A 69,148-nucleotide genomic window follows, 5' to 3' on the forward strand; every position below is an offset into this window, starting at 1 on the left:
CCTTGACATCCAAAATACTGAGAACCCAAAGAGTTATTAGAAGATTGACCAACTTTTTCTCTAAGTTTATCATTATTGTTAACTTTAGTGGGATCATGCTTCCTAAAGTTTCTAGGTTCAGCAGTGTTCGTGCCTCTTACCTTTCTGTTACTATTCCTGAGAAAGTTTCTAAAATTCTTGGCAAGGTAAGCAATCTCTGTAGCAGAGAGCTCATCATCAAATCCACCACCTTCAACATCATCAACTGACTTACGAGCCATTGATTTGGATTTGGTAGTTTTGGGTAGATCCAACTCATAAGATTGAAGAGATCCTACAAGTTCATCAACAGGGATGGAGTCCACATCCTTACTTTCAGTAATGATAGTCACCTTGGGTCTAAAGTCTTCAGTTAAAGATCTAAGTATCTTCCTAACAATTTTAGGTTGATCATAGATTTCACCCAAGTTAAAAGCAGAATTAACAATGTCATTCAATTTAGCATAGAATTCATCAAAAGATTCATCATCAGACATCCTAATGCTTTCAAATTTAGAAATCAATTGCTACAATTTATTTATTTTAACAGTGTTTGTGCCTTCATGCACAGTCTGGAGGATATTTCAAGCAGTATGAGTAACCTCAACATTAGAGATTCTCTTAAATTCTTCCATAGAAACAGCGTTAAAGATAGCATTCATAGCCTTGCTCTTTAAACGCAGCTGCTTCTTTTTGAGAAGTTTCCCACTCACTAACAGGAGTAGTGGGCTTCTCCCATCCGTATTCAACGGAGTTCCATACTCTCTCATCAATAGATTTCAGGAATGCTTTCATCTTTACTTTCCAATATGCATAATTATTCCCATCAAAGTGAAGAGGAATAACTAGAGAGTGTTCGTGTTCCATGACAGTAGGGGTCAAGAATCAACTCAGTGATCAAAAGATCAACAACAAAAGAGCAACCTGTTCTGATACCACTTGATAGTTTTTAGACCCCTTAAAACAATTGATTTAACCTAGGTAATTAGCTAAGTTGTTACTTAGTCCAGTTTAACAAATCTAGATTATCATAATAATAAAGATCAAATCATGCAAAGTAGCGGAAAATAAATAACACAAGATATGATCACCCAGGAAACCAAACCAGTAAAAACTTGGGGAGAATTTGACCTAACTATCTTCAAGATAAACTTGAATCCACTATATTGAAAGAATCGAAGTTCATACAATAAGACTTACAAGCCCCCACGCTCGACTTCTTATTGCTACCAACCAGTAGAACTTACTGACATGACCACGTGCAAGCTCCGAATCCACGGACTCCTTCTTTCTTAAATTCACCACCAGATACAAGCACACCCGCTTGTGTTTTCTTTAAACTTCAATGGCAGCAACTAAGTTGATCATCAAGGTGTAGATAAATCTTCTCCTTGAAAACTCTAAGTTTGTGTAAAGGAAAGTTCCTCTAGATTTCATAAGAGATTTACACAAACCACAATATGAGCAACACTAAAACGTGGCTAGGGTTTACCTTTTATACTTAGGACAACTTGGAAACCCTAAAAATGTTTTAAAACAACTAAGACTGAGTTGGAAATTCTACAGAAAAAACATTTTGCCCGAGCTTCGATCGATCGAGCCTAAGCTTTGATCGATCGAGCCAGGCCAAAATGCATTAATCTTTTCTGCATTAGCTCGATTCCAACTTTACATTAAATACACAACTTTGAGCAAGACTAAAACACTTCTAAACACATTGTTTTGATCATAGTTTGCCAACGATACAAATTAGAGTTCTAAATACATAAATACTAAGCCTTTAGAACCTAACAAAAACCATTAGGCCCAAGCGGCAGGAATAATGGATCACAGGCCCAAGAAATAAACAAATGGGTCTTAAAGAGGCAAGTAGGCTCAAAGAAACCCGAAAAGAAAGAAATAGCATCCCATGGGCAGTGTATGAGGTAGAAAAGCGAGAAAGGGCCGCCGCAGGCCCAAGGTAATGCAAATTAAGAAAGTAAGGGGTTTATGGAAGGCCCATAAACCCCAAGGGTGAGAATAATGTTATTGGGTCAGGGAAGCCCAATGAAGTTAGTAAAAAACTCATCGGAGTGTGGAATTAGCAAAAGGGCCGAGGAAGCCCAAAGAAAGCAAACGGGCCAAGGATGCCCAAAGGAAAGTCAAAAGGGACATAGAAGCCCATAAATAAAAGTAAACCAGTAACCATGCCAAGCCACTGAGAGAAGGAATAAATGGCTGGCCTAAAAGAGGCCTAGTAGGATTAAGTTATTACGGCAGAAATAACAGTACGACATTGTAAGAAATGAAGGAAACCAAGGAATGGACCAAAGAAATGTAAAACCCATCATCAGACAAAACCCAGCTCTTGAATGGAGCGGGAAAAACAAAGAACAACCCACATAAGAGGTCAAAAAACATGGTCGGCGAGCCTCTAGACCACGGCAAATAGATGGGCAGCAGGCAAGTTTTAGACACATATGGAATGAAGGCACGCGCAAGGCCCGGGCACCACCAGCCTGTACCCAGTCAATACAGAGCATGGTGAGGTGGGGGGGTCAGAGGATTAGAGGGCATGGTTTGATGGTGGGGAGAGGGGAAAATCTATTTTTATTGTTCCGGCTCAGGCCCTTTCGGGAAGGTGTCCTGCTGGGATAGCTTACTACCCAAAATAGGCAAGCTGAGTTGGAATCATTAGGTGCATACCATGAGGGATAGGGAGAGAGAAATAACTCAGACCGTGGCAGAAGGGTGCCACGGCAGACTAGCAAACAAAATACACTTTCTTGTTTGGCGATGGGAGGACGACACACAGGCAGAACAGTGATGGTCGGCCAGTACACCCAAACCAGACAAAGGAAGTTAAGGGTCAAAATAGTAAAATCGGGTCACGGCAGGCTCTATAAAAGGAGGGTCTTGCCGTGAACAAAAAGGGGAGGAGAACGGAACTCAGAGAAAGAAATAGAAAACTTAAAAGAAATAGCAAAGAAAACAAAGTGAAAAGAAAGAAAGAAATAGTGAGAATTAGAAAGATGGGCATGCACCGGTAGATTAATCCTTTCTCTCCCTTATGAAATCCAGCCCTCTATATGAAAAAACTCGAAAACATCTACGCAGAAAACCACTCAGACCCGTTTCCCTCAGAGCTGTTAACCTCTACGGCAGGACTCTTTCCTGAGAGATTGACTACTTTGAGGAGGGACGTTCTCCCCTTTGTGGTTCTGCTCCCACGGATTGAATTTCCGGTCGAATTCATCTAGTATTCCGATTAACCCATGATTATAAATATTTGATGTTCTCTATTATTCTTTTTCTTTCTCTTCCGTAAAAAGAAAACAAATAGTATTATTATTGTAATTGATGTTAAGGGCTATTTGGTCAATTCTCCATTAAAGTGGCTAGATATTTTCTGTTTGTTTTATTATTATTATGTCTGTCTGCCACAATTTTTCTGAAACAGTTTCGCCTGCCGTGAGCACGTCCCTGGCAAATTTGGCCTAATTTGCGCACAAGCCGAACCAACTTAAGCTGAAGCTGGGCCGGTCCTGACTCTTTTATCCAGAAAATTTTGGGTTTAGTGCAGCAGGAGGCAGCCCAACACCACTAGCATAGCCCACCCCACCCCCTTACAGTATTATTATTGGAGTTTGGGATTGCTAGAATGTTGGGATTGCTGGATTGTTGGGTTTATGTTTGCATTTACACCTTTATTTTTTTTGTGTTTGGTTGACAAGAAAGGTCAGTTGCCAGATTTGTGTTTGTGTTTGGTTGACAAGAAATGGCAAGAACATGCTAGAAAATTTGGGTGCATGTTCTTATATTTAAATCTGGATTTGTGTTCTTTTTGTTGAAGATGAACCCAGATCTAAATTTATGTATTTTTTGAATTTTAATTCTTTTTTTTTTCTTTTTTTTGTTAAAATTGATAAATTAATTTTTTTTTAAAATTAAATGCTAATGTGGCATTTTTAATATTATTTTATTTACCATGTCAATATGTAGTGTGCCAATAGTACACACCGTCTGCCACATAAGATATTTCCATTAAATAAGTAACGGTAGAAACTAAAATGGAACCCTTTTTTTTATTTAGGGTCTAAAAGAAGTAAAATAAAAAAGTAAGAACTAAAATAGAAATAAGGTCAAAATATATAAGAACCAAAAATGCATTTACATTAATATTGTTTCATACTCATTTTCTAATCACAATGTCTATATTTTACACATTATATTCACATTTTCTAAGAATATTATCTCTCCCTTTTTTTTAGAAATAAAATTGACTGTGTACTATATAATATATATTAGTGAGTGTGAGCAATTATCAAAAAAATATATTAGTGAGTGTGAGTTAATCAATGTCTTTTTTTCCTCTGCAACATGTTGTGGGGATGAATTTGGATCCTTACAGTATGGCTTTCTCGCGTATGGGTTTTGCAAGTGCTCTAAACTTGCTTTACAGAACCTTACTTTTGGCCCATGGATAAGCTAAAAAAATTATGCCTATTGAGCTATTCTAGGTCTCCAAATCACAAGATTCACCACAATTTTTATACAGGCTTAGGCCATATAAGTGTTAAAAGAAAGAAAAAAAAATGGTCACAATTATACTTGGACTTGCCTTATCTTGGGCTTCAAAAAAAATGGGCTTTGACGAAAGGTATCAAAGTTGATCACTTCTTGTTTGTTGTATACCCGTATGTTGTATTGCGTGAAAAAAAATAAATAAATAAATAAACCTCATTTGACGTTTAATTACTATTTGGCCAACAAAGAAAAAGTATTGTTATTATTATTATTTTTTTTTTAGAAACTAAAGTATTGTTAATTTTTAGTGTTAATATATGAGGTCCCCCTTTCAACCCTTTCAGAATTGTAAAATGAAAGTTTAGAGTAAACAACCAATTGAACTATAAAACTTTTAACCAATGCAAAGTAATTAGAAGTATACAAATTAAATAAGATCTTTAGTCCAACAATAAGAGAGTAATTAATATTCGAATTTTTTATAAATAAAAAAATTAATTAATTGTGCAAATTCATCATAAATGATAGGATGTTTATACTTTGTATGAAAAACTATGAAAACTTGTAATCATCATCCTAATTATAACAAAACTTGTGATTGGGGTAGCAATTATAAATTTTGGCAAGTTTGAGATATAAAGTATAAATATTCTCACAGTTTATGGTTAATTTGTGTAATTTCTAACTAACACTAAATATTTTTAGTCAATATTTATTATTTATTTTCACATAGGCATGCTATTTTTTTTAGAGAGAGTTTCAACTTATGACAATTGTTTTTAATGGTAGCTCTTTATCATCAAACCAAAGACACCAATTGGTTTTTTGTGTAGGCGAGGATCAAACTGCAAATATCTTATTCAACGATACGAGATTTTACTAGTTGAATTAACTACAATCCACAATTGGCATGCTACCTAGATGTGAAAGTATAATTAAACAAGAGCTTTTGTTGGGATGTTACCTATTTTACTATAAGTTTCTTACATATTGATAAGATAGTTTGTGACATTAGACACGTCAACCATTAAATAAAGGAATGCCATGTCAAACTTCTTCCTAATTGGTCTTTTATTTCTTTTTTATTTTAAAAATATTGTCATTGCTTCATCTCTGAGTTCAAATAGATCAACTGAGTCAAGTGTCCTCCATTGTGCCAATCTCCTCCCTACATTGGAAGTATGAATGGCAATAGGGCAGGGCTGAGCGGATCAGGTGGCCCATCCATGCATGGTCCTCTATTTGGGGTTGGGGTAGGAAAAACTTGCGTGAAATAGTATTAGAACAAGTTACAATTAAGGCCGGTTGGAGGTTTTTTGTTATTCCTATTGCGGTGGCTTTAACATTAAAGAGGTAGATATGAAATATGGATAATTATGAGAAACAAGTCAAAGTGACTAAACACATCCCTTCCCTATCACTTTTTTGGGACGAGCAAAATCCGTACAAGACAAAGCAGAGGAGGAGAAGTCAAGCTAGATTGGAGAATTTTTGTCATCCCCGACTAAAAATCTTATTCGGGCTAAGCACAAAATTAGGTTAAAAAATAGAAAAAATCACCAAAAAGAAAAAACGGATTAAATTACATAATTAAATCTTATTGACTCTAGGAAACATGCATCTTAAAACTAATGAGACCTTATTTTGACTTTTAAATTGAAAATTATAACACAAATTTTTATATAAATATATATATATATATATATATATTTATATAATTTAACTAACAGATGTCTAAATAAAAGAATATGCTCAAAAAGTAGAGTTGATTCTCATCTAATTCCCTTTTAGCTCACCAAATTTTACGTGATTTTATTATTAGTCTTGATGATCTTTACTAGTCAAGTCATTCTACTTTCCGAACTTCTTATAGTCTGATTTCTAATGGTTCCTATGTTCAAGAAAAGTCTGCACTATCCGATCTACATCTCTAGCGCTTCCTCTGTTCAAGAAAAGTTTGCACTATCTGCTCTACGTCACCGCAGTAGCTGGTGGTCGCATTGAAGATAAACACTAAAAAGAAGGCATGGCCGCAAGGGGATGAGGAAGATTTGATTGTGATCAAGTTGCAGTCTTGAGTCTACCATTCCATGCCAATTTCACTGACAAAATGGACCAACAAGCAAGCAAACAATGCAAGAGAAGATGGGTTGATGTGGTTTTGACCACCACAGCCAAAACTGAGCCAACTGTACCCTATTTGTGTGGTCCCCCTTCTAGCTGATTCACCATATGGGCAATGGCAGTCTATCCTAGCTAGTGATACATGCAGCTTGCCATAATTAGTGCAGGACTCATGGGAAGGAGACTACACAAATACAATGAACTTTGTTCAGTGAGATTATCCCAGTTGCTGATCAGAAAGAGAAAAGAAGTGAGATAACCTCGAGCTAGCAGAATGTGATCAAACTAAAAGACCACTTTATAAGATTTTAGGAATGAAAAGTGAAACTATTAAATAACTGGGAGTTCTGCAATAGAAATTGGTCAGCCTCGATCTTTCTGCTGTCATTAAACCCTTGGGAACGTATGCTTTTTTCTTGTGTTCTTGGCATGTTGCGTAGAAAACCTTCTCACTGACAGAACATCCTTCATGAACTGTACCATAGTGTAGATGTCAACATGCTTGCATAGCAAGTCATATGGGATTTCATGAATAAAAATCTCACTTTGAGTGTTTTACCAATTGCAACTTGTCACACGTTTTTTTCTTTTTCGTATACATAACTAAATTTTAATTTGGAAAAAAAGAAGTTGAGCGCAGGGCATACTGCAATTAGTGACGCATCAAGTGAAACACTCAGGTTGAAACATAGGATTTTTATTTGGATTTCTCTGTGTTCACGTTGTAATTCAATTGATTTAGGTGAAATGTAAGTATATGTAGGAAGAGGATGCCTCAAGAGTCGAATAATCAGTTCGGAATCATGCCTCATGGAACAAAGGGTTCTGGTTTTTATTTTTTATTTTTTTCATGCCCTTCCCCCTTGGACCAAACTCACCCATCCAGAAAAAGAAAATTTTTTATCTATCAACATTAATTAGGGCACCTGTCTCTTTCTCTGTCAAAAATGGGACCATCCATTCTTCCAAATTGTTGTTGTTGACATGCTTGAAATATATATAGGCTGGTATTAAGAATTCAACCATAAAAAAGAGATAAGAAGGGATTAGTTTTGGAGTTTTCTAGTCTTAGAGACAGAAAGTGCAATAATTGAGACCTTGCTTCCTTACTGGCATCAGTATATATACTGGCTCCCTCCTTATGATACCCACACCACACTAAATGCAAAGAAATTGCCTAAAGGAAAAGAATATTTCTGTTCAAGTTGCATGCTGGCTGCTGGCTTATAGGAACATGTCCACTTCATTAATTCTCAAAGAAGATAATATCCTTGTGAATCTGTATAATCTGATCTTACAGCCTATTTCTTTCCATATATGTTGGTTATTACTGACATTTTATTGTCTTAATGCCCTTCATTTTATTCTTGCAAGAGAATGATATGACCTCTTTTTGTTGCCTGCATCCAGTAAATTTGGGATATTTTCACATCATTTAGAGAGAGATATGTGCTTGTTCTTTAAAAGCATTCAAGAAATACCTCAGATCTATTGCAGGTAAAAGCTAAAGAAGAATAGAGCCATATAATTGATCATAATAACAAAACATTCAAATATTCTGTAGTATCAATTGCATTGTAGAGCTCAAGAAGGTGGAGAAGAAGAAAAGATGAAAATACGATGTGATGTATGTGAGAAAGTAGAGGCAGAGGTGCTATGTTGTGCAGATGAGGCGGTACTGTGCAGGGAATGCGACAGGAAGGTGCATGCAGCTCACAAGCTGTCACAAAAGCATGAGAGTGTCCTCCTCAAACAACCATCATCATCCTCATCTTTCTCCTCTTCAAATGTGCAGCTCCCTCCATGTGATTTGTGCCAGGTATGCATATTGCGGCCCTCAGGAAGATTTCAATTTCAAAGATATTATATTAACTTGTACATGCATCCATACTATTACCAAGCTATACACACAATACACAGAAAATCTAAGGCTAAAGAATGCCTACAGTTTTGATGCCCCAAGGATCTACTGCCAGTTAACTTTTGTTTAGTCCACAACTTGAAAACTAAGGTTAGATCACATCTTTAATGGATATGGATAGCTCATAAAACTGATGCTGCAGCGGTCTGGCTACTTTAACATTTAATAACTGTTGATCTGCTGCTACTTGGTTAATTTGTGTAGTGTCACCCATATTTAACATATTTGAGATTGTATTCTAAATTTCTGATCATCATCAGGCCAAGTTTAACACGACTAGCACATGACATTAAATAGTATCTAGGAGTCCTTCATATTATTAATGGGCAAACTATGGACCTACTTTATGAGGGTGTAAGTAGCATCACTCCTAGAGCATGGAAGAATTTCTCTTATGGGATGGTCTTACTCTTGACTATTCTGTTAAACTACAATTATTGCTTATATTCCTTTAGTTCTCTGTCTGGCATCTTGTAGTGCCCTGTCCAGATACAGAGTAGCTCAACAGACTCATGCATAGAATTTTGAATTATTCATGCAGGAGAGAAATGGTTATTTGTTCTGCTTGGAGGATAGAGCATTACTGTGCACAAACTGTGATGTTTCAACCCACATGGGAAGCCTCCATGCATCATCACACCAACGGTTTCTGAATTCTGGCATCCAAGTCACTCTTCACTCTTCAATTGACAACAACAACAACAACACAGGCTTCAATAGCAGAAATTCAAGCTTGCCAATGCCAGAAACTTCTTTCAATTTCCTTGCCGACAATGAGAGCAGGACAGCAATGACAATGGAAGTTGAAGCTGGATCCACAGTCCACAGAAACTAGAGCTACCTTCTCGGGTGAAACTCACTTGGCAACCGAACCTAGTTGGTCATTGGATGAGATATTTGACCCAAATAATTTTAATTACAATGATTTTTCAGAAGTTGGATCATCTAGGATAAGCAGTCAATAAAATTCCAATTTGTTGTGCAGTAAGTAACTAAAGATTCATATCCACATAACATTAAAGACAAATAAAACAACAAATGTGCTCTCAAAACACACAAGAATATATCTAGTACGGTAAGATCTTTATGTCCTTGTCTTCGTAGGAGAGGAGTTAAAATTCATTATATACACAATCACTCACAAAAGAGAGCTCTTTATTTTCCGTTTCATTTTTTTAGTATTTTGCATGAGAAATATATATAGCGCTCATAGCTTTTAATATATTTTTGGAGTACTGAAGCTCATTTGTCCTCTTGAGTGAATTGAAAATAATAATAAAAAAATTCCTCGAAATACATTTCCTAGACATGTGTTTGAAAAGAAAGTCTTGATTCATAAAAATATTTTTCTTTTTCAAAGGTATATTTTAATATTTAGCATAGTTACAATAATGAGATGAAGGCCGCATAACCATGAACATGACATCTCATAAAGGGAATCATATACACAATCTAGATCAATCTATCATTTGTTATATATGTAATATGGTTTGAGTTAATTTTTTACCCCGAAAGAAATAGATTGGTTTAAGTTTTGTTACATTGGCCGTGTCTGTCCACGCTTACCAATCCTAATTTCTGCCTTCTCTTTTTATTTGGAGCATTATTTGAGTTTGACCACCAATACGTCCTTAACCAATCTATGTCAAATGTCAGTCTAGGAGTTTTAAAAGAGGTATATAATGAGTGACACAGGCGATGCATTGCACGTTGACGTTGTGGCCGCATCCCTTGGGCAACAGAAAATGCAACTGTCACGCTTACCATACTGTCAAGCTTTTGGGCCTTAGGACCCTCCTTTTCCATTTTAGTGACTGATTTGGTCATACCCGCTATGATTATGGTGACCTCTAGTTCGAAAATCCAATAATTTCTTGGTGATTTTTTCTATATCAATGATGCCTATGATATTGATGATATATGTTGTTTGCTTCACTGGAATCACTAAGACATTACCATTGACAATCCTTAAAGTATTCGATCACTGTCTGAGATTGCATTTTATGACTTCTTTGTTAAGTTGTCTGGACTTTGGGGAATGGGAGGAAAGTCAAGAGTAGGTTTTAGCTTCTTTTCGTACATAACAAAGATAAAACAAGAAAAAGGAAAATGAAAATGATGGAACTTAACTATTCTACTAGACTCTGTAGGTGTTGGATCTCTTCTCTTCATGAGCACAAATATATTGTCTGTGCCATATTAACTACAGGACAGGAGGTTAATAATTAGTAATGCAGTGGTGCTATACAGCATACACCACATCCACATGCATTGCGTCACATGCATATACAGTGAAAACAGTCACGTTTGCTTTATGACATATAGCATGCATATGTAATTGATCCACACCCATCTTTAAGGTCTAACTAGATACCATTAATTTGTACACAAGTGAACAAACACATAGACAAATTCAATGACCAATTGGATCAAGAAAATAAATATACCGTGGATTTGCCTCTGCTGATGGAGAAAACTAGAACTGCATCATACCTGATTTATAACCCATGCCCACCACACAAATTGAGTTTTGAAGGTGACATCTATTCTTAGTTCTTACTCAACATTAATTAAAGAGGTGATTCCTTTTGAACAAGTTACATCAATCTTCCAAGTCATTGAAAAGGAATGAATAGTCCAATGAACCGAGCATCAGATCTTAAAAGCATTATTCCAATATTTGATTCAAATGAGATGACTTTATCATAGCTGTTCTCTAAAATATTTGAGTTTCTATATATATTTCCTTTTTTTATTTTCTCTTTTCAATTTTTCTCAAAACGAGTGGAAACTTCCCATCCTCAATTCCCGCCCTTCCCATGTGTTGAATCAGAAAATTTTCCTTTTATAAAGAAGTACCATTGGGCCATAAAGACTGGTGTTCACACGTTTTATAATACTTTAATGTAATCTTCTTGTTTGGCATTACTGTGAATTTAGTAATAATCTCCGATGGCTGACTAATTTCAATTTTCCCTAAAACTTTGTATTACCATATTACTAGTTCTAAATAAGATTCTTTATAATTTTATTTCTTTGGCTTTTATTATTATATATGTTGTTCTAATTTTGTCTTCTTCTTTATGCTTCCTTTGGGGCCAATTCAACTTGAGATCACACTATTGCTTTGCTAAATTAAAGCATGCACCTTCAAATTAAATTCCTTCCTTGAAACAAGAAGCAAGCAACATGAACTCACTCACATTAAGATGTAATAAAAATGAAAAATTGAGTTGAAAGTACAAAACCAGTAACGGTCACTCACTCCTATTATAAACAATATAACTTCTTGATCGGAGCTCATTCCTTGGGCACCATGCTTGTATCTATACATGTTGTAAATGGGTTTTGAAAACCACAAGGCCTACTTTGTTCATTATCTTTATTAGTCACAAGATCCCCCAGTTTATGCTGCTTAGCAAAATCACAGAGCTTACCATTGAAGAGCCAGCTGTCTACTGGTACTGGTACCGGGACTTGTGGTTGGTGGAGATCATCTTCTTCAAACACAACCCAAACTTTGCTTATTTTGGTCTCCAGTGCGCATGAGAAAAGAGTTGATGACAAACTAATATCACTTTTGTTCTCAATATTCTTTTTGCCTTCTTTTGCTGTAGTTGGCAGTACCCTGGGCTTGATTGATTTTGATAGACAGTCCAAGATAGGAGGAGGTGTACTTGAACAAGTCTTGCTCAATACAGAGCCACACGAAGCTGGTGCTGGTGGTTGATTAATTTGTGGACAGTCCAAGCATTGTTCCAATGCCATAACATGGTCCATGGTGATGATTTGAACCGAAGGGTATTCCAAGTTCTTATTTTCAATAATCCTTTTGCAATTCTCATACAAATGATAAAGCTCTTGACTTTGATGAGAAGCTCTCCTGAGTATGTCACAGGCTAAAGCCCTGGCAGGCCTTGTTAAATCAAAGAACATATTAACAAGAGCTGCGATGCCTTCACAAAATGTGAGGTAAACTTGAAAGCTCTCTTTCAAGGTGTTACTCATAGCTGCTTGAGCCAAGTTATCTGAAGGCAAAATATCAAATGGAGAACAATCTAAGACTCTATCTATCAGTAGTTGACATTTAGGCAATTTACGAAATACCATGTCAATGGACTTATCTTCGTAGCATCGAAACTCCAAGCCTTGATAAGTGGACGTAACAGCTGGTTCAAGTCTGCCAGCTTGGTTAATGAGCCACCCCATCCTCTCTCCCAGATAGGCTGAATATTTATGTAGAAAACAAAGTGAAGGGTCAGAATTATTACTACTTTTGGAAAACCAACGGGTAGTCATGATTTGGAGATGGCCAGATACATGAGCAGCGCGTAGCTGTTGCTCAAAGCAGCGGTTGCCTCCACGTAGGAGGCGATGAATGAGCACAAGTGTCTTGAGGGCCACCAGACGGTCCTTGGTTTTGCAAAGACGACGAGAAATTCGTTCAGCCAAAAAAGGAATGGATCCAGGAGAGTTTGACACAAGGAAGAGGATCTCATGCATGTGCTTGTCATCGATGGGGCCATTATCATGCCCAGTGGCACGCAGGACTGCAATCTCTATGTTGGAGAAGCCATTCTCGTGATAATTGTAATTGTATATCATGGCCTTGCCTATTGATGCATGATCCTTTACTGAGCCAAGGGCTGTCCTCAGCTTTTCTTGCATGTCTACCCGCATTTCTCTATGTTAAGATGAGTTTTTTTTAGTTTCGAAATGGGAGCAATTTTTGTGTGTAGAAACAAAGCTGGCCTAACAAGAGAACACATATATAAAACGGGGAGGTGGAGAGAGAGAGAGAGAGAGAGATATTGAAAATTGAAGACTGAAGAGGAATGAGGAATCAAATCTTGTATTTTAAATTAAAACATGACCTGAGTGCTCTCGAGTCAGACTCTACTCCATAAAACAAAAGAGACATTATGCTCAAAGAATGTTCCTATTAAATAAATATATTTTTTCCCATACTCCGTGGCCCAACAACTATCATTATTCTATGTTACACAGGAGTAATTCACATTCAAGTCAACGGGGACTGTAGAAATGAACTTATTAAGTTATTATTACCGTTGAGTGATTTAAAAGAAACACTTTGGATTAAATTGATCACCCAACTGCGTTGATTTGGGTAACAAACGAACCAACACGCAAACATTTCAATCAGGTGCAGATAGGAGATTCATTTTGATCTCACAGGAAGGGAGAGACGGAATATAGTTAGCTATTAATTAGGATTTTTTTATGTCAAGTTCTACCAAGCATTATATGTGCTTTCTTCGAACTTCCGCAATATCAAATATATTGTCCTTTTATGATCTTTGGCAAGCATTACTTCAATTTCGAACCAAGGTAAAATGTACTTACACAAAGGTTGGATTAAAATATCAATTTCATGGAGTATTAATTTGTGCAAACTCTAGCAGAGTCATTGATATTATTAAGATTGGCTTTGGATCTAACGGATCTCTTAAAAGGGCCCACTCATTGCACAATTCATTTTTGCGCACCCCCTCCCCAAAAAAAAAAAAAAGTTAATTGTACAGAAGTTCGATAACATGGACTGCAGCATTTTGTACGATGAAGCAAATAAACATATAAAGCCAATAAGTCCTTCCATACTTAAATGAGGGAAAATGGCGGCCCCAACATTAAGCTAAATAAGAATTGATTGAGAAATGAGACTCTTTGTTATTGTTATTTTTTTTCAAATATACAAAAGAATGAAGAAAAGGAACTTTAATTCGGTCACTGGCCACACCACTAAAAGCCTTGGATTCTCTTTATACTCATCTAATTGTGTTCATCCAACATTTCCACTTCTTAAAGGGTGACTTGACTTGATGGTAATGCATATGAAAAATTAAACACAAAAAGTTAGGGTGGGTGTGGGGGGACTAAAAGAGAGAGGGAATAACAAAGAGTGCCTTAGAAGGCTTTATTTCTAAACTTTCTTGGATATGAATAAACAAACAAATTAAAGAGTCAACGAGGGAAAAGCTAATTGTGGTGGGGGTAAAAAGAACCTCATTCTTTAGGAATAGGATTCTTCTGCATCAAACTCTCTGCCCATTCGCAACATCACAACATAAACAACGTTTTTGACCTTGGAAAGTTTTTCTTTCTTCTCATCCACAGGTTCTTTCATAATCATGCAACTTTTTCTTTCCTCCTGTAGGGGAGGTTGAAACCCCTACTCAACTAGGGAAGAAAGTGGTAAATAGAAGTAAAAAGGGCCTTTAATTTGTCATATTCTATACTAGCAGTTATCCAAAATGTTTGTGCTATGACTAATACTTAGAGTCGTCATTAACAACAACAAAAAACCACTATTATGTCCCATACAAAAGTACAAACAGATTAGGAAAAGATGTCATATTTGATCATGGGAATTTATTACTTCACTGACTGATGTAGAGAAGCTGACTCGTGTAGCATAAAACAAAACCAGGGAAAAAAAAAATCATTCAAGAAAGAATATATTTGCTAGCAGCAGTATATCATATATATATATATATATATATATACACACACACACGGTTTTGCTTGGCAAGAATAAATAATCATACCATTGGGCCAACTACGATGTATGTATCAAAAAGTAATCTCGATGCTTCCTGAGACCTGTCAGCTTCTGTTTTGGGGAGATGATTATACATTGTAGTTGATATTCTCTTGCTCTAGTTGGACAATTCCTTCAAATGCCAAGTTGCTGTGCAACCCATTAAAGCATACGTGAGTATTAATTTTAAAGCAGCTAAGTACAAGAGATGGAATACTAACTAATCTAATCCTCTATTAAGAAAAAACAAAAAAAAAACAACTCTAATCCTCTCTAGAACCCTATATTAGAGTCAAATGATTTTATTAAGCATTTTTTAAGTTTGATTTTTATTTTTAAAATGTGGTATAGATTGTAGACGAGCAGGTATGAGAACAAATGTGCAAGAGAAAACAAAATTATTAAAATAAACTTTCCTTGCTATAGATTCCATAGCCTTTTTTTTTTTTTGGGGGGGGGGGGGGGGGGGGGGGGGGGGGGGGGGGGGGGGGGGGTGGTTGTTGGGGGGAAGGTTTGCCAACTTGTGATAGCCTTTTCCTTGTTTCAGATAATAATTAATAAATGAAAATACCAATAAAATGCTAGATGGACCAAATTCGGACAGCAGGCCAATTAAAGATTCTTTATCATGGACATTCTTAATTAGAAACATGATTGTTAGTATCTATCAAATAAAAAGAAAAAAAAAATTAAATATCTTGTGCATGGATTAAGGATGCTCATGAACCATGTAATAGACGCATGTGACCCTTTTTTTTTTTAAAAAAAAAAAAGGTTTAATCTCTAAAATTTGGATACAAATTTTAATTTAGTCCATGAAATTTATGAGGTTCTTTTTTTATCCTCAAAAATTTTAAAACGTGAAAATGAATTTGTTTCACCAAATGACTAACAGACTAAGAACCAGAAAGAGAAGGGGAGGGAGGATGCAGCTAAAGCTAAAGCTCAGTTCGGGGGAAAAAATTCTAACTGAATCACAGATCTAATATAAGCCACATTTAGATGAAAATGAAAAAAATCCATGGTGAGAATAGAACTGATTGGTTACGATTGCATAACATACCACATTTACAAGTAAACGTTTTCGGTTCTCCAAGTGCATGATAAGTTACTCGTCTTTTAACTCTTTATATTGCTACAAGTAAAATCCACTAACATCAGGAAAAATATTACATTCACCTCTCTGTACCATTAATTTTTAAATTAAAGTTAATAGAACTGATGATTACTGGATGTAACACTAGCAAAGAAGATTGGAGGTGTGCAAATAGCACCATCCAAAAACCAACACAAGAGTGAAAATAACCTTCCTCAGAACTTGATACAGTTAACTAAATCTGAATGATGCCTAGCTACGTCCAACCTTTCAGTCTCAATGTGCCATGTAGATTGTCAGACTGGAAAGGATTTGGTCACATAGGTTTACCCCCCCCCCCCCCCCCCTCTTTTGGGTAGTTCTGGCTGCTGTCTATGAGTTTTATAAATTTGGAACCACACCATAAATGATAAAATGATACCATGGCAACCCCTTTTCTGAGTCCTGCAGCATCTCTAAAATCATACTGCATTAGAAGGAAGCTGCAAACAAGAAGAGAGAAGACACACGCACACACATGCACACGCACATAATGCAATGGTAATCAGACGCAATACTTAAAACTGCCAAGTTTCAAAATTTTTTCTTCTTTTTTTCTTTTGAAATCAAAAGGCATCCTTTCTTGTCTTCAATATAATAGACTCCAGCCTCATTATATGGAAACAGTAAATGGTGCTCTGGAATTTTAGCAACAAGACCAGTTTTGCAGAGTGATTGTATTGGCCTGAAGAGGATTAGAATTGAAGAATTATACCTAACAATGCAATTAGCATCCACAAACTCCTACTTGAGAGGCTTCAAACCCTACACACCACATTTGATCAGGAAACTAGAAGAGAACTAACACAGCAGTATATTTGGTGCAACATGGGAAGAAAAAAATAATCAGCTAAACCTGAAGATTCCAGATGTATACTAGTAATCAGAAAATGTTTGGCACAAACTTCAGAACATTTTATTTTTTTGATAGATAATTATAATTCAATTAAAAGCACAAAAAAAGGCGCCACCCTAGTACACAAGGAGTATACACTGGAATACAAGAGGAGAAGAGAAAACAAAACAATACAAAATCAACATCTGCAATGCAAATATATATATAGACCAACATCAGATGTCCAAAGAAGTGTGTGTGTCTGAACAGAAATTTTATCCAGTCATATTTTCTCAGAAGGCTCCACAACAAGTCTGGCCTGAAGTTGACTATCAACCATGGGCAGAAGTTTTTTACTAAAGGATCACCTTCATCCTTCCAGAGAGGAGTCCAGGGTTTTATCCTTCTGTTTCTGAGGTTAGTATTGTGGGTGTTACCAAACAAAAAAAAAAAGTATTGTGAGTAGTGTGCTTTGGTCATCTTGGTTTGCGGCTTGTCTTTTTTAGTCCTGAGCACTTGTTTGTACCTTAATTCTTCTTTCTTTGGAAAAATAAAGTTATCTTTGGAGAGTATCAGTAAAGGCATGACCCATTTTTAAGTTCCAGTACTTGTTTAGTTTATCATGTATACCCCTTCTTATGCTTCTAGGAAAACCAGTGAGACATTCATGGAGAAAGTAGTGGCTTAAATATTATGAAAAAAGGAGGTAATAAGCCAAGCATCTTGTAGTTCAATGGCATTGCCCGAGTCTCCCAAATTAGGAGAACCTACCTTCAAATACCCCTTCCCCAGTTATTGTAAGACAAAAAGAAAAGGAGGTAATAAATTATGGACATGGCCCTCCAATTCCAAGGGACTCATCTATTTATACCATGTCTTTCACAGAGAATCCTCACATCATTTATTTACAGTTGATAACAATTATCAAAAGCATAGTTCCTGGAAAAGGACTTGGTTGCATTGACAGAATCTTATATTTTAAGTTTCCTTAAGAAACTAATTACATATCTTTGTTTCCTGATCAAAATTGTAAACATAAATGACATAGGCTATTACAGAAAGTTGATGTGAAAAATGCATTTGTACAAGTAGGTGATTTCAACTTTACGGGCTTCAGGCAATTAGATGATGAGGGCCAAAACAGCGTGCATTACAACAGACATCTAAAGCATGCATATGGTTTAGAGCATTAGGATTAACGGGCTTCCAACTCATTTTCTGATATCATTTTGTCAATGCCAAAGATAAATGAAAAATATTAGTGAGCAGTCTTTGCCAATATGTAACTCGTAACTACTACTACAGTACTAACTAAGACAAGACAAAAATATATTAAATTTTGCAGTTGTGTGAAAGGAAGAATATCATGAGGGTGAAATTGAAGAAATCCTATTTGTTTTGTTTAGAAGTAGAAGAAGGTGGTTGGTTACCTTGGAAGCCCTGAGTTGGTTGACAGCCATTCGAAGAGAATCATGAGATAGTATTAAGCGAGAGAGGGCACCGGTGCTTAAACCAACATATTTGGCTGCTTCCGAAACAGAACCATCCACTGCCAAAATTAAATCCAGGAGAGCTTGCATTCCCTGTTTGTAACAAAGATAAAGATGATTGTTTTGTAATTTGTTTCAAAATGGGTAACAAACAAAAATAAATAATAGAACGAACCAAAAGGAACTTGGGGTTATTGGGCCCAATCTGGGGGCCAGAAGATCTGAGAGTGGACTTGAGAGGAAGAATGGCAAGGAGGTCAGGAGGAGGTGAATAGGTGTGAATATCGACAGTGTTTCTGACATGAAGAGCTAAGAGAGTGCGGAGGCGAGCTAAAGCAGAAGCGCGGTTCATATGCTGAGATCGATCCTCAACAGCCTGGGCTATAAGACCAGTAGGTATGTGCTTCACCCTCACCGCTGACTCCCGCTTGTTGCGGTGTTGACCACCTGGACCCGATGCCTTGAATGTGTCCATCTCGCACTCTCTCATCAGTTCTTGCTCTGTCATTTCCAGGTATTCTCTACCACCCTTCTTCTTCCTCTTCTCATTATTCTCATTACTACTGCTGCTGCTATATCCTTGACCCAAATTCAAGCTGAAGCTGCTGCTGCTGCTTCTTGTTATTCTTACTAGTGCCAGTGGTGGCACTGGAGTTAGAATTAAAATTTTGGGTTTGGGTTTGGGTGATGATAAATACAAAGAGGAGGCCTTGGCAATGGCAGTAGTATTATTATTATAAAAGCATCTCATCAAACCATTACCAGCAACACACCATCTCCATACCAATTCACTTCCCATCCTCTCTCTCTCTCTCTTTCTCTCTTTCTGCGACCAAACCAATCGCCCGCTATTGAAAGCTTCCCCCAAATATCTCTTCCTTTCGTGCTCTCTCTCTCTCTCTCTCTCTATGGGCCTAGCCCATAACTCTGTAGGCCCAATTCAACTTTCTGGCCCTCCTCGTCCGGTCACACCATACCATTTTATTTTATTTTATTTGAGTTCTCAATAATACCATTTAACATGTCTGAATTAGAAAAAATAATAATAATAATAAAAAAAAAAAAAAAAAAAAAAAAAAAAAAAAAAAAAAAAATATTGAATCTAACCTCATATTTTGCATAGGAAACCAGTCATTACACAAGGGAGAGGAATTTAGAGAAAACTAATTTTGTGACTCTTAATGTAGGCAACTGCAGCCTCTTTTTAAAACGAATTTTGCTTTGCTATTTAGAACCAAAAAATGTAATTTGAATTTTGGAAAATAAAGATAGATTCAGAAATGAAAGTAGAAACTATAAAAATCCCATGATTAAGCCCAAAAATAAACATCGATCCCACAAATCAATGAACAGTAATCAAAGTCATTATTAATGTTCTTTTAACCCAAAAATCTACTCAATAAAAAAAAAATCTCTTTGACCATGATTTAGTTTTAGAAGCTGCCTTGTATACTGCTCGTGTAACATATCTAGCACCAAATCTTTCAGTTGAGTTGACCATCACAGACTGATCAGCATCATTTGTTTTGCTACAGTATAGATGATTTAGTTGTGTATGATTAGGCACTGGCGGCATATCCACAAGTGCTTCTTCTAATTGTTGGGGTAGGTTTGGTGGTTCAATCTCAAGTTCATCAAAAGAAAATAGTTGATTGTTATAACTTGATGGTGGAGAAGGAGGACATTCAAACTCGGACAAATCTGGACCACCATTTGCAATTGCAGGTGCTGCTAATTGTAGGGCATCCTCCTGTCATGTGCACATATATAAACAAATGCAAAATGTTAATAATTGAATACGAGAGAGAGTTTGTGTTCTACCACAAAGTAATCTATTATTAATGACATTGTAATAATAATATATAAATGAGTAGCATTAAACCAAACGAAAACCACAAAGTTACCTGCAAGTATAACATATTATAGTGATCTCCTACGCTATTATTGACCCGTTGCAAGTTGAGAGCACATTTCAACTCTCCATCAACAATGAAGCAAAAGTAGTGTATTCCTAATGGAAGCATCATAGTAACAGAAGCAATTTTTCCTATATTCTGCAAGTCCTCCCTGTTGAAGAAAGAAAGAAAGAAAGGGGGGAGTTCATCAATATCAAATTATGAAGTTAAAGGAGAAAAATAAACTAAGTTGAAACTTGGAAAATGAAAAGTTATGTTACTTAGTCTGCCAGTTGTTCCACGATCCCACCACAGATACTACATTGCCACCACCATACCATGTGATTTCAACAGAAATTAATCTTCCACCGAAGTAATTCTCATTATGCACCATGCTTCCTGGCAATGGATGCCGCATTTTAGACTGTATAAATTCACAAGGTGTAAATTTACGGGGTGTTGGTATGGGAGTCACAAAAACCTGCAAGTAAAATGTAAAATGAGCTTAAATCCTAATAAACATTTTGTGCATGTTTGACCCTTATGGGCATTCATGTTTTAATTGCTTCACTGTGACTTGGGATTTTCTGTGTGTCCAAGTGTGTGTGTATGCACACACCAAATTTAGTAAAGAAAGAAGATATCTGTAACCATAAACGTGAATCTTTTTACATGTATAACTACAATTAGATTCCTCAAGTGTCCTCTGTGTCTCTCTCTCTCTCTATGTGTATGCACACCAAAATTGTATTGAAGAAGCCTATGAAGCATTCGTTGTCAGATGTGTCACTAATTCAACCTTTTAGCATAGTTATGGAGAGGCACTAACTCTCTAAAGATGTTCTTAGATTAGTCTAAACATGATAATCACTAGATGTTAACCACGTGTCACAATAAGAAATTTGATAGCTATGATTCTATATGTGACACATTACGTAATATTTTCCGTGACACTATTATTGTATTGCACTTAGATATATTCATCATGTTTTAATGTATTTTATAGAAATATAGTTTTGACAATAACAGAGGCACAAAATATGTCGAATGGTGCAGGACATGAAATATAAATGAGTTGAAAGTGAGAACTGTTGTCTCAAGACTACAATTTTAATCCCACAAAAATCAGACATATTTAATTTTAACTTAAAAGAAGGAATATTAGTTATGAGTATCCTTATTTAAAGGATTTTCAATGTCACTGATTAAAATAAAATAAAAAATTCCCAATGTCATCAAAGAATTGGGATATATTCAATATTTTCAATTTAAACGGAAGCAATATTAGGCTTGAATATTGGAAAAGCAAAACAGAGAGCAAACAGAGAGGGGGAAAAGACTAGAAACAAGATAGTGGAGAATTTAGTTTGTTCAAGGACATTCCTTAATGGTGAACTAAACAGTTCAATGAATTAAAGTATACTAACATAAAGCAATTACAAACAGGTTTCAGAACTTCAAAATTCATCCTAATTTGGCAGCATGTAGGGTAGGACTTTACTTCTTCCCAAGTTTCCCTCAGAGAATAAATAACAAAGCCGCACACAAAACATTCAACTAATGAATTACGTAGATAGCTCTTTTACTCCATAAAATTACAGAGTCATAAACAAATAAACATTGTCTACTTAAAAATCTCCTTCTTCATAACTGGTTTTTTTTTTTTAATTTATTAATAATAGGATGCCAAAAGATTAGATTCTGAAAATAAAAATTAGATAGAAAAAAACACTGACCTGAGGATTATAGTGATGAGCATTATAGTACTCTGTGAAGCCCATCCAATGGTCATTGTTGTATTCAAAATTCTTAACTCCAGAAGGGCCTGCTCCACCTTTTCTCCAACCAGCTGAAAAGTGAAAATAAAACAATGTTATAATCTTTCTTTCTCTTCTGAGTGTGTGTGTTTGCCAACTGTCCGAGTTATAATCTGGACTATTACAACAATCAAACTGCTTTACACGACTTAAGTAGTTGGTCTAGATTAAAAACCATATTTTTGTGGAAGAAGAACATGAGTAGAAAAACATGAAATTATTAAGAATCATAAAAACCAAGACTTTTATAGGTTATATAAACAAAAACAACTCCGCATTACCTGAATGATTAGAAGCAGAGAAACTAAAAACAAGAAGAAAACAGAAAACATACCCATGTCTGTAGCATAGAGGAGAAGGCACAGCAACGAAGAGACAAGCAAAGCAATGAATTGAGCAAAGGAAAGTATGAGGAGTGGTGTTGGTGCCTGGTTTTATTTTATACTAACGACAAGCTATATTATTATTAATACGAAGAGGAGGAGAAATAGCAAACAGGAGTATCAGTTTCCGATAGCTAGTAGGAATGATTTGTAGCATTGTCATCATGCTCATCCCAGATAATCAACCGACTCAAGTCAAAATCACCTCCTTATCCTAAGCCTAAAGCCCGACCCAATTCCACAAAACAAATAAAGTGTTTCCAAGATCTGATGTGGTCCTTCCTCCGCACCTTCGACACAACCAAACTCAGACCAACCCATTTCCTAGACTAGACGAAGAGAAAGACGCGGATACAGAGGATGAAAAAGAATAAGAGAAAACAAAAATTACTTGTTTTAAAATTTAGTAGTATATTACTCAGGTAATCATCAACCTATCAAATTTTATATATATATATATATATATATATATAAGTAGAAGCATTTTTCTTGCAATTAAGGTGGTGCTACCATGTAGGAAAAAACATCTATATATATATATATATATATAAGTAGAGATCTCATCTGGGAAAGTATGAGGTTCTGTCAAGTGGCGCATTTTATATAAAGAGAATTAAAATATTCTCATGTGCCACATCAGAGATATAAATAAATTGTTTCTCAAAATATATATATATGAACAAATTGAATATTGACTTTTATTTTCATTTAGTTAAATGCTTCAAGACATTATAAAAGTAGAGATCTCATCTAGGAAAGCATGAGCTAATGACAAGTGAGGCATTTTATATAAAGAAAATTAAAATATTCTTATGTGCCACATCAGAGATATGAACAAATTAAATATTAACTTTTTGTTTTATTTGGTTTAATGTTTCAAGACATTTCTAATTAAAAAATAAATATTTTTTATTTCATTTGGTTCAATGTTTCTAAACTTTTCATCCTTCACATAAACACACAAAAATCTTTTTATTTTAATTCATCATTTCCACCTCTTGCACTTCTACCCCTTTATATATACCTACCCTCTACTCATAGCCCTTCATGCCTTCTCATGTCAAATACACGGACAAAAAATGATGTTATTTACTTTCAATCTTTCGACAACACCTACTTAGTTCTAATATTATTGTTTCATGTAATCCTAACTCATATGAGTTAGCAACAACTAATGAAGCCAACTTGCATTTTATATTGAGTTACAACGACAATTACAATTTTGATGTTAAGGACAAACGTTGTGGATTTGTGAGTTTTGTAAATGATGTGATTGATTGTGGGTGTTTGGGATATATATTTTGTTTTAGAATTAAAGCAAAAGAGAAAGACACATTTTATATCAACTTTTATTCTATAATAATCGTCCAAAGTTGTTTTTTCTCATTAATTCAATTAAATAATTATAATAGATATGTGTGTACAAATTATAATTGTTACTTTCTATGATAAACTTATTACTAATAAAGCTCTATAACAATTATGCTATAATAATGTAGGGACACGTTTTGCAGCCCAAGCCCAAGATGTATGGGATCTTGGACCAATGAGCTCGGTACAATAAATTTGCAGAGAGTGGGTCAAAGAGCTATGCTTTAGTGCATGGATAACAGTTAATATGGTGTTCATGACAATCAAGCAGAGATGAACTGAATTTATCAAAGAAGGTTGGTCCTCGGCACAATCCGAGGAGCTTTTTTCTAGTACGTCTTGAAGAAAGAGAGACTTCTTTCTTGCTCAGTTGAAAGGAAGAAATGTCTTTGGCCTTTGCTTCCCTTGTCTTAACTGTGTCATCCTGAATCTTGGCGACGTCCTTGGCTTCTGAAGAAGGCTTGGTTCCCTCACCCTCACCTTTATCCTTGGCCACTTCATTCCCTAAACCTCAATCACCACTTTGGTGGGGCCCTTGGGAACGTCTGAAGAGTTAAGAGCTTAAAACTCCCGCAGAACTCAAGGATCTGTAAATGAGGAAGAACAACACCCCCCCCCCCCAATGTGTCTTATATAAGAGGCAAACCCGATGGCAATAGATTCAGGATGGCACAGTTAAGACAAGGAAAGCAGAGGCCAAAGACATTTCCTCGGATTGTGCCGAGGACCAACCTTCTTTGATAAATTTAATTCATCTCTGCTTGATTGTCATGAACACCATATTAACTGTTATCCATGCACTAAAGCCTAACTCTTTGACCCACTCTTTACAAATTTATTGTACCGGTCTCACTGGTCCAAGATCCCATACATCTTGGGCTTGGGCTGCAAAACGTGTCCCTACAATTAAAAGGATAACGGAAGGAATGAAAATATCTACGAAAAAGCTGCCATTATTGCATTAAGTGCTCTGCACCTAACAGAGCCATGTTTTTCAGCCTTTACAACCACTCCCAACGACTTTGGGAAAGGGCTGATGGGACAAGTATCAGCACTACGAATCTAAATCTACACGTGGACGTTGGGGGAAGGAGGGAAGCTAGTATAAAATGGGGGGCAGGAGGCAATCTGAGGGGTGGGTAACCGCTACCACTCAAGATGTACTAAAAAAAAACTCCTCGGTTTGTGCCGAGAACCAACCTTCTTTGATAAATTCAGTTCATCTCTACTTGATTGTCATGAACACCATATTAACTGTTATCCATGCACTAAAACCTAACTCTTTGACCCACTCTCTACAAATTTATTGTACCGGGATCACTGGTCCAAGATCTCATACATCTTGGGCTTGGGCTGCAAAACGTGTCCCAACAAATACATATACAAAATTCTCCAAAACTATCTTACATAAAACAGTATAACATTGTCCGTGCAGCATACGGGTAACTTAGTAGTTGCTTCTAATTTTGCTATCTTTAATGTGTGTGCAGACTGCAGAGGCCATATCTAAAAAGAAATTAAATTGTTCTTTTACGTGGTTCAGTAGAATGCAAATTTACATTATATATGCACACAAAAGAGTGGCAAATATTATACATACTAGCCGCGAACCCGCGCATTGCGCGTGATAATCATTTTTATGGTGGTTTTATTAATTTTTTTTACAATTTAAACTAATTTAATTAAAGAATAATGTATTTCATAATCATATTTTTATTTATTATAAGAAAAATTATAAATGTAAATAAGAACAATCATAAATATAAATTTTTTCGTTCCAAAATGAAAATAATATCATTTTTTTCAAAAATTCAAAAGGCAAGTTAACGAAAATATTCATTTTTAATAAAAGTTATATATAACATTTTGTGAATCATTAAAAAGAATATAAAATTTGGAAATTATTCTTTTAGTTTTAAACAAACTTTCTCAAACCTTATTTGTTCTGCCTACAATCCAAAACACCAAAAAATGTAACTAAAAAAATTAATAAACTTAACAATGATTAATTGGACCAATTAGAAAAAAACAATTTGTTGTTGATAATCTATTAAGGTTATTTTCTTTGCAAAAATTGTAATTTCATCCACCCAAAACATATTATCAAATAAAGAATTATTAGCAAAATCTAAGAAATAAATTTCTATATATGCATTGTTATAAAATAATAATAACATTTAAAGTAAAATTGCAAAAGATAAAATTTGTCATCCATTTGATTATTTTTGGTTTAGCTAACCTTTGTTTTTCTCTAAATAAATGGCATTATAGAGTACTTCTAATACAACTATTAAGAGTACTTTTTCCACCACAAAGGATTAAAAAATAAACAAAAATTAGTAAAGTCTCATAGTTTAACATCTAAATTAAGCACTATAAAAAATCATGATGTGTAATAAAATAAATACCAAATTATCTAAATCATGCTATGTATTATGTAATATAATAATATTATATTTTATATGCTATATTTAATTCTTTATAACACAATAGGATAAAATTTAACAATCAAAGAAAACCAAAAAAAAAAAAAAAAACAATTTAAAAAAAAAAAAAAAAAAAAAAAAAAAAAAAAAACCAAATTATCCAAATCATGCTATGTAATAGAATAATATTATATTTTTATATACTATATTTAATTCTGAAAGCTCAATTAGTGTGAAAACGCTAATACTTATTTAGACCCCCAATTTTAAATTAATACTTAATTGCTTTTACTCTAACTTATATTGAATTGTAAAGGAATTCCTTCAATTTGAGTATTTTCCACATTTCTTCATGATAGAAGATTAAAATTAAAACATAGTTAACAATTATTAGATATGGAGGTTGTTATTGTACTAAATTAATATATTAGGATTATTTCTTAAAAAAAAATAATTGATTAGAGTAGATCAACAATCAAGGAGAACCAAAAAAAAAAAAAAAAAACTTAAAATACAAAATTAAATCGCATCAACCAAAAGTAGAGTTCTAAATAATACAAAAATTTATCAACCTAAAGCAGAAATGCAAGAAAAATAAAAATAAATAAATCAAGAGAGAGAGAGAGAGAGAAAACCTTTGTTTTTGTGACGGAAAACTATACAAAGAATGGAAGAGAGTGACAAATTTATAGTAAAATAATGTGAATAAGAAGAGACAAAATAAGGGAAAGATGAAGAGTGATATTAATGTAAAGGGTAGTGGGGAGATGAAAAGATATGGATGGGAGAAAGTGTAAATATTTTAAAAATGAGTAAATGTTAAAAAGAATTATAAAAAATTATAAAGAAATAGGGTAATAACGTGAATGCCAATGTGGCTTAACTGTAGCATAGTAACAATAAATGCTACGTTTTAGCTTTTAGATATATATATAAAATATAGATTACGAACATGGCAATTGATAGGTTAGCTATGAGCACATCTTTGACCAGTATATCACAAATATTTTTGTCTATAAAATCAAGATTGCTTAGCATTTCGTTAATTCTTGATTTATGGTGTTTTAGAGCTCAAATAAACTTTTTTGATGAAAATTTGTCATATTCTGGCAAACTCTCTAGCGACAACACTTTTAAGAGGGAGAAGGGCTCTAGGATTTTCAACTAGCAAGTAGAAATAAACCAAAATAGCCAAGTACCACTATTTGACAAAATATGTATGGATCTACTATTGTTTGCGAAATAATTAGGGTCTGCCACTTTTTTTAAAACTTGAGTTTGTGAAACTTAAGTTTTTCCATGTAACTTGAGTTTCACAAACTCAGGTTCCATGGAAAATAGCCACCATTTTTTTATGTAACTCGAGTTCCATAAAAAATAGCACGACAAACTTGAAGGCTATTTTTTTCAAAGAACTCGAGTTTCTAAAACTCGAGTTACACAGCAAACTCGAGTTTCAAAAATGTGGTAGATTGCTAAGTATTTTGCAAACAATGGTATATTGCTAAATAGTAAATATTTTGCTAAGTAGTGGTAATCTTGTTAGGGAATTGTTTCTTTTAAATTGTGAAATCTATTTAAATATGTCAGGTTGGAGGTATTTTTTTATCCCTAATATGGAGGCTTTGACATTAATGATGGAGTTGAAACAGAACATGGAGAAAAGAAAGTGTTTTGGGGATTGTATATATACACATTTGGGTAGGGGTGAGACAAGCAAAACTGATCCTCACCCCTTCACCTCTTTGGACAGAGAGAAATTTGAATAGAGTAGGGTGGATCATGCTGGGGAACAAGTTCGACCTAACCAAGTCAAGTCAAAAGTAGGTAAAGAACAACTTATCAAGATAAAACAGGTTGTTGTTCTTATTACCCATATAATGTCTTTTTGTTTAGGTTTGGACGAATTAACAAACCCAAGTCCAATTTTGCTAAGTCTTAGGAAGGATATTTTTGCAAAATAACACCATTTTGCTAACAAATTTGTTAGTTAGCAACGTTTCCAAACTATTTAAGAAACTAGCATCTCGACTTTCTTAGACTCGAGTTCCTATAGCAAATCGAGTTTCTTGGACTCGATTTCTGTGTGCTGGCAAAGTTGAGGTGGACTTAAAATCCATGTGGTACTCGAGTTTTTTAGACTTAATTTCCTCTACAATATCTTCTTCCTTCATTCTTTTTTTTTTTTTTTTTTTTTTTTTTTCAATCAAGCCCCAAAAATCCAAGACAATTCTTCCTTCTCTAGCTTTCTTCCCTCTTCTTCTCCTTCCTCAAACATCCAAACCCATTTCTCAAATTCTCAAACCCAAAAATCACGATCTCGACACTTGGAGCGGCTTGGGTTTGTTGATCTTGGCACCAAAGGTCTGTTTTCTGTGTTTTCTAATTTGGTTTGTCTCTTGATTTGTTTTCTATGTTTTCTGGGTTGGTCTGTCTCTGGTGGAATATTTTTTTGTTTTGAATTTGTGTTTTTTTATTTTCTAGGTTGGTCTGTTTGTGTTTTCTGGGTTGTCATTTGAGGCTGTTATTTTGAAAAAAAAAATCCGTCTTAGGAATGGGTCACTTAATGTGCGTTTGACAACACTTATTTTTGTCAATTTATTTTACTATTCAGCTTATTTTTGCTATTATTTATGGGTCTCACTGCACTTTTTGGTATTATTCATGGGTTCTACTGTACTATTTCAGCTAACTTTTACCTTTATCTACAGTACTTTCAGCAAAAAAATTTCAGTTTCAACAAAATAAACGAATCTCAAACAAACCCTTAATGCACAATTCTTATGAATAGGATCGTGCATGAATTTAGAATCTACAATATTAGATCATTTAATGTGAGATTTGGGTTTTTTCTTGAAAAGAAAAAAAAAATGTAAATACATATAACATTGGATAAATTTTAGGTATAGTTTCATTTTAATGGGTAATTACTTTTCACTTTTGGTATAAGATGCAAATTGGGCGTCAAGCTTTTTATATGACAATATTTTAATGTTTGAGAAATACTACGTCTACAATATTTTCACAAACAAATCATAGGTGATAAATTATAATTGATTATAATTTGAATTTTTCATTAAAATTACTTTTTTGTCTCACTAATAACAACTCGTAACAACCTACTACTTAAAATTAGTTGTGAATATAACATTTCTCTTCATGTCTTCATTAGACACCTTAAAGTGGGTTAGATGGCATTTTATCTCTAAACTAATTAGAGCTTTAAAGCTAAGTAGTAGGTTATCTCTAAACGTGGACCTGCGACTAGTGTTATCTAACAATTGACTCATCAAAAATCACATCCTATATATATATATATATATATATATATAGGATGTGATTTTTGATGAGTCAATTGTTAGATAACACTAGTCGGACCCTTTGGGGAGCCAGTCCCTCACAGTTTTGTCACGAAGGGGTGGGAGCTCCAGGATTTTTGCCATGAAGTGATTGACACCTAGGCTCACCCGAGTCCCACATCGCCTAAGTAACCCTCCCACTCATGGTTTATAAGCTTCTGAAGCGACCATGAGTGTACCATTAGTGCAACATTGATAATAAAAAATACACCACGTATAATTTGAAATGAGATAATGCAATCTAACAATAAATTTGAAGAATCCAGTAAAAAGTTATTAAGTGATGTACACTCATAAATTTTACTCCATATACAACTTGAACCCAACTCATATACTTAAATCCATGAACTCCTAAGACATTGAACATGACCAAATCATTTTTAATTTTTTACATCTACATATCGGATACTAGCTTGGGAAGTATCATCCAAAATATCATATAATGATAATACGACAGTGCAAATATATTAACTGCAAATAAATCTATTATAAATAGCTCGGATTTATCAAAAGCCACCAAATTTTCCACCACAAGTGGTGGGCTATCAAAAATAACATAGTCAGTAGATTGGCTAGTGCCAAACTTAGCCAGTGCATCAGAACACTGATTCGCCTACTTGTAGCTGTGTTTGATTGTCAACCTATGGAAGTTCCTCAATAGGATCCTGCAACCATTGAGCAGCGGCTCCATCATAAGATTATTCAGAGAATGATTGTTAAGAAGTAAAACTATAGTTCTGCATCTAGTTCCACACAGTTAATTCTAAACTCCCCCAAGGTTCTGCTTCAACAATACATAATACCGATTACCTATTTAAAATACTAACTCCAAGAAGCCTTAAACTTGAGCAACTCCATTTTGGTACCAGAGATGAGTAAAGATTATTTATTCTCGATTTCATTTTGTCATAGAATGTCAGACCAGATAAGTTTCTAATGGCTTGTACCATACCATTAATGGTCATAGTGGACTAAGACAGGTAGGGGGAAAAAAGAAGGATGCAAGACAGTAATGGGGCTCCTCACAATGAGACTTGGATACCTTAGGTTGAGAGAGCTTCGCAAAACTGTTGTAAACCCAACGAGCTAAAATTCAAAAATTATCTAACATGGCATTTTTAAAGGAATGGAGTGGCTAATTATCAACATTTAACGAGCACTCCAATGATCTAATTTTTCATATATGAAAACAAGTATACAAAACAGCCCAGCCTTAGTTTCAAAATTTGGGGTTGGCTGAAAACAAAACTAGTATCACGAGGGAAAAAAAAAAAAAATAGGGACAATTGATATCTTAAAAGTATGTATTTCTCCCTAACTTATCCCAGGAAAAAAAAAAAAGAAGTATTTCTACCTCTTATTCTACCATAACTGCTCCGTCTAAGCTCAAGACATAATTTTAGATTTGAAAAGAACAGCTAGAGGGAAAGAAATCTCTCACATAAATAGCTAAAATGCAACAAAATCATGGAGAAAATACATGCACAATTCAAAATAATGAATTTCATATGCAGCAAGTGATTATGAACCTTCAGGAGTAATTACCATTGATGCCAGGTCCAATTCTTTATTAGAGTCAATCACATTTACATAGTCATAATAGGGATTCACCTGCATCCATTAAGAAACAGTCACCAACAAAATAAAATAAAAAGAAAGTGTAGCTCTGATATAGTCATAACTTGCATAAAACAAACTAGCAAATATGAAATACAAAAGCATTTGCTCCCACAGTACATCCCAATGTACTCAGGTTGGCTACAATTTTTAATAATATTTTACGTTTACCTATCAAAAAAAAAAAAAAAAAAAAAAAAAAGGAAATACAAAAGCAAAAGCACCCGCGATTATGATGGAGCTTGCCGCTTTGATTATCCTCAGACTCTCAGAAAATTTGTATAAAACCTGAAAATAATCATCATTTTTTTCCAATTAAAAATGAGTGTTATTAAATACCTGTGGTCTTGGAGCGATTGCTTCAAAGCTGTAAAAATTTGGATTATCAAAATTAGGGGGTTCCAGAACAATGTACGCCCCTTTATTTTTGTATCTTTCCTCTGTTGCCTGCATGGCATACAAGACATTTTATCAGGAAAGATTACAGATGATGCAGCAAACAATATGAAAAGATTTAAATTCAGTAATTAAAACACAAGGTTAATTAAACAAAATCAGAAAACATTCTTCAACAGTGGCATAAATCCATACTTCCTATTTAGAGATGGAAATTCTTTAGCATCAACTCTTAAATAAAAAATGAAATTAGGGTTAATCTGGTGCAAGACCCATAACTGTTCTTACAAATGATTGTTTTTACCTTCTCCATCAATGAACATAATGTGCACAGAAGCAGTTTAAGGTTCTTTCTTCTGCTATGTTGAATGTTTACTAAATATTTCCAATTACAATGATTCGCTTACAATCACAACACAAAGTATGGCCACATATGTTACTGTTACCTATTTAAGGAAGGAGTATCTTTTAGCTTTTGAAAAGAAACAAATTTAACACCTTCAGAATTTAAAACACTTAAGAACATGCTTAGATGAGCTTATTACCATTGGATAATTTGTTCAAAAAACAAGTTGTGTCAAAGTATAGTTTTACCTAATAAAGTGAGGCTTTAAATAGTTGTACATACTACACAATTTGGCAGTGAAACCAAGCTGTCATTTTAAGCTAAAGTGAACTTTTTTACATGGATAGTTGCACTAGGAAAGATTTTCACGTTGGATGATTAAAAAAAAGAGGAATATGGTTGTAGTGGATAAGTGGTGTATGTGCAAGAAAAACGGGGATTGCATAGATCGTTTGCTTCTACATTGTGATATTGGTCACAAATAACAGTCTCTGGCCTTATTTCGGGTGTTTTAGGTTATGCCTAAGAGTGTGGTTGATTTGTTGGCACGCTAGAAGGGGCGGTTTGGAAGGCATCAAAGTGCAGCTATTTGGCATGCAATACCTTCTTACATAATGTGGACTATTTGTTGAGGACAACATCCTCTCTTTTTTTTTTTTTTTGCTTTTGATAAATAAGTATTGCATGAAAAGGGCACAGCCCAAGTAATTGAATGATCCACAGTGGAGATGAAGATGTTATTTTTACCCTCCAGGTATAACCAGATGGCTGCTGCTAGTGACCGCTCTTTTTCTAACTTGCTTGAGTTTGTTGACTTTTGAAATGTTTATATGATCTTTTTAGCATCTTATCTATGTACTTGGGCTAATCCCTTCTATGGTATGGTTATTAGTTAATAAAATTTCTTTCTTACCTTATGAAAAAATAAATACAACTCCGACAAAATTTCTTTCTAACTATTTTTTTTTTTAAAAATGTAACTCTGATAAAACAATCTAGAAAATAGCATTTAAATCAAACTAAGAAATGCATGTGTGTATACCTATCAAAAATATTAAAAAAATAAATGCTTGTGCGTATATGTGTGCGAGCTCACAGAATGAGACCTCATTAAGTGTGAATGTCTAGAGTTCTGAAGTTTCATCAAAATGAGCAAATCCATGAAATTTTGAAGGAACATTCCATCATTAATCCTTTTTTTTATAAGTAGATAGTGGGAAAAGGGGAGTGTCAAGGGGGGATTCAACCCAAAGACATGGGGCACTACAAAGACTGCTATTATCACTAGATTATCACTTGAACCCCAATCCATCATTATTACTATATATTGATGAAGATTGACTGTTCATGAAAAGTAATTATTCCCATTTCAAAATATTTTCCTCTTATTTAATAAATTGTAATAGTAACTAGTTTCCAATACAATAAGGAAAAAAAAAAAAAAAAAACTCATTCTAAATGTTATAGAACGCATTCAAATATTTCTTTAGGTAAAAGCATACAAGAAGAAATTCATATAGATATAAGCATGAAAAAACACGTGGAAGCAACAAATCTAAAAAGAGAGGAGCCTATAGAAACCTGAAACTGCGGGTAGTCTGGAGCACTAAACACAGTGATCAGCTTCCCTGACTCCACAACATGATCAATGGTATATCCTTCATCCATTCCTCCAAAACCAGTCCTCTTTTCCCTCACATCAGGGCCTTCATGTGATCTGATGATTAACTGGGATGAAATCAACAAATGATAACCACAATATTAGTTTGAAAATTAAAAGCCAGCATGTTTCCATAAAAGATTAACACCAACAAATAAGTTAACAAATAAACACAAACAAGTGCAGAGAAACTGTATAAATGGTTTTACTATGGAGTGTCGTATGTTGATCCACTTTCAACAGCAACAGGCGGTTTCATTTAGAGTAAGCAAGACGGACCGCAAAACCATATTTTGCTTATAAGTTATAACCATCAAATAGAACTCCCTGACCATACACAACTATTAAAGGAGCTGCCAATGGACCATGGACCAAATGGCATCTCCTCCCCCCATAAGAATAAGGAGTATAGCATGAGGATAGTGTTCAATCCCATATTGGTGGGAGTTTTATTTACATATCAAAAGAAAGCCATTAAAGAGTTATATTGTATTGTCCAGAAAAAGAAAAAAAAAGTTATGTTGTCTTTTTACTTCAAGTCAGAAGTTGAAAAAAGTATCGGTTAAGATGGTAAACTTCAGTAGCGATAACAAAAAATAAAAGTAAAAAATAAACCCATATTTAAAACTAGCTACTTAATAAAAAGGGAAAGTATGAGTCAAGAAAAGCACAACTGTCAGCTACTTCATTACATTTATATGGAAAAGGAACAATAATGATAATAAGATGTATATAATATCTTTATTAAATGACATATATGAATGCAAACATGAAATATATATTTTCATAGATTTTGAATATCAAAATGACACAAAAGATAACCACATTTATTCAAAATTTAATCTTATGTGCAATAAATCAATTAATATATATATATATATATATATATAGTTAGGCTGAAATTTTCCATTAAGCAATTAGAGATTACCAGAAAATAAACCATGCCCATTATGAACAATATCACAAGATAGCCATATCAGCTCCAATTAAAACGGTTTTTTGAAATAACCTTTAGATTGAACTTTTTGAGGAAGTCTTCAGTGCAATCAGGACCCCACAATAGTCCAATGTTTCGCTCTTTATTCAGAGAAAGACCAAGAGTCATTGATGGGTCTGACCATAGCACATCACCAGGAATCAGATTTAAGCCTTCAACTGGAGGATCAAGAACAAACCTTCGAGCTCTAGATAATTCCTCCAAAGAACCAAGAGATAATGACTCGGGCTCAGAGTTGGAACTTAGTTTACGACTCTTCTTCTTCCCTTTCGATGTCTTTGATTGGGTCAAAGGTATGCTGCGGAAAAGCCCTCCATGAGCGGTAAATACACATCCCGCTATAACAGAGGCCAAAGGAAGCCCTTCGAAGCACCCCAAACATTTCTGATACACATGCTCACCTTTCTCTCCATATTTTGTCAGCACCTCCTTCTCAAAGCCATAAACAGAGGTGCAATACTTGGATTCATGATTTCCACGGAGAAGAAATACTCTATCTGGCATAAAGACCTAGCCAGAATATCATCCCATAACAGCATAAATTCATCAATTACTAAACAATAATTTAAGAAGAAAAAAAAATCATATCTAATGTACAAAACTCTCACTTTTACAGATCCTGAGAAGTAATTGGTAGGCGGCCTTAACCCCAATTTAATCAATAATTAGAAATTTATAGCTTTAACAAAAACAAGCTATATGTGTGCTAAATATCGTAGAAGATGCTATTATTTGAGAATGGAAAATGCTAAGGCTACACTAATTTTTAATACACAGGGTTTACAAACTAACAAACTGACATGTTGGTGAATGTGATTGGTGGGTTTTAACAGCATAATAAATGAATTTATGTATAGCTTGTTTTAACTAAAACCATACATCTCTAACAAATACAAAGTAGCTTACAAGAAGATTATGATTGAAATTAAAAAAAAAAAAAAGTCCAAAACTTGCTGAAACTGTAACAAAGTAAAGTTGGAATTTTGATTAATAAGAGAGAAATGAAATACCTTCCAGGCCAACAAGAGAAGAAAAGTCTCAAGGCCCCAAGCTCCATGATTGACATAATTACCATTGAATACAAAGAATTGATTTTGAGAAGGAAACCCAGCTTGTTTCAATAGAAAGATGAGATCATGCATTTGGCCATGAATGTCACCGACAACAACGGCAGTGCTCGACTTGTCAGGATCAATTGTGAGACAATTAGGTTCCTCGTGGAGGATCTTCGATGCGGCAAGAATCAGAGTATCAAAGACTTGAACTGGAAGTACTGACTGGAATTCCGAGGGTGGTAGATTCTTGGAAGACCAGTCAAAGGTCGATATCAGATTCTTGATCCAATCAAGATCAAGCTCGCTATTCTCTGGCCATGTTAGCGTTGGTACTTCTTGTTGTTGCTGCTGCTGCTGCTGTTGTTTTACTAGTGATGCATTAGGATTTTCTTCATCCGCAATCGTAAGTTCACCAAGTTCTTAAAAAACATAAACAAATTTGTTTAGTATAAAAACTCAAAAAAGCTCTAAGAAGAGAAATTACTTATACAAAATAATACAGGAAAAGAAAAAAAAATCAATGTATACCTGAGTCAAGCTTTTCAAATTCCTCAACATCTTCCAGTGCCTTTTGAAGGCTTATTGGAGTAGAAGAAGAACGAAGCCAATCTTGCGCACAAAGGAGGCCCTCAACCATCCTAGGAGACAAAGAGCTGCGAAAAGGATCAAGCACACGGCCTTCTATGCTAAATGCAGATTCAGAAGCTACAGTTGATACAGGGATTGCAAGAACATGACGAGCAACCAAGGAAAGCACAGGAAATCTACAAGAATTAGCCTTCCACCAATTCAATATATCAAAATATCCATCAAGTTTTGCCAAACCCTCTTCTAAATACCTTTCCACCTCAGACTTCTTCTCTAAAGAATTCTCCTCCTCAATTTCTCTCATAAATTGAGCCATCCTCAAAGATCGTCTCACACTCAAAGGCCCACTGCTACTACTTCCACTTGACCCCTGCGACAATTGTGTAGACATATTATTTTGTGCATCCCTTCCCTTCTCATTTTTCAGGTATGCTTCATACATTCGAACCAAAGCATCTTTCACTTGTTCTGTCTTCTCATCCACCTTAGAAATATCATGATAGAGTCCCTTAAAAGCAAAATGAACATATCGCAATTTGTATCGAGGATCAAGAACAACTGCAACATACAACAATAAATTTTGATTGTCAAGATTCTCCCAATATTTATTAAATTTTGATTTCATATCCATCGCCATTTTCTTCAATGACTCATTCTCATTTAAACACTCCTCTTCGATTGTATCTCGAATCAACATCAATTCTGGAACAAATTGGTTTGCAGTAACAGCCTTGGAGCCTGAAAACCGCAATGCAGCATCATAAAAAAGTTGAAGGAACTTCACAAACAACCTAACTTTGATCCAATCTTCCCTCTCCGGAGGCCCAAAAACGTTCTTACCTTTCTTACTTTGCCCACAATTTCCATCATCACCATCTTCGTCCTCCTCCCCCTCTCTCAAAGTAGGGAGGAAATTCTTGTCGACCTCCTCCAATCTTTCAAACGCCTTTTGAAATTTTTGGGCCTTATCCAACATCATGTAAGTAAAGTCCCACCTTGTTGGTACATCTAGGCAAGGTTGACTTTTACTTGATATTGTCTCCCTCTCCGCACATGCCTGAAGTTTACTCCACCTTTGTGGTGAAGATCTTACATACCTCACAACATTCCTTATCTTTGCTATCGACTCATCCAGTTCTTTTAACCCCTCATGAACTATAAGATTCAAAATATGAGCATAACATCTGACATGCAAGAACTCATTTTCTAAAAGAGTATCCTTCTTTTCTTTCGTCTTATCCTTCAAGAACTCAATCAAACTACTATTGGAACTTGCATTGTCAACAGTAAGAGTAAGAATCTTCTTCAGCTTCCATTGAAACAAACACGATTCGACTGCCCTTCCAAGTGTGACACCTTTGTGGTTGTCCACTACACAAAAATTGATTATTCTTTTGTGCAATGTCCAATTGTCATCAATAAAGTGTACCGTCAGACACATATAGTTTAAATTTTGCACAGATGTCCAAGTATCTGTGGTAAGGCAAATTCTTTGGCCCCTAAGAGCTTTCCCTAGCTTCTTCTTTTCCCTCAAAAAGACATTGAAACAATCTCTTGCAATTGCCATCCGACTTGGTATTTTATTTGTAGTCCACTTGGGACAAACTACACGCATAAATCTCTTAAAACCTTCACCCTCCACAATCCTAAATGGAAGCTCATCTAGGATCACCATCTCAACTAATGCTCGCCTACAATCCTCAACACTAAAAGGTACTGCAAAAAGATCACCACTACCTCCATCAGTAGTAAATTCAAATGCTAGGGTGCTTTGGCTCTTACCTATGCTATTTGGGTATTTCTTGCATTGCTTTAAAATGTGTGCAATCAAGTTTTTTGTCCCATTTGCGCTAGTAGCTGCATAATCAGTCCCACAATACTTACAAGCCGCTCTTGCTTTTTTAGAATCTCCACCTCCAACCATAGTAAAATGTTCCCAAACCCAAGATCTTTTTCTACCCTTAGTAGCAGCTTCAGCAGTAGTACTCACATTGGGTGGGCATGGAGTAGTAAGGCCTTGGTTCCCTTGTGATGACGTATCAGCTGTTGTATTTCCACCACTATCACCATGGCCAGTGGTGCTCCCATCAATGCGCATGGGGCTTGCATCAGTCATCTAAAAACAAAACAAAAATTAAATTTTAGAGAACACTGATATTTACAAACAATACATACATTCTTAAGCATTCATTTATAAAAGAAATTTTGAGCCCATGAATAATAGATTATCATTTTCTTAAGCATTCATTTATAAATGTCAAAACTTGAAAAACAAAATATTTAAGTAATCAAATTTAGACCAGCACATACTCTAGGAGCAAATTCCCTGTGAAATTCTCAATTTCTTACTTACTATCTCAGAGTTACTGTTCTTAGAATACAGCCGACGAAAACGAACTATTAATTTCTCAATTTCTTACTATTTATTTATTCACAAACAATGAAAACCTCGAAGAAAATATAAAAAGCAAACAAAAGAACTAAATAATGGACTAGCTAGAACAAAATTTCAAACCCTATAAAAATTTCGAAACATACCTCTCTTCAGAAAATTTCAGACTTCTTCACATAGATTTGGACTTTGATGAGACTGCAAACCCTAGAGGAGGAGACAGATTGGAGAGATTGATCGAAGAGAGAGAGTAGAAGTGAAAGGGGAGACAGTAGACAGTAGAGTGAGTGAGAGTCGTCTGAGTTTGAGCTAGCACTTAGCACTGGACTGGACCAGACCGGATTGGACCACTAGTTTTATAAATAAGCAAATTACAACATGGTCAATATTGTTTGCTTTATGTTTTATTGTTTATATTAAACAAAATTATTTCAATTTATAAAACTTTCATTTTCATTTATAAAAATTTCCTATAAATTGGATGATTTTAATATGAAATATTTATCTTGCAGTCAAAGATGAATTCTATAGAATATACACATGTATATACTCATATGATTGAGTCTGTAGTGACTCAAGATATATTGTTTTTATTTTCTTCTTAATAAAATAAAAATTATAATCTTTTTATAAATAAATAAAAAGTGTCCCAAGTTAAGTGTTAAAAGTTTAAAATTGTTATTATTATTTTTTTTAATTCCGATGAATTTAAGTTCATCACTTACTCCTTTCCCAAAAACAAAAGAAAAAAAAGATTATTTCTAAATTTTTAATTTTAACCATCACCTTATTATTATTTAATAAATTGCATTTTCTTTTTAGTTCAACTAGTTGATATATGTTTTTTTTTTTTTTGGTTGAGAAACACTAGTTGATATAGGTTGGTATTTCTTAAGTTTAAATCACTTTCTTTTCTCCCATGATCATTATGAAATCATATTTAAATTAACAACAAAAGCTAATAAAATGTTTCAATAAAGTCTGGGGTTATCTTAATTATGTCCTATAAAGTTTAAAATTTCTTATTTGGTCTCTTAATGTTACCTATAGTTTTGACTAAGAACCCTTATGAGTTATATCCATGCTCATGTTGATATGTCGATTAAGTAACACCTAAATCTATCACATATGTTTAGTTGATCCCATTAAATCATGCCATGTCATTTTTATTATTTTATATCAATTAAATAGCTATAAAAAATTTTAAATTACATATAATAAAATAATTTCTTTATTTTATTTTATGGACAACCTAGACGAGATAAAGACAAAAGGGCTCACAATCAAAACAATAGATAATGTTATGGGATCAAATTAAAATTTTAAAATTTTAAGGGATAAAATCAAAATTACCCAAACTATGAGGGGGGTACTTTAGATTTTAGCATTAAAAAAAAAAAAAAAAGTGAGATGCGTCACGTGGCAAAGGCAAACCTAACAGTCTTGGGTGTTCATAGAGCTTTTGCAGTACAGTTTGGAAGTGGGGAATAGTTGGTTTGAACTTTGAACTCGGAAATTTGAACATTGATATATCATCGAACATCGTATATGGATGGAAGGTGTTCTCCATATTATATTATTTTATATTGTTTTGTATGAATTAAAAGAGGGGACAATTAAATTAAAAAACAGAACAAAAGGAAGATAAGAAGAAGAAGAAGAAGAAGTTGGGATCAATGGAGGCAGCACCTTCATCTTCATCAACATCAACATCAACATCAACATCATCAGGAGGGTCGGTCACATTCTATGACTTTCTTGATCGAATGCGAAACCCAGCTTCCCTCGATCTTGTCCGATCCATCAAAAGGTATTTAATTTTGTATTTTATATTTTTGATTCCTTTCTTTCACTTTTAGATTCTTTCTTTTATACTTATATATGTTGTTGCTCCCCCCCACCAGCTTCATTGTATCGTTTTCATTCTACACGCCCAACCCTGACAATGATGGGAAAAAGGTGCAAGACTTTTACTTGTCAATGGAAGCAGCCATTAGGGAACACCCATTGTGGGCAGCTGCTACTTTTGAAGAACTTGACTCTGCAATGGAGGTACTCACTACTGTGCAACTGCAATAGAGCACTAAATACTCTTTTTTTTAAAGCTTTTATTAAACACATTGTATGTATGTTTTAGTTTTACACAAGGATGATAATAGTTTGCCCTTTCATCATAGAAATTTGAATCTCTAGGGCCTAGGGCGATATATCTCTTTCCACTTGACAATAAATACACTCTAATATGCTTGTTCTCTTGTGGGAAAAACGAATTGTAAATGTAGACAAGTGCGTGCCTGATTTGTAAATTTTAGTTACATATTCAGCCATATGTTGTACAATGCATACTGCAGGGTTTAGAGAAGTATGTCATGACAAAGTTGTTTTCACGGACATTCGCTTCTGTTCCAGAGGATGCAAAGATCGATCGTGAAGTCTCAGAGAAAATATGTTTGTTGCAGACCTTCTTGAAGCCCGAGCATTTAGATATACCAGCAGTTCTTCACAATGAAGCTTCATGGCTGGTAGGCATGCTGGCTTTATTTATGTTTTGGGAAATTTGTCTAATTTTTAACTTACCCTTTGTTGTTTAAAACATGTGTGTTTAGCTAGTTTGCTGATACTAATACTACTCTTGCTATATATTTTCATGCATGGTATGTTAAGCTTGTTAGTTCCATGGGGATGCTAAGGTGAACTATTATTTATTGAGCATTTCATGATATTATATGATGCACCAAGGGGGAAAAGCATATATTAACTAGCAATAACAGAAATTAAATTTTATTCTAGTGAGACTGCTCTAGTGAAGACAAGTAGCATTTAGAAAAGGATAGCTTAGAAATTTGAATCCTAATTCTCTATTAAGCTGCTCTGTTGTAACATATAATTTAAAATTCTTAAAGTAGCACTACCAAATAAAACCATGAAACATGTATTATATCAGCTCCCTTTAACAGATAAGTAATATAGTCAATAAATGAGTACACAATGGCATGCAGCCTAATATTTTGATTAGGTAGGACCCATCTTATTTTTCACAAATTAACCTTAATTTTTTGCTGCTATTGCACTGCATCATGATTGTAAGCCAAGTTCATTATTTCCAGACAGAATCCCAGTTCTACTTGCTTCTGTATAAATAAATAAATAAATACATAAACTTTAAAAATTGTTTCACTCTTATGTAATCGGTTAGTTGCTTTGCATTAAAATAATCAATAGTAAAGGCAAATTCAAACCTTGTTATAGTGTCTGCAGGAAAATAGGGTTTATGCTATTGCATAAATGTGTTACATTGATGTATTTTATCTTTTGTATTATGTGTGGCATTTTATAAAGTCTTGACAGACAATAGGTTTTTAATTTTATAGCTCACTATTTGTAGTTTATGATAGAATTGTAAAGAATTATCTAAAATAAATTTCACTGGTCAGACTTCCTTGAGGTGAAAATCATATTATCAAATGATCTTCGGTCCTTCAATTTCTGGGAGTGTATTATATCTCTCTCCCCCCCCCGCCCCCCCAACCCCCATCCCCCTTTTCCTTGTTGAGTTTTTTTGGTGTGAAGAAGTTATAATCATCCCAGAAGTTTGTCTTCCAACAGGTTTTTAAGTGCCTGAGGTGTATTATTTTTTCTTTTATAAGTAGTAGAAGTCTTCATTCTTTTTCTATTAACAGTAAGTTATAATTATCTTACCTCTTCCTCCAAAGGACAACCCATAATTGTTCCACTTTTTTTTCCCTACTCAGCTTGCAGAGAAAGAATTGCAGAAAATCAACACTTTCAAAGCCCCTCGTGAGAAGCTTTTGTGCATTATGAATTGTTGTAGGGTCATCAACAATTTGTTGCTCAATGCATCCATGTCAGAAAATCATGCCCTAGCAGGGCTAGATGACTTTCTTCCTGTTCTTATATATGTTACGATCAAGGCAAGCTCTCCTTGGTAATAAGCCATTTCTGCTAATCATTGTTCTGTTTCTTAATTATTCACATTGTTTGATAATATATCTGCTAAGTTTAATCTTTAAAATGAGAGATATTTTAGCCCCACTGAACCATACTTACCAAAAACCTGTTTTTTATTCTTTATTTTGAAATGAATAAGTAATTGAACTTGTAAAAAAGAAATGAATATAGGAACTTAAAGTTACTATCATTATTGATCAATGTCCATGTTGATTACTTCTGTGTAGTTATCAACATTGTTACCATTAACTATGGTGATAATTGTGGTTGATCTCCTTTATCCTTGTGCAGCAAAAATAAAAAAGAAACAAATGAACTAGTACACTATCGTGAATGAAGATATTATCTAATGGAGCAAACATGTTCTTTTTTCATGGGATGCAATTCTTTTATTTAAATGCTGAATATTTTGGATGGAAACCACAAGTAAATTAGCATAGTTGCTAATTTACTTGTGGTGGTATGGTAATTTTCGAGTTAGGACTTACGAACCCGTTAATTATATTTTGGTTTGTATTTGGTGTTTCTTGCTCTTGCTCAGGATCTAGCCTTCAATTTGAATGATTGGTATTGTAGATGAAACATTGGAAGTCCTTCAACATCAACTGTTGTTACTAAGTTTGTCCTACATGTATGAAATCACCTGACAAATTGTAGGAAAACAATTTCTGATTGATGTCATCAGTTAAGTTGTAAAATTTCATGTATTTTATTGTTGATGTCAGCTTTTGTTGGTATATGTATGATGAAAGTCGTCCATGTCCTTTTTGCAGTAAGAATGTTAATTTTTCTTTATTTGTGGCAAGAACTAAGGTATGTTCTTACAATAGTATTACTAAGCTTTTGAACTTGTTATTATCAGGCCAATCCTCCACAATTGCATTCTAACCTCAAATTCATCCAATTGTATCGGAGGCAGGCCAAACTTGTCTCAGAAGCAGCTTATTATTTCACAAATCTTGTCTCAGCCAAGACATTTATTGTTGATTTAAATGGTAAATCTCTTTCCATGGATGAAATCAAGTTTGAGGAGAGCATGCAAGCAGCAAGATTGACACAGACCAATAGAGCGACACAAATAGAAGCCTCACCCACATTGCAAGGTCAAACAGATCCTACTTTAACAAGAATGCATGATAAAGAAAAAGATACTAGTGGTAACCCTCGAACTGCTAAAAAACCTCACTTATTTTTCCAAGGAAGATTAAAAAATATTTATCTGTTATTTATTATTTGTTTCTAGAGGAGATATACTATATTACATTGAGCTATTTGTTTTGTTGTCCTTTATTTGATGCAGAAGAAAGTATCTTGTGCATTTGGCATATATGCATCATCTCCACATGTGAGAGAGATGATGCACATGTCAGATGCATGAGATAAATATTACTACTGCAGTTGCTACTTTCCACCCCATATATCAATTTCTCATCTGGAGTTCATAGAAACATTATAATGTTTCATTTTTCAGTGGAATGGAAAAAACAAAAGTATTGAATACATGGATATTTTTTACTAGTAGATCTGAAATGCCTTTGATTGCATTAGGTGGATCAAGTTATCCTTACATGGATGCAGAGGCCGGTGAACTGACAGTCGGGGATGTGGAGAGATTGCTGAGTCTGTACAAGGATGTAGTTACAAAATATACAAGTCTATACAAAGTTGTTAGACACCTTTCCATGTCCAAAACAGAAATTCCTCATTCAGAAGGAACCAGTTTTTTGTTAACACAGCCAGAGGGAACAAATACAAAAATTGATCATCAAAGAGGGAACTAACAACGTGTAAGTGTTTCTCTAGTGCAGCTTTTTTGTTCTCTGCTGTTTGTATTAGATAATAATAGAATGATATTGTCATTTGAAAGTCTATTCACAATGTTAAATAACTCATTGGAGCTTATCACCTACAATTGATGAATATGCAATCCCTGCAATGTATAAGAGGTGGCCCAATACGAATAATACACACCATTTAAAAATTAAAAATGCCACCGAAGCAATTTAAAGCTAACTCGTCAATTACAGTTCACACTAAACCAAGTACAGGGCCACCTTCTCCATGGAACCAAACAGTCCCCCATCTCTCACTCTAGTCGAATCCAGCCACCACAGCTTGTTGGTCTCTACAGATCCACTCCATTTTTACAAAAACATTCAAACAAAGACTTGGTTGGCTTTGGGCTTAGAGGGCCGCTACTAGACATGGCTACTCCTCCAAAGCCGAAGTCCGTGGCTTACCAGGCTGGCACGTCTCTGGCAGTGCTGCCATGGTTGAACCAAGAGAATACACATGGAAAATGATATTAGCCTCTCTCGCGAGTTTGCAAAGAATGTCGGGGCTTGTAATACTCTATGGTAGTATTGTCAATAAAAAATGGGTGGTAAGCTCAGATTTCATGGCTTTATATGCTTTTGCAGCTGTGGTAATCTGTTGGGTAACATGGGCTCACAAGATGTCCTCCAGCTAGAAGCTCCTTTTTATCTGGGTTTCTCAATTTCCTCTGGCAAAACTCATTTGGTTTTCTTCATGATTCTCAAAAAATATGTTGATTTGTTTACTCTTTCCTAAGTTCAGATTCAATTCTAAGTTTCTTGATTTTCATGAATATAATATTGTTTTGGCCCAAATAAAAATCTAGATTTTCTTTCTCCGTCTCTCAAATTTGACTACTCTTCTCATTGAATTCAATATGGGCTTGCTGGATTTTGTTCAGAAGATTTTAAATTTAACATTGTTTTTATCTAGGTGTTGGTAATTGTTATTTGCGTGTTCAAATTTGGTTATTGTTATTTGCATGTTCATTGGCCATCTGGTTAAGGCTACATATGCACTCGCAAGTTCACAACTGACAAGTGATAGAACAGAATATTCTTTTCTTTGAGCTTTTTATATATATGAAACAAAACAGTCAAAAAGCCCATGAGCTCATACTCAAAAAAGGGTAGTGTCCTCAAGTAATCTGACAATCTCCCCATAAGGCATTATAGGCCTTATCACCAATCCTAAACCAAAAAGAAACTATACATTTACATGGAACCATACAGAAAATACAATCAACGCACACCAAATGTCAAAGTCGTGTTAGAGGTAACTCCAGGACCATTAGTTTCTACTGCTTTGTCCCTGCAAGATGTGCTGGGTAACACAGCATCTTTAGTTTCAAGGTTAGAATCAGAGTCCTTTTCAGATTCTTTGCTGTATAATTTAAAGCATCTCATACAAATAAACTTTTTTGGGATCTCTTCAAAACTTTCAATCCCAGCACACCTTGTGTGCTGCCAAACACCACATGTGTCACAAGCCAACATTCTCTCACCATCATCATCCTTAGCCCCACAGGTGCAATCAACTGTCCAGCTCTCCATTCCCCTCTCCATCCGGAAACGGCTTAGCCCATGTTTGGCAGGGCATCTTCCTTGAACTCGAATTGATGCACCATATCCGACCAAAAATTTCATTGTAATTGAATTATCTAAAGATCCAAACTCCGGCAATTCCTCCACCCGAAACCTTTTAAACATGGCATATACCTCTTGAAAGGTTTTCGTTGCTTCACTCTTAAGATCAGCAACTGTGGCATTCAGGGGCAAGACAACTAGCTCTGGGGGTACAGCTATGTCATCTTTAGGCTTATCTGAGAACTCAACATAACACCAGAGTTGTATAGACAAAGGGTTTGTTAATGCCATTCTATCAGGCTCATAGTCCTTCATAAATTGCTTGCAGTCAAGAAGCTTAGTTGCAGAGTCAATAAGATGTTCCCGCATTTCTGGTGGTCTAAAGTTGACCATGGTTTCAGGGTGTAGAAGTGAATCATAAAGAAGCTTGAGATCACAAACAATTTGCTCTTCTGATGGGTAGTTTGAATTTAAATCAAATCTGCCGTGGACAATACTCAAAGGCTCAAGCCTGTTTATCAAATGTTAAGTCAGAAGAAAATCAGTTCCATGTACACACACCAAAAAAAAAGCCAACAAAAGCAGCTCAAACCAAAAAATCTTTGTCCTCTTACCTGAATTCCACTGCACTGGAAATGGGATTGTACCAGGAACGAACCACCAATCCATTGGCTGCCACCTTGCCTCCCAAGTGCTTAAGGCTGTAATCAAGAAGTTCCCGAGATGCTGTCTTGCACATTGCACCCTTAAGGGCACGCCTTGTCACCCAGCTGGCTTCACCAGCTGCTGCAAGTAGCACCTTCATCATAGCTTGTTGCACGCACTCAACATCATTCCTTGTCCATGCACACAAGACATTAGAGGTGCTGAGTTCGGGCTTCTTAGATGTAGTTGGCACCAATGGCTTACATGCTTTATGGATCATACTTAATAAAAAGGAGAAAAGATCCTTGATTGTTTCAAATTCAGTGTCTGATAGAGACTGGTAAAAAGCAATGACAGCCTGCACATGAGTTCGGGGTCCTCTCCCCTGGAATAGAAATGGGGACAGGGGCATGCTGGATATTGTATCTACTGCTTTCTGGTAAGCTTCCTGCGTGAGAGCATAGCTTCCAGCGCCAAATTTGTAACCCCATTCACCATACCATGAATGACCTTTGGTGATTGAATGAAGTAATCGATACTCCATCCCATATTTTTTTGATACATCCATCACGCTAACCTTCCTGATCAAACAAATGAAAGTTCAATGACGCTAATCAGTCAAAAGCCAATCATGCAATAATTACCTGGGAAAGAGGAGACTGTAATGGGAAAAAAAGGGAGAAACATGTTGCTCTGTTATTTGAGGTTGTGTTTTGTGTATGTGTTCAGTTTGTCAATTTTGTTTTTGGTTTGTGACTCAGGTAAGGGAGAACTATTACACAGATAAGTGAATCATGTAGAGGATTGAAAAGAGGCAGAACTTAGAATCAAATAGAAATCTGATGGCACAGAGTTACAGTGCTGAAAAGAGAATATGCAACAAGGTCCAGAATATTGAGCACACTATACGAAATTGGAAGCACCTTGTTAAAAAAAAAGTCCTTTTATCTTAGGTCTAGAACAGAGTGTCAGTATATGAGTTTAATTTGAGTTCCATATGAGGTAACAATAACTAAGAGTAGTGCCAATTTGGAGGCTCAAACAGTCTCTCGTTTTGTTTGTGATGGAAAATTGCAAATATAGTATAGACAGGAATATATGGAATGGGAGAGCAGAGCAGACCTGACAGCGAGCGATGTAGAGAGCCTATCCCAGAAGTCCATAATGTGACGTCCGGAAAGAAAAAGGGAGCCGCCTTCTCTACCATTGACGGTAAGAAGGTGGGCATAACCGTTGGAGTGAACAACAGCATGGAGGAGATGAGTGTGATCTTCAAATTGATTGTACGCCCAATCTTCCAAATCATCTGCCGTTATCACACAATTGCAACTTCTACACCTGTAAATAAGGAGATAGATAGACAGACAGTAAGGGAGTGTGAGTGCTGAGTTACTATACTGACTCTCTGAGAAAGAGAGAGAGAGAGAGAGCAAGCAGGTAGGTACCTTGATTCGGAGAGATGGAGTTGAGCTCCGCAGCTTGAACAGGACTTGTTATGGTCTTGGCATCCATCATCCAATGACCCACACCCACTCTCTGCCCGTATTATCAAATGGTATCGCTTACGACACACTGGGTGTCCACTCCATCCTTTTTCATTTTTAAAATATATATAATTTTTTTTTGGGTGTTAGTACATTGATTCTAAAAACAATCCAATAATAATTCATTCTAGAAAAAAAATTAAAAATTGAAAGAAATTACCAGCGACACAGCAATGATCACAGTAAACGGATCTGCGATTGCGAGATGATGATGATGATGATGATATGCGGGTAACATCCTCTTCGACCACGTAGAGGGAGAGCATATTATTAGTATGAGTAGTAGTAGTGTGACTGATACTGTGGGAGGTAACTCGTAACAGTAGCTGCCAAGTAAAGAGAGAGGGAAGTACGGCAGCGGAGTGCGCGAGCGTGAGGTGGGCGTGTTTCTCCAGAAAAGCTCTCATCTTTATTCTGAAGGGCTGCTCGTCCTCCTCGGTGGTGTTGGTAGTGGTGGGGAAGGTATGGAAGTCGTAGAGATCGGCAAAGATCCTCCTCTTCATCGGCCTCTCGTTCACTACCATCGTCACTAACTTACCAGATCTGCCACCAACAACAATAAAAAGAGGAGAGATTTTAACAATAAACAGTCCTATAATAGTAATAATAATAATAAGTGATGAATGAGTATGAGTCTGTGTGTTTCTGTCCGACTGAGTGGGTGGGCTGTTTTATGTTTTGTTTTATTATTTGGGGCTTCGTTCCTTCTTCTTCCTTTTTGCTCAAATTTGGGGCTTCGTTTCGCTTCGGGGTGGGCGCTATATTTTTATTTTTTTTTTATATATACGGAAAAATTAATATGGGCAATAATGGCGGGTCGCTTCTCTCTCTTCTTTTCAATTTTAATTTTGCTGATTCTTTTCTTTTACATTATAGTTTTGTATCTTTCTGTCTACCCTTTTTGACTACTATTATTATTGTGCTGCTGGGTCTCCATCTCGGGTCAATTACGTCTTTTTACACTACAGTTTTCTCTATCCTCTCCTTATCCTATCATATATTATATCCGATCCAAATTCCACTTTTCTCCGTCTTTTTTTTTCCCGCTTTTTTACACTGCATAAAACTCTACATTTCTTCGGCTGTCACATTTTATTCACAATTCTAATATACCTAAATTTATCATTTTTTTCTCCACTATTCACATTAGAGTTGTATCATTAATTGTCTTTACAAACTTTCTCAAAACTATAAAGTCTGCTACGATGTCTAAATCAAATTAGGATTATAATTAAACCATAAAAGCAAGACTTAAGTACTGTATTCAAAATGTTGTTTTTTAAATTTCACTTTTAAGATTATGTTATGTGGATTTTTTTTCATAGGATGAAAGTGTATTTTTTAGTTAAGTAGTCACATGGTTGGATCTTAAAAGACAAACCTAAGAAACAACACTTAAAATATTGTGCCTAAGTTTTATCTAAACCATAAATACAATATTCAAGTGATACTTCAAAAGTAATGACATATTTTGTATTATCTTATATTTGTGGTTTAAACTTCGAACCCACTTCCCCTTTCTCCACTTTTTACCTATCTTAAAATAATAATAATAAATCATAATCCAACTATCATCTCATTTCTCAAGTTTTATAGCTCGACATTATTACTTAGTCTTCCAGCAGAAGATAACCAAGATATGAATCCTCCCCCATTTGTTCTAGCAATTCAATTATCCAACCAAAAAAAAAAAAAAAAAAACTATGGGCCCATTTTCTCATCTCTCTCTCTCTCTCGCTCTCTCTCTCTCATGTGTTTGTTTGGTTAGACTTTGAGCTCAAAATACAAATAGCTAGATATCCTATAACCCCAAATTGTGCAAATTTAATAAGATTAGATTGTGCGGGTGTGTGTTGAGTCCAATATCAAGGTATTTACTAAGTAGATATTGGATTATAAGTGATTATAAGGAGGTCAATGACTTAGTCTCTGAATTACAAAGAGGACAATTTGATTCAGATCAATTAATGGACCTACTAGTTTGATCCTTGATTGAAAAAAAGGTTTGCAGCAATTCACCAAAGATGCATCTTAAGCCTCTCATGAATGTCAATCTTTTAGATTATGCTTCTAATAGAATCAACAGTGTTCACATTTTTGACTTCCTACTATAAGTTGATATGTTGACATGATTGAAAACTTCCCATTTTTCAAATTAATCCGGGTCTAATTGTCCTCTTGTTTGAAGGACTAGATAGGTAGATTCTTGATAGCAACAATGGTCCCTTTTAAAACATTAATTCTTCAAATAATAATTTATAAGAACATTTTGTTATAGTAACTGGGTCTAGATTTATTAAAATTCTTCAAGTTACTTCCCCATCAAATCCTTAGAATTCTGATTATCTAATTTGAAAAAGTGAATTGTACTTTGTCATATCATCCTAATTTGTCATATAATTAAATGTTAACGGGTGTTAAAATTCAATTAACTTATTTTAAAATTAATGTATAGACATTGTATTAACTAATCCCATAAATTCTAGAGGATACTACTCCCTGATACCCTCTTCTTTTTTTCATTTAAAAAAAATAAAAATAAATGAAGCTAAGAACTTCATATGGAAAATTGACTGGTCACAGCAGCAAGTCGCTATCCATTTGTCAAAAGACTCAAAACAGTTTTATGGTATTGGATAGGGGCAACTGAGTTTGGTGTTTCAATTTATTGAATTGTTGGGTTGGGTTGGGTTTTAAGCATTGACTTTGTAGACAAAAGAGAAAAACAGCTCAAAAATATTAAAAACTAAAAAGGACACTGTCCACGTGAGTTGGATTTTCCCTCCAAATCCAATTAACGCGGGAGGGAGGGAGGGAGGGAAGGCAGTTTTTGAACGATAAAATTACAAATTTAAGGTGGGAGCCTCAACGGAAACTCTCTTAAAGATTTTTTTTTAAAAAGAAAAAAAAAACCTGCAAAATATTTGAGGTTGGATAGTTGAGCAAATAGGTAGTTCTGTAATTAGAAAATGTTGGATTTAAATATAATATATAAGCAAATAAATTAACTAATTTGTATCATCACATCACTTTTTTTTTTTTTCTATTATTTATTGTCACAGTGTTGTGGTACAAAAGCTGAATCCATAAACTTTCTATAATATATTTTTCTAAATTTTGAATATTAATTTTTTTTTAGTTTAAATTTTTGTAAAAATCAATGTTTAATTGTTTAAACATAACATGGAATATCTAATTGGAGGGAAACTATTGTGGTGAAAGTTTTCAAAGGTGTTAATATTATGATAAATAAATACACCATTTTCTTTTGTTTATAAACTATAGCATAATCTTGTAGCTTAATTGGATAGTATATTTTGGTGTTTCAAATTGAGATATCTAGAATTCAAATCCTCTTATTCCAACTATCGATTTATTCTCAAAAAAAAAAAAAAAAAAAACTATATATTTATCTATATGCCATCATTCATGACTAGTAAGTAGTAAGTAGTAATGACATTTGCATTGATCATGAATCTCTTATTTTATGCTATGAACATTCAATTAATTTGAGAAAGGAGTCCCCGCCCATTTTAGAAGTCTAACAGGTTAAATTTTTTTTTTTTTGGTAATCAAAAGGTAATTTAGTTTTCCAAATTCCAACTATTAGTTCAATTTAATGAATTAACAATTAATTTTGTTAATTTTGTTCTTAAGCCTCCAAAATCAAGTCACTTCACCTTTTGGTTGGTTCCTCGACTTTCAATGATGAAATTTATTTGATTTTGATAGTTGAGAAACTAAATTATCATAATTGAAGAATGAAATTGACATATAAAAATTGATAAGATTAAATTGAAATTTACTAGTAAGAGAACCAAACTATATATTATAAGCATGAATCCTTAAGTTTTGTTTAAAGTAATAGTAATATTCAGGCTTATCCTCCACAAAATTAGCACAAAGGCATGACCCTCAAACTTATTCCATTATAACAGAAAAGATAATTGATAAAAAAAAGAAGGCGTAGATGTAACCTTTACTAAACTAGTAGTCTAGTAAGACAAAATAACAAAGAAAGGGTTTAGTGTTTTCTCTCTCTCTCTCTCTCTCTCGCTCAAAGATCAACGTTCCAAATACCACCATCTCCTTCTCCACACGAGTTATGCACATCTTTCATCCTTTCCACTGATTTGCAAATTCCACTGCATTTCCAATCGAATGATGCCGCGCATATATTCCCCATTCGTACCTTCCATTCGCAATCTATCACACCAAACCAACCACCCATAAAATTAATAAAGAGACGTGAATTGATACCTTTTTTCATCGTAAAAACATATTTGATCATACACCCTCACTAACAAGGCCCATTAAGACAATAATTACGTACCTGGAGGTGTCCCACAGCACATGGAATGCTCATCTACGTGTTCAACTTCCAATCCGATGAACCAGGAGCCCAATGACACGTCCTCATTTGCATATCTATGCAATATGGGCCTGCCCCAAATTTTAAATTTTGTTTGTTTAACCGTTGCCAAAACCCTTTATAAAATAAATAAATAAAGAAGGCAATGGTAAGATTGTGGACTCACAAGTTGATTGAGATGTAGGCAGCAAGGTCTTTGGAGATGGCATAGATTTGTCCAGTGGCATGCCTGAAATACTTGTTCCCTTCTTCCCCGAATTTCCAGTACTCTGGCTCGTGATATCTCACACCCCTACCACACCATACAATCTCACTTTAACTCTTATTTCATTTTACTTCTCTAGAAACTCATTAGAGTGTCAATTTGTTTTCAACACGAAATCATGCTTTCATGTTTGTACAAGAACATAGCTTATGCATCATCATCGCATATAAAATAAAAGACAATTATTATGATTTTACAACTCCACTAAATTTAAATTGTAATTTAGCTAAAAATATATTAAATTATAATTATAAATATATAAGTTACTAAGCATCTTTAGGACATTCATTAAAGAGAATAAAATGAATTATAACTGTGGGGCCCAATAATTCATGGACCAGGCCCACTTGCCCGTGGGGAGTCTAAAGGCCCAAGCCGAAAAAAGGTAATGACCCGGAAATGCAGCCAAGCACAGTTTCGTCCTCGGCAGACCCAAAGCCCCATTGAGGGTAGGGGTAAAAAAGATATATAATAATAATAATAATAATAAAGGGATAAATATGGAAGGAGATCTAAAATATCTGGGGAGAATTATCCCTACACTACCCTTCCCAGATAAGGCTCTGCACCTAACAAGAGCTGTATTCTTCAGCTTTATCAACCACCCCCCACAATTCTAGGACTAGACTGATGGGACAAATATCAGTCTAATAAAAGATCGGCCCTACACGTGGACGAAGGACAGCGGACGTAATCTAGTATAAAAGAAAAAGTAAGTGAACCTAGAAGGGGACGCTCGATCCCACCTCCAAGAAATGGAGATGATCTGGGTGAGAACATCTCAACAACACCTGAGATTACAGAAAAAACCCATCGTCGGGTAACCGGGGTAAGACCCCAATGCTCCTCGGATCAAGTCCGAGGAGGCCCATCCCCTAGGATGCGATGCCGTAGGGCTTAAACGTTCAAGCCCAAATCCTTTTTCTACACGAATTCCTCTAAAACCAGGACCGGGCACCGCCCCGTGACCAACGGCTAGCTTTTCAAGCCCACTCTCTACAAATCATATTGTGAGGGATCTTTCATGCGCGAGCCCAACATCCTTATTGGGCCGCTAGAGAATTGTGTCCTTACAATAACTATATTGAGAAATAGTAAAACTCACAAAAGTTAATAAAAAATAAAAATTGATTCGATTGCATTGAGAATCCCACCTTAACAATTGCTATTAGGCCATTGGATGAGACTTAAGAGCACTATTATAACTAATGGGACTCCTAATAGAAAACAAAAAAGTTGAATGTTTTTGATAAATAGACTTACTTTTGAGATAGAACTGGGCCGGACTTCATACACCCAATATAAATTCTGGGCTTCGATCGGTACCTTGCGAGTGTACTCATTAGCATACCTACAAAAGCACATTAATTCCAGATTTGTGGCTGCAATAAATTCATGTTCCTGATAATTAATTAAGTAGTAGTAGTAGTAGAAGAAGAAGAAGCCAACCCAAATTGACATGGACGTCATCGTCCACCTTCACGTAGAAATCGGCATCCCAGATAGAGACAGCTGTGGAAAAATACAAGCGGGTCTTGGTAGATAGCTCATGGTAGCCCTCAACATGCTTGAGCCTAAGGAAATCCTTATGCTCAGCCTCTTCTGCATCGATTGCTCTATCAAGAACCCCACCTGGGGTGGCGCTGTGTCCAATCACGAAACGTACAACAACCCCTTTGTCCTTCTCCAATTTTTTCAGTTTGGCTCCTGCAGTAATAATAATGCATATGTTATATATTTAACCAAACATCAAAGAGAAGTCTATATATATTTATTCATTTCTTATGTAGCAAAAAAAATATGATTACATTCATTACAACTTAATTTGTATAAAAAGCAGTATTAGTTACTATACAATTAATTCAATTTCTTATGTATAAGAAACATGCCATTGGATCTGTAAGGAGGGATGTACCTAATAAGCTTTTGTCCGTTTCAAAATCAGTTAGAGATACAGAGATTAATAGGCAGATCGAGAGGAAATAAATAAATTACCCCTAGGCATCCATGTTTCTCGAACTGAGTCTCGGCGTTTCTTGCTACTAAAAGCTGTATTAATTCCAACGACAACAAAAGCCTTTTGTAGATTCTGATTAGATTTTCTTTCTATTGGAAATTGTCCGTTGGTCTGCCTTGTACGGGCTACGGCTAATTCCATTTCCAATGTTGAAATTGTTTTATCCAGTGACCTAACATGATGCACACATAATTAAGATGCCCCCAAAATTTAATCCAAAAAAGCACATTAATTTGCACAAGAAGAAGGTAATTGAACATACTGGATGGCTTGATGGGTCTTTGCCACTTCTCCCATAATATCTCCAGATTTTCCTTCAACCAATTTCTGATTTAAGTAACATTAGGAATATGAGAGATCTAATATACAAAATAAACATGAAAACAAACAAGATGACTAGAAAACCACATGAATAGTCAGCTTGATCATCAAACAAGGCGTGTAAATTTAATAGCCTATTATATATGTCAAATTGATTTAAAAGTTGAATAAAATTAAACTTGGACTAGTTATTAACGCAAATGGACTGAAATTGATTGAATTGATGAGATGGTATTTGAAGAAGCAATAAGCTTACCCGCTTATGATCACAATCTTGTGTCACTGACTCGAGCTGTGGGATGATGGATATCTGAGGTTGAGAATGGTCATGAATACTACTCCATGTCCATGTCCGACTAGTAAAGAGTGAACCCGCCAGAAAGCTGGCAATACATATTACAAGAATGGTTCTTCCTGAAACTGGTTTGCCCCTCATTTTCATGGACTCTTTTGTCAAACGCCACAAATACAATCCCGCAACCACGCCTTCCTTTGGTTAAGATTCAAATAAATGCATCCTGTAGAGCAAAGTTAAGCATATATATTATGCTGCCAAAATTGAATGCTAGCTTAGGATAAACTAAAAACGAAAACATTAATTATGAGAACAATTTTTTATTTTCTTTCTAGAAGAAAAGTATATACAAAGTTGCTATTTATAAACATCAACATCAAGAATGAAAAATCGGCTTTTGTGTTTGATTTTGGTCAGTAGGCAAAGCAGCTAACGAAAATACCTTAAGAAGGGCTGTATGATTGCGGGATGAGGGCGAATAGTTATTAATGCAGAATGATAATATAGGTAGGGTAAAGGGGTGCATATATTTTCTTAAAAAGGAATATCTGTCTATCTCTATAAACTATAGAGTGTAGTTAGATGGAAGGATTTGATTTGCTAGGTATGGGATGGCAGTTAAATCATGTGGTTTTCATGCCTTAACAAACTGTCTCATAACGGAAATGAACTCTCCTCTCTTTGTGTGAGAATCCTTTTTCTCTTCACTACCATTACCACTTGCGTCTATCACCTAAATTTTCTACATAGAATACCCTGATTTGTGTGTATACACGTAATAAGAGAGAGTTTTAAGTTTTAACACCACATGTTATGTTTGCAAGCAAGTTAATACATATATATATATATATATATATATATATATATTTCAAAAGTAGTTCAACTTCTTAATTGATTGGGACAATGGACATACATAGGCCTTAATTTTTGCTGTTTAGAGTCCCTCTGTCGGAGCACACATTCTAATCATGCTTCACACTTCTCCCTAACCATAAAATCACTAGTCAACAATTCCAAATTATGGTGCAAATATCTCAATTTTATTTACTTTTTCAATTTTTGTTTCATAAACATCTGCTTTCAAAATTTTAAGTATCCTCATGACCTTTGGCCATGTTACACTTTCGACAATATCATCCTACTTGTTTATCAAAAAGATAATATCATGCCACTTCTAATGGTTCTTGCCAGCTTCTATTGGTGGGCAATTGACCGGAGTAACATGCCTGAGATGTATTACTTGATGTTTAAGTTTGCTTTATATATATATATATATATATATATATTTTGAAGAGAGTTCGCTTTATATATGTAGGATGAGAAACTATACTAGTTAATCTTAAATATTACAGAGGAAAAAAAAAAGAAAAGAAGAAGATAGCATTATTTATAATATTGCAGCAAAAATAAATAAAGCACAAAAAATTGAGACAAGGTCACAAGTGGGAAAATGAAGTTTAAAATATAAAAAAATTATTTATTGAAGGGATTAGTTAATCTTAAATATTACAGCGAAAAAAAATAGCATTACTTATCTTGAGCTTGGTTATGATATAGATATTGTCAGTGCTGTGTTGGAAGGAGATTCAGTCCTCATCGTGAAGGCTTTGAAGGAGGGTGGGCAGTCTCTGACCTCTTTTAATCCTCTCATTGAAGATGCCAATCTCTTTTCTAAATTTTTTACTCAATTACTTTACCCTCATACTAGTAGGGAAAGTAATAGCCTCGCTCATAGTCTAGCTACATTCGATTAATGTCCTAAAGTGTATTGTGTAGATAGAAGATGTTTCACCATAAACTTATTATGTACTTTAAACTTATATAGCTAGTTTTTCTTAATAAAAGTGTTCGGTCTTTTTTCTATGAAAAAAGGGTCACAAATGGGAAAATGAAGCCCTTTTTTTTTTTTTGGGAAACGAGGGTGGTCTAGTTGAACAAAATAGTTTTTGAAAGCTCCAATTTTAAATACAAAGATTTATTTCTCTTTCCTTATGTTTTAGATAGTTTTTCCCCCAATTTTTTTTCCCTCTTTTCTTGTAATAGAAATTAAATAGTATAAATTTTCTGATGCACTACCACAAATATTGTTATAAAGAAAATACGGCCAATAAATTAAAGTATATTTATTAATGAATAATGTACTAGGTGAAAAAAAATTGAATTTTTTTATGAATTATATTTGAAAAATGGTTTTACAATTTTGTTAAAATATCATGTAAAACTTCTTTTTTTATTTTTTATTAATTGACTAACGACACATGCACATGCACTAATTTTCACAAAAATTGAGTTAATAAGATTTTATTGATTCTCATCTGTGTTCACTATTGACATTATTTTATCAATTACTATTAACAACTTATCACATCAATGATTGTGAAATATTTGGTAAAAAATTTTGCAGGGTTATAATCATTGTTTTTAATATGTTAGCTCATACAAACATGTTTCATGTACCCAATGCATGACGGTTGAAATAGTGAAATAACATAGTTTCTATATCATTTTAAAAAAAAATAATTCAATAGTAACATTGGAAGAGGAGAAATTTTGAACTTTGAACATTTTCATTGGGAACACTAAGAGAAGGTATTAGTTAAGGTACGTACAGGACTCTTGACAATTTTCTCATCATTTGATAGGAAAATAATGAAAGCACTTTTTAGTAAAAATGGTACTTTCAATTATCAATAAGAGTACACGTTATGTTTCATCTTCCTCAAAATGGAATAATATATAATCATCTCCATCTGTTGTGAAATTGATAGAAGTTAATTGGAGAAATATTCTTAAAATTTCTAGAAAATGTTGCAAACTTGGCAAATATACCTACTTGATTCCCTTAAATAGTTAGAAAGTTTTTTTTTTGAGGGGAAATAATACTTTTTTTTTTTGAGCCACTAGGGGAAATAATACTTATAAAGTTAGAAATACAACATTTACATCAATATTCACAAAATGTATGTCCATATTTTAACATATAAGAATGAATGTAAAAATACGTATGTAAGAATATATATATATATATAAAAGCCTTAAATGTTAAGTCCATCTACATGAAGTGTTGATTTGTAATGTACAAATCCAAATTCGAGTGGCCAGAAGGTTTGACACCACTCATGAATTATCCGCAACATATCATTTGTCGACTTTAAAAACAATTTAACAAAAGAAAGAAAAGAAAATTGAAGTAGAAATTGTATATTAATACAGTGCTTCACAATTTATTTAACAGCTTTTGTTACAATTTGACACAAACCCATTACTTTACTTTATCTCCATCGTTCATAATCTATTAACTTAAGCTATAACAAAAGTTTTGTGCCTAAATTTTCTCATATTAACATGGATGGTTTTGTTACCTTATCTTATATATATATATATTTTTTACATTTGGGAAATTAAGATTTTTTTAAAAAAATAAAACAAAATTTCACTTCTTTCAAAAATAAAAATAAAAATAAAAATTCACATATGTAAATAGGAAGCCAAGAAAAGTTCATCATCAGTAGGCGAAGGAATGGGAAGACCCGTTAAGTCTTGAGGTTGAGGTTGAGGTTGAGGTTGAGAGAGATCGACTGAGTCGAAACTCAGTGGACTCATCATGAATAGCGGGGGAGCTTCAGCTGTTGCATTATTCACTTGCTGAAAAGAAGAACTTGTTGTACACATATTGAAATCGAAATCGAAATCGAAATCAAAGCCGCACCAAAAGTCCTCCTCCGAACTGGAAGTGGAAGCGGAAGCTGAGCGATTATTCTCAGAAAGTGTAAGAGCGGCTTTGGCGGCGGCGGATTGAATGTCTCTCCTGGAAGATGATTCCGGGCGAGGCAATGAGTGGGCCATGTCCGGAAAGTTGAGAGAGGCCAAGTTGCCTTTCAAAAACAAGGCCGCCGAGTCGTAAGCCCGAGCTGCCATCTCAGCTGATCCGAATGACCCCAACCATATACGCGTCTTTTGACCAGGAAGTCGTATCTCAGAGACATAGCGGCCCCACCGCCTTTTACGAACCCCGCGAAACTGCTTGTCTCGTTGTCGTTGGGGAGCTTCTTCTTGTTGTTGTTTTTGGGCAGTTCGCTTCTTATTGGTCTTCGAGTTGGATTCCAAGGGGGTTGGTTTCAATTGATTCTGAGGAGCTTCATGTTGATCTTCTCCCATGGCCATGACAGACATTGATAGTGTGGAGTACTTGAATCACTACTGTTTGATAAAAAAAAATGACAGACTTAGTACGAGTGTGCACTGTGAGGGATGAATAATATGAGAAGACGTATAGCGAGAGATAGTGTGGAGATGACAGATGAGGGTTTAAGTAGGGGTTTGTTTGTTTGTTTGTTTGGAAAGTGGGAAGTGAGAAAGGATTAGCTGGCAAAGTTTGGATGATAGCGAGGGTTTTGGATTTGACTTTGCTAGACTACCCCAAACTGACGTTACCTTTATCTACATGCCTTTAAATGACCAGTATGGCCTATGCCAAGTACCATTTTCTCCAAATCAAAAAACAAAAACAAAAAAAGAGCACCATTTTCTCTTTAATTTTTATATATAATCTTTTTCTTTTTCTTTTTCATATTTGTAAAGACTTTAATTTGATGCTTTAGTTTATGAAAAATTAGTCATCTTGACAACTTAGTTGAAATATAAAAGGAATATTACTGTTTTCTTTTTCATTATTTCAGGGAATTGGAATAAAAACGGACGAAAATGAAGTTAATGCATGTAAAGTATATTAAAAAAGAAAAAAAAAAAACTAGTAAATTAGTGAAGGATAATGTGGTAATTTGGAAGGATGAATCCAGAAAAATGAAAAAGCATGCATCAGCAAAGCAACATTATATTGATGAAACGCGTTAAAACCAGCTGTAGGTGGGTAAGGTGGCAATATATTGCAAGTTGTGAGAGTGGGTATATGGCATGCAAATGCAAATACCAATGCCAATTGACCATGTCAGTATTGCCTTTATTATATCATCACACCGTGTTGACTCTTTTTTAACTCGAAAATGTTAGTCCTTACTCCTTATACATTAATAAGAAAATATAGAAGTGTATGGCCACTCAATCCATCCAAGGTGAAGGGGCCTACATCTACATGCATATATGCTTTTTAATATTTTCTGTTGCAACTTCTTCCCTTCCCTCCTTCTTAGATGTTTCTTTTGTTTAACCCAAAATTTATAGAACATCATTCTATTTCTATTTTCTTTCCCTTTCTTTTTCACCATACCTATTTATTATTTAGAAAGGAAAGCCACTAGAAGCACCACCGTGGTGGTTCGATTTCAATTCAAATGATATTATTAGATTCATCATGAAAAGATGTCTGAAATTAAAATGGTTATATATATAAGTGTGCTACATAATGATTTGTCGCTTAGTGGGTAGTGGTTGTGTTGATCTATGTATGAATTACTAAGACTAAGATAGCATTATGCCCCAAGTCATTGGTATATTAATGGACTATCAATTAACAATTAATTATTGAATAGATTGCTCGCTGAATAATGAATATGGATTGAGATTTTCAAAAAAAAAAAGGATTGAGTCTGCTCGCCAACCAATCATTCCCATTGAGCTATCAGCTATGGGTAAACCGTCACCAAATGGATCATAGGCTGCTGATTGGGCTCAGAATTTGGGACCAAGCGTTTGCAGTAACAACACCAAGTGCATTAAGACATAGCAGGTTTCGCTTGGTTATTGTGGATTCAACCCAAACTCCAAAGGCCCAATATATATACTATGACCTCTCTTTTTTTCTTTTTTGGTTGTTGTTGAGAATCTACTATGACCTCTTAAAGTTATGGAGCATGGTAAAAATAATAAATCCTGAAAGTTAGCTATTTGTAGACATGGGGCGGGGCGGGTTCAGGTTTGGGGTGGGTCAATCGGGTTGCGAGTCGGGTCAGGTAGACCCGTATTTTTCCCATGAATTTTTTTTTTTTTTTTTTTAATAAAGAAAACAACATGTATTTGCAATTTAGAAAGTTATGCAACAAATTACTTGATGTAAAATACATTACTTTGAATTCACAACTTATATCAAGAATGAACTACACTTGTTAATACTTATTCAACAATTTTAAAATTATACAAATCCTAACATTGCTATTTAAAATAAAATAACACAAAGATAAGTAAAATAAATACACAAATTTTATTTCTACACAATATCAACATCTCAAAATATAAAACAAAATTACAAATGACTTATTGGATAATTCATTTGAAAAAAAATAAAAACATATAAGAAATTTACAATCTTGAAAATTAATTTTATAATCTATTGTTAATTGTGGTTGGCACTCTATTTCAATTTGAGATATAAATTAAAATTTGATTGTATACTTATTTATACATTGTCTTTTTTATGAATATCATATTATTGTTAAGCAAGACACACTCTAGGAAATATCATAATTTATTTTAGAAAGTCATTTATTTTGGACATAAATTGTTAAAAAATAGGTCTAAACATTCATAATTTATGTTAATTTGATACTTTGGTTTTACTATTTTCACACTTGTGAATGTTTCTCACACATATCTACAATTTTAAATCTATATTTTTAACTGTATTGTAACCAGATTATTTGGCATGTACTTTGCTATTTGATATCTAAAAATCTTTACTCATTACAGAATGCTCAACCATTCATCTTTTAATTAATTTGCATGCAGTTATGTAAATGTCTCAATTGTTTCCTTAAAACTCACAACAAACAATTAAACCAATATTGTCTTAATTTTATTATTTTTTTACCCAAAAAAATTTTTAAAAATGGTTTGGGTTTGGGTCAGATCGGGTAACATAGGTCGGGTCACGAGTCAACCTGTTTTTGCTTCAGGTAAAAAAAATCGGGTTCGGGTCAAGTATTTTTCAGGTCGAGTTGGGTCAGATAATTCTGACCCGTTTTGCCATGTTTAGCTATTTGTGAGAAATTAACCCTCAAATTTTCTACTTTTACCATTTTAAACCATAAACTTTATAAACTATTACAATCTAACTTAGTCCATATCTGTTAAAATATTAACTGATGGAGTAACCTATATGTTAGGAAAAAAAATTTCATTGATGCCTATTACATTATTAGGTCCACTAGGAGGATTGCTGAAGTGGTCCTCCTGGCCATTCTAACTAATAAAACGCTGCTATTTATACAAATATGATATCACCTAGTTTTTTTTTTTTTTTTGGTGTGTGTTGATTAGGAATCTGACTAACATATTTGCATAATTGACATTATTTAATTGGTTGGGAGAACTATTTCAACAGTCCTCCTGGTGGACCTAATAATTTCTCCTATTACTCCCAAAAGGCATCGTTTGTTGTGGGTGATTGTCTCCTTCTTCACAATAGATTGAGAAATATATTCAGAGAGAGAGAGAGAGAGAGAGAGAGAGAGAATAATGTACAATCTCATTCCATTGAAACATGTAACACGTTACATTAAGTTAAAATTATTATGTAAGTTTAGAATTGTATTTTTTTTCTCTTTCCAAATATAAGTATAATACTTATATTATTGAAACTTAAATTATAAAGTAGTTTTTCAAAAATATTTATCACTTTAATTTTTTTTTAAGGCCCATATATCTAATTTATAATGCCTATTTTGTTTGTATTTTTAAACCCAAAACTAAGGAATTTGGCCCAAATAAAATAAAATTTCATACTTTTCAACCCAAAAAGTTATGGAAAAATAAATTTTTGAGCCCAAAAATGAAAAATAAACCTATAAAAAGAATCAATTTTAGGCCCAAGTAGTCCAAAATATACCAAAGTGAATCAAATGGACCGAAGTGGACCAACGCATACCAAATGGACCGAATGGATCGAAGTGACCAAATTAGACTGAATGGACCTAAGTGGACCAAATTGGACTGAACAGACATAAGTGAACCAAAATGGACTGAATAGATCTAAGTGAACCATAATGGATCACAATTATTATTACTACGCTTCAGCTTTTAGATATTATATAAATTTGTAAGATTTATATGCAGTAAAACTTGTATTAATTATAGTATTACTAAAAATAATAAGGAATTTGTTTATTATGTTGTTTATGTGAAACTAACCAATCATGTCACTTTGTAAATTATTTAGTTAGCTTTTTACTATAAAAAAATTTAAATGAAAACATTCATAAGATGCTTTATTTAAAAGATCTTATTGTTTGATTAATATCAATTTTAAAAATACTTAAATGACTTCATGTACTAATAGATTTGGAAAAAATAATTAAATTAACTAATTTAGTTATTTACTAATAGATCTTACAATTGAGATAGACTAAATGGACCAAATGAGACTAGAATGGACATAAATGGACTGAAATGCTATGTTGTTGTAATTCAAAATGAGCATAGTAATAATAAATACTATCAGAATAATGTTGTGGATGTCTTTCTTAACCCAAACTATCAGAATAATGTTGTTTCGCCTATTTTGGATGATTGCAAGCAATTGGTGCTTCGGTTTCGTCAAGTTCAGTTTAGACATTGCTACCGCCAAGCCAATCGGTGTGCGGATATGCTTGCTAGGATGAGCATGGATCAAGTTGCTGATTTTATTTCCTTTGACAGTCCACTTGTGGACATTAGAAGTATCTTAGGTGATGATGTTGCTGGTTTGTATGTTAACAAAGTTTGCTTTGTCACTGATGTAGCTGTTTAGTTGTTTTGAATGAATATGTCTTTAACAAAAAAATAAAAAGATAAATACTGCACTTCAACTTTTAAATATTATATAAATATATAGTTCAAATTTAAATTATTATCGACTTTTGTATGGCAAATTGGCAATATATATTGATTTCATTGTAACATATTATCAATAAAAGTGAATAGCGAAGTGTAGCCGCTTAAGGCTTTCTATTGTTATACACCGTCATATTAAATTCAGTTACTTCTTACTTCTCTTATTTTTACCTTCTCTCCTTCTAATAAGATTCTCACACAAAAAAAACCTCTTCCTCCATCTTTTTTATTTTTGGTAAATTTTAACATCTAGGTTGTTTGAATGAAGCTAGAGAAGGATTCTAGTCCTGAAAAATTGAGTTGTGGTCTTTTTTGTAATCTACTTTATCCAACCCAAAAAAACAGAAGAAGGAAAAGAGAGAGAGAAAAAAGAATGAAGCTAGAGGACTAAATTGATTACGTACGAAACTAATTTTGATGGGAAGATATAAAGCCAGTATCCAACCTTGCCTTTGATTTTTTTTAAAAAAAAAAAACAGTATTGTACAAGTTATTGTAGATTAAGTAGTAGTAGAGTTTTTCAGTTGAGCCATACTAATAATTAGAGCTAAGAATTGAGTACTTATTTATTAAGTCATGACTCGCTTGATCATTGATTTATAGTTAACAACAGATCGATCAATGGGCCAAGTTTGTTGGTGCATCTGTAGCTTCTGGGGACTGTGTGATTCCTTTAGCAAACATAGGATGGAAAGTATAATGAAGAACCACACTCTCACAGCCAGTGGTGGTGGGAGGACAGTTATGCAGATAAGCAATAGCAAGGGATGGCCTAGCTTCAATATAAAACATGTAGGGGACATGTTTCCTTGTGAAAGTGATATTATCATATATATAATAATATCAGCGAGTGAGAAGAAGACAACTATATATACCTAGAAATGAGTTTCTACTATTTACTCTTAATTAATTATTTTGTATTTTGTTTTGGTCGCATAGAAAGTCTAGATGCAATAATATCTTCCAAATTGATCATATTCATAAAATCAAGTCACAAGAGATCACATCTGCTTTTAAAAGACTCTTCTTTTAACTAACTAAAGCAGATAGCACAAGCCCACTCACCACTTACATCTACCTCCTTTACCAAAAAGAAAAGAAAAAATGAGAAGAAGTCCTACTTTCACATGATCAACGCATTCACTGAGAAAGAAAAGGGAGGAGAGAACTATAGTCTATGCGTCAGCGTAGCATCTTCTTGCTGGTTCATGGTATCAGACCTAACTTTTATAGATAGTTGATATCATCGATCTCAAGGACTGGGGACCCGGAGGACCCTTCAAATTAAATGTCCACCTTACATATATATATATATATATATATATATATACATATATAGTCAACTATTATTAACAAATTGAAAATGAAAAAAGACAAAAGAAAAAAAGGTGACCCATAATACTACTTTATATTATCAACCTAGCTACATAGCTAGCTAACAGGTGCACTAATTAAGTGGGTCTAAGTATATCAAGTAATATTCCATCTAGCTACAAATTTAGGGTTTTCTTTTTCTTTTCTTTATAAATACATACAAAAGACTACTTAGAGATAGGTCTAGCCGTCTAGGTTAAGAAAAGAAGAATCATGGTACAATGTTGTCAACTCCAATTTGCTTTGAGGGGTCGAAGCTATGATTTTGTGGGTGGTCTTGTCGAAATGACTGATCTTGTGGTGGAGTAGTGGATGATAGAGATGGATTATAAGAGTACCATTTAGAGCAGAAAAGATAATTAAAGAAGTTGATGAGGCTGAGTGCAGCTAACAACCAATAAAAAAGATCAAGCCTATCCTTGTTGAGGTCATTTTCACTAAGCCATCCACCACTTGAAGAACTTGAGGTAATTTTGTTCACTAGGGAAACAAGGAGTGAGCTTAAAAAGAAGCCAAATGAGTATGAACAGTAAGTCATGGCAGTTAGAAATGATTGCATTCCTTCCAAGGACTGCTTGTAGAAAAACTCTATTAGCCCCACAGCAGTGAACATCTCTGACAGCCCAAATATAAGAAACTGTGGAGCAATCCAAAAGATCGACAGAGTTTCATTCAGATGTAAAGCTACATTTCTTCTCTTTTTCTCAACCATTGCAGCTGAAACCATAGAGAAAGTAGCAATAAACAGCCCTATGCCAACCCTTTGTAGAGGTGAGATTCCTGAGTCCCTTCCTGTGAATCTTCGTGCAATTGGTACAAAGACAGTTTCATACAGAGGGACAACAAAGATTAGCAAAATGTAAGGGATGGATTGAAGAGAAGCTGGAGGGATGTGGAAGCTGCTTGAGATCCGGGTATTCATCGTGCTCCCTTGCTGGACTGAAAACGTTTGGAGCTGTGCCAAAATGGTGTTAAAGATGATGGTGCACGCAAATATGGGAATAACTGAGATGATTATCTTCACTTGCTCCACTTGGGCAACTGTGCAAAGTCTCCATGAACTTTCACTTCCATCTTGAATTCTAATGCAGGCCTTGTCAAGGAATCTGCAATATCATGATTCTCTTAGAGAATATATATTTACATTTTAATAAAAACAAAACTAGAATTAGGGGTGTTAATATTTGACCAAACTTGCGAATACAACATGAACTCAACACGGTTTACTGTGGGTTAGTGTTGGTTTTTAGCGGGTTTGGGTCATAAACGGGTCGATCTGAACGCGACACGATAAGAAACGTGTTATAAGCGGATTAACCTGTGTGACCCACAATAAACATATTTGACATGTCAATTTATTCGTGTCAACTCGAAATGACACATTTAACACAACCCATTTAACTCATATAGCAAATAATATTCATTTTATTTTAGATTTGTTAAATAACTTTTATATCCAACCTATATTTTAAACTTAAAAAGAAAAGTGACTAATTACAAAAAATTACAAATGATATAATTAGAAATTGAAATGGGTTGGAAACTTGAAGTGTATACACTACTTTTGGGATGTAAAAAAAAAAATATATATATATATATTTCTAGATAGATATTATATTTAATATTAAGCAGATTGAAATGGGTTGTATCACATTCACATCAACCCAACACAACCCGTTTACTAAGTGTGTTAAGTGGGTTGGGTCAAGTCAACCAGTCTTATTAATAGGTCGAGTTAGGGTTGAAGGATCATTACATGATTATTAAATGAGTTGGGTTCGGGTTGAGCCATTTGGTTGAACACTCCTATCTCGACACGATACGAACCCAACACGCTAACCTGAATTGACACTCCTAACTAAAATCTAAATTATACCCTTAAATATGGATTAATTGTCATTTTCATTTCTAAAAGTTAATTTTTTGTCAATGTAATCCTTAAAAGTATATTGTTCTTGTTAAATTGGTCATCCCATCCATTGTTGTCTATAAAATTGTCAATATTCATGTATGTGATATGAGGTGGATTGTTGGACCTTTAAGGGAAATTTTATAGACGCCAATGGACATAGAATATAAAAGAAATGTTCAAGTTTAAGGACTGAAATAACAAAAAATAAAACTTGAAGGACTGAGAATTTACCCAAACTTGGTGTAATTTGGATTTTGGCATAATAACATACATTATATAACCAAAGCAAGAATTCCCTGTTTAAATTTGAAACAATCCCTGTTTCATGCAGGGCAAGACATCTTCACAGAAATCTAGTATGGTAATCATCAAATATGTTCTGTCTTACCTGAGCTTTTCGGTGTGGAGGAGACTATTGATGTTAGGTGACGTAGCAAAAATATGGTTCGGTACATTGTTTTGGCTTCCATGAAGCATCCCACTATTTGAAGGGCAGATTTGCTTTCTCTTTGTAAATGCAGCAACAAAAACCTGACAAGGAGAATACTTAACAAATCAAGCACTTACATTTTAATAAACAACTAGGGGTCACTTCCAAATCCCTACCTAAAGTAGACCGTATTATTTATATGAAAAAGGATAGGACAATACAAAAATTTATTATAGTACTTACTTAAACAAGAATTATCAAACATAGCTACATGTAATTGTATTTTGCAAAGCCAAAAAACTTCCATTCTTGTTCTTTTAATCTACAAAGTTAAACCAAAGCTATTCTCTCTGAATGGCCATATTAATTATATAAACCATCTGACCCTAAAATGAACGTATTTTGTAAATTGAACCAACAGAGAGTACCTGAGTTAGAACCTACAATTCGTCATAAAACATTTTTAAGAAAAAGGACAAAAAGGAAATCTCATCATATGACATATAAGCATCGACAACTTTATTCCTTTTTGCCTTTTGATTTATCATTTTCGAATTAATTAATCAAAATTAGTTAGCCGACAATCGATTACAAAAATATAATGCTTAATGAACATGGATTTCGAGGAATAGCTTAAAAGAAGAATGGTTTCTAACTATCCAAAAGTTGAAGCAAAAGAATCTGCATAAAGGCCTTTATATTTAAGTTAAAAAAGTGACGGTGTACTACAAATTTTACCATATATATTTAGAGTTATTTATTTATTATGTTGTTTAAATGATACCAATTATATTTATTATCAAGTCAATTTCTAACTTGTTATAGTAAAATTGATAGTAATTTTAGTATCTTTAAAGAAAATAATAGTAGTTAGAATCATTAGAGATTACTTGAGCAATTGGGATGAAGATACTTCCGCGGGGTGGCGTGTTCCTGTAGACAAGCGTACC

General features: G+C 34.4%; 9 protein-coding genes and 1 pseudogene across 19 annotated transcripts in view; 2 read left to right on the top strand and 8 right to left on the bottom strand.

The window, feature by feature from the left end:
• Nucleotides 1-8,257: 8,257 nt before the first annotated feature.
• LOC115959974 lies at nucleotides 8,258-9,534 on the top strand (annotated as a pseudogene).
• Nucleotides 9,535-11,742: 2,208 nt separating this feature from the next.
• Nucleotides 11,743-14,388, bottom strand: LOC115960416 (putative clathrin assembly protein At1g33340). Its single transcript, XM_031079307.1, has one exon. The coding sequence runs from the start codon at nucleotides 13,247-13,249 to the stop codon at nucleotides 11,870-11,872; it is 1,380 nt and encodes a 459-aa protein (XP_030935167.1). The 5' UTR covers nucleotides 13,250-14,388; the 3' UTR covers nucleotides 11,743-11,869.
• Nucleotides 14,389-14,832: 444 nt separating this feature from the next.
• Nucleotides 14,833-19,442, bottom strand: LOC115960417. Of its 7 annotated transcripts, none has more exons than XM_031079310.1 (4): nucleotides 18,764-19,442; nucleotides 18,529-18,681; nucleotides 16,979-17,028; nucleotides 14,833-15,278 (listed from the first exon to the last, which is right to left on the bottom strand). In XM_031079310.1, exons 1-3 carry the CDS (start codon nucleotides 19,385-19,387, stop codon nucleotides 17,008-17,010), a joined length of 798 nt encoding a protein of 265 aa, XP_030935170.1. In that variant the 5' UTR covers nucleotides 19,388-19,442; the 3' UTR covers nucleotides 14,833-15,278; nucleotides 16,979-17,007. The 7 variants fall into 7 exon arrangements, with proteins under 7 accessions (XP_030935170.1, XP_030935174.1, XP_030935168.1 ...); XM_031079313.1 differs by lacking the exon at nucleotides 14,833-15,278 and adding an exon at nucleotides 16,608-16,668; XM_031079311.1 differs by lacking the exon at nucleotides 14,833-15,278 and adding an exon at nucleotides 16,620-16,679.
• A 469-nt stretch (nucleotides 19,443-19,911) lies between these two features.
• Nucleotides 19,912-22,995, bottom strand: LOC115959081 (SNF1-related protein kinase regulatory subunit beta-2-like). Its single transcript, XM_031077378.1, has 5 exons — nucleotides 22,635-22,995; nucleotides 22,220-22,332; nucleotides 20,765-20,964; nucleotides 20,493-20,655; nucleotides 19,912-20,338 (listed from the first exon to the last, which is right to left on the bottom strand). The coding sequence occupies exons 1-5, from the start codon at nucleotides 22,636-22,638 to the stop codon at nucleotides 19,985-19,987; spliced, it is 834 nt and encodes a 277-aa protein (XP_030933238.1). The 5' UTR covers nucleotides 22,639-22,995; the 3' UTR covers nucleotides 19,912-19,984.
• Nucleotides 22,996-30,091: 7,096 nt separating this feature from the next.
• On the bottom strand, nucleotides 30,092-39,241 carry LOC115959574 (zinc finger BED domain-containing protein RICESLEEPER 2-like). Its single transcript, XM_031078016.1, has 8 exons — nucleotides 39,037-39,241; nucleotides 36,439-38,614; nucleotides 35,866-36,329; nucleotides 34,868-35,365; nucleotides 33,780-33,926; nucleotides 31,796-31,903; nucleotides 31,385-31,450; nucleotides 30,092-30,504 (listed from the first exon to the last, which is right to left on the bottom strand). The coding sequence occupies exons 2-8, from the start codon at nucleotides 38,612-38,614 to the stop codon at nucleotides 30,481-30,483; spliced, it is 3,483 nt and encodes a 1,160-aa protein (XP_030933876.1). The 5' UTR covers nucleotides 39,037-39,241; the 3' UTR covers nucleotides 30,092-30,480.
• Nucleotides 39,242-40,303: 1,062 nt separating this feature from the next.
• LOC115959822 (vacuolar protein sorting-associated protein 9A-like) lies at nucleotides 40,304-48,013 on the top strand. 5 transcript variants are annotated; one of them, XM_031078419.1, is made up of 7 exons: nucleotides 40,304-40,700; nucleotides 40,795-40,942; nucleotides 41,242-41,412; nucleotides 42,643-42,822; nucleotides 43,722-44,016; nucleotides 44,408-44,646; nucleotides 47,667-48,013. In XM_031078419.1, the coding sequence occupies exons 1-6, from the start codon at nucleotides 40,567-40,569 to the stop codon at nucleotides 44,638-44,640; spliced, it is 1,161 nt and encodes a 386-aa protein (XP_030934279.1). In that variant the 5' UTR covers nucleotides 40,304-40,566; the 3' UTR covers nucleotides 44,641-44,646; nucleotides 47,667-48,013. The 5 variants fall into 5 exon arrangements, with proteins under 5 accessions (XP_030934279.1, XP_030934281.1, XP_030934278.1 ...); XM_031078418.1 differs by lacking the exon at nucleotides 47,667-48,013 and adding an exon at nucleotides 45,280-45,476 and having other exon boundaries at nucleotides 40,352-40,700; XM_031078420.1 differs by lacking the exon at nucleotides 47,667-48,013 and adding an exon at nucleotides 43,633-43,672 and having other exon boundaries at nucleotides 40,352-40,700; nucleotides 42,643-42,836; nucleotides 43,779-44,016; nucleotides 44,408-44,730.
• Nucleotides 45,716-49,212, bottom strand: LOC115959821 (PHD finger protein At1g33420). Its single transcript, XM_031078416.1, has 5 exons — nucleotides 48,610-49,212; nucleotides 48,351-48,495; nucleotides 48,028-48,243; nucleotides 46,875-47,486; nucleotides 45,716-46,771 (listed from the first exon to the last, which is right to left on the bottom strand). The coding sequence occupies exons 1-5, from the start codon at nucleotides 48,971-48,973 to the stop codon at nucleotides 45,916-45,918; spliced, it is 2,193 nt and encodes a 730-aa protein (XP_030934276.1). The 5' UTR covers nucleotides 48,974-49,212; the 3' UTR covers nucleotides 45,716-45,915.
• A 3,066-nt stretch (nucleotides 49,213-52,278) lies between these two features.
• LOC115959228 (probable beta-1,3-galactosyltransferase 8) lies at nucleotides 52,279-56,298 on the bottom strand. The gene is made up of 9 exons (XM_031077560.1): nucleotides 56,162-56,298; nucleotides 55,681-55,942; nucleotides 55,366-55,430; nucleotides 55,082-55,275; nucleotides 54,536-54,793; nucleotides 54,350-54,437; nucleotides 52,988-53,113; nucleotides 52,783-52,892; nucleotides 52,279-52,655 (listed from the first exon to the last, which is right to left on the bottom strand). The coding sequence occupies exons 2-9, from the start codon at nucleotides 55,864-55,866 to the stop codon at nucleotides 52,507-52,509; spliced, it is 1,176 nt and encodes a 391-aa protein (XP_030933420.1). The 5' UTR covers nucleotides 55,867-55,942; nucleotides 56,162-56,298; the 3' UTR covers nucleotides 52,279-52,506.
• Nucleotides 56,299-58,908: 2,610 nt separating this feature from the next.
• On the bottom strand, nucleotides 58,909-59,987 carry LOC115961024 (ethylene-responsive transcription factor ERF039-like). Its single transcript, XM_031080076.1, has one exon. It carries the CDS (start codon nucleotides 59,890-59,892, stop codon nucleotides 59,188-59,190), a length of 705 nt encoding a protein of 234 aa, XP_030935936.1. The 5' UTR covers nucleotides 59,893-59,987; the 3' UTR covers nucleotides 58,909-59,187.
• A 5,953-nt stretch (nucleotides 59,988-65,940) lies between these two features.
• Nucleotides 65,941-69,148, bottom strand: part of LOC115961049 (protein NRT1/ PTR FAMILY 4.3) — a 4,692-nt gene continuing 1,484 nt past the window's right edge. The window contains exons 3-5 of the mRNA XM_031080098.1: nucleotides 69,089-69,148; nucleotides 68,157-68,299; nucleotides 65,941-66,962 (exon numbers count right to left, since the gene is read on the bottom strand). The exon at nucleotides 69,089-69,148 is cut by the window's right edge and continues 381 nt beyond it. Of these exons, the coding sequence (XP_030935958.1) occupies nucleotides 66,068-66,962; nucleotides 68,157-68,299; nucleotides 69,089-69,148 (1,098 nt within the window). The 3' untranslated portion in view covers nucleotides 65,941-66,067. The remainder of the gene's footprint in view (nucleotides 66,963-68,156; nucleotides 68,300-69,088) is intronic.

The sequence above is a fragment of the Quercus lobata genome, chromosome 9 (assembly GCF_001633185.2).
Source record: "Quercus lobata isolate SW786 chromosome 9, ValleyOak3.0 Primary Assembly, whole genome shotgun sequence".
In the NCBI taxonomy this organism is placed as follows: Eukaryota; Viridiplantae; Streptophyta; class Magnoliopsida; order Fagales; family Fagaceae; genus Quercus; species Quercus lobata.

Excerpts from the sequence above, each read along its gene's own strand:
- LOC115960416 (XM_031079307.1), bottom strand. The coding sequence starts at position 13,249 with ATGCGGGTAGACATGCAAGAAAAGCTGAGGACAGCCCTTGGCTCAGTA.
- LOC115960417 (XM_031079308.1), bottom strand. The coding sequence starts at position 19,387 with ATGGGAAGTGAATTGGTATGGAGATGGTGTGTTGCTGGTAATGGTTTG. Across the intron at positions 18,682-18,763 it reads ATAACCCCAAGTTCCTTTTG|GGAATGCAAGCTCTCCTGGA; the intron begins GTTCGTTCTATT and ends TGTTACAAACAG. Across the intron at positions 16,680-18,528 it reads ACCAACTCAGGGCTTCCAAG|AGATGCTGCAGGACTCAGAA; the intron begins GTAACCAACCAC and ends GTATGATTTTAG.
- LOC115959081 (XM_031077378.1), bottom strand. Across the intron at positions 20,965-22,219 it reads CTCATCACTATAATCCTCAG|GTTTTTGTGACTCCCATACC; the intron begins GTCAGTGTTTTT and ends TTTTACTTGCAG. Across the intron at positions 20,339-20,492 it reads ATAATATGTTATACTTGCAG|GAGGATGCCCTACAATTAGC; the intron begins GTAACTTTGTGG and ends TGCACATGACAG.
- LOC115959574 (XM_031078016.1), bottom strand. The coding sequence starts at position 38,614 with ATGACTGATGCAAGCCCCATGCGCATTGATGGGAGCACCACTGGCCAT. Across the intron at positions 36,330-36,438 it reads ATTTGAAAAGCTTGACTCAG|AACTTGGTGAACTTACGATT; the intron begins GTATACATTGAT and ends ATGTTTTTTAAG. Across the intron at positions 30,505-31,384 it reads AATTGGACCTGGCATCAATG|GATCCTATTGAGGAACTTCC; the intron begins GTAATTACTCCT and ends CAATGGTTGCAG.
- LOC115959822 (XM_031078419.1), top strand. The coding sequence starts at position 40,567 with ATGGAGGCAGCACCTTCATCTTCATCAACATCAACATCAACATCAACA. Across the intron at positions 40,943-41,241 it reads AACTTGACTCTGCAATGGAG|GGTTTAGAGAAGTATGTCAT; the intron begins GTACTCACTACT and ends TGCATACTGCAG. Across the intron at positions 41,413-42,642 it reads ACAATGAAGCTTCATGGCTG|CTTGCAGAGAAAGAATTGCA; the intron begins GTAGGCATGCTG and ends TTCCCTACTCAG.
- LOC115959821 (XM_031078416.1), bottom strand. The coding sequence starts at position 48,973 with ATGGTAGTGAACGAGAGGCCGATGAAGAGGAGGATCTTTGCCGATCTC. Across the intron at positions 48,496-48,609 it reads TGATCATTGCTGTGTCGCTG|GATGGAGTGGACACCCAGTG; the intron begins GTAATTTCTTTC and ends AAAATGAAAAAG. Across the intron at positions 47,487-48,027 it reads TCTACATCGCTCGCTGTCAG|GAAGGTTAGCGTGATGGATG; the intron begins GTCTGCTCTGCT and ends TTGTTTGATCAG.
- LOC115959228 (XM_031077560.1), bottom strand. The coding sequence starts at position 55,866 with ATGAAAATGAGGGGCAAACCAGTTTCAGGAAGAACCATTCTTGTAATA. Across the intron at positions 55,276-55,365 it reads AAGACCCATCAAGCCATCCA|GTCACTGGATAAAACAATTT; the intron begins GTATGTTCAATT and ends GCATCATGTTAG. Across the intron at positions 54,438-54,535 it reads TGACGTCCATGTCAATTTGG|GTATGCTAATGAGTACACTC; the intron begins GTTGGCTTCTTC and ends GTGCTTTTGTAG.
- LOC115961024 (XM_031080076.1), bottom strand. The coding sequence starts at position 59,892 with ATGTCTGTCATGGCCATGGGAGAAGATCAACATGAAGCTCCTCAGAAT.